At 42.8% G+C, this 70662-nt stretch overlaps 3 protein-coding genes across 6 annotated transcripts; 2 read left to right on the top strand and 1 right to left on the bottom strand.

Moving 5' to 3' along the window:
* The first annotated feature begins 12108 nt into the window (after positions 1–12108).
* Positions 12109–20287, top strand: RBP2 (retinol binding protein 2). The gene is made up of 4 exons (XM_071437034.1): positions 12109–12181; positions 14756–14934; positions 18401–18502; positions 20199–20287. The coding sequence occupies exons 1-4, from the start codon at positions 12109–12111 to the stop codon at positions 20250–20252; spliced, it is 408 nt and encodes a 135-aa protein (XP_071293135.1). The 3' UTR covers positions 20253–20287.
* Positions 20288–38284: 17997 nt separating this feature from the next.
* COPB2 (COPI coat complex subunit beta 2) lies at positions 38285–52082 on the top strand. Of its 4 annotated transcripts, none has more exons than XM_071437157.1 (22): positions 38285–38445; positions 39738–39875; positions 40086–40172; positions 41021–41147; positions 41682–41830; positions 42932–43078; positions 44075–44174; positions 44304–44446; positions 44664–44863; positions 45153–45263; positions 45516–45604; positions 45681–45787; positions 46072–46215; positions 46918–47048; positions 47307–47514; positions 47742–47852; positions 48643–48857; positions 49134–49226; positions 49306–49486; positions 49600–49668; positions 51274–51363; positions 51726–52082. In XM_071437157.1, exons 1-22 carry the CDS (start codon positions 38443–38445, stop codon positions 51819–51821), a joined length of 2739 nt encoding a protein of 912 aa, XP_071293258.1. In that variant the 5' UTR covers positions 38285–38442; the 3' UTR covers positions 51822–52082. The 4 variants fall into 4 exon arrangements, with proteins under 4 accessions (XP_071293258.1, XP_071293257.1, XP_071293259.1 ...); XM_071437156.1 differs by having other exon boundaries at positions 51271–51363; XM_071437158.1 differs by lacking the exon at positions 51274–51363.
* Positions 52083–52615: 533 nt separating this feature from the next.
* MRPS22 (mitochondrial ribosomal protein S22) lies at positions 52616–60560 on the bottom strand. The gene is made up of 8 exons (XM_071437160.1): positions 60439–60560; positions 60057–60217; positions 59147–59311; positions 56603–56746; positions 56050–56133; positions 54544–54689; positions 53021–53129; positions 52616–52791 (listed from the first exon to the last, which is right to left on the bottom strand). The coding sequence occupies exons 1-8, from the start codon at positions 60536–60538 to the stop codon at positions 52699–52701; spliced, it is 1002 nt and encodes a 333-aa protein (XP_071293261.1). The 5' UTR covers positions 60539–60560; the 3' UTR covers positions 52616–52698.
* Positions 60561–70662: the final 10102 nt, after the last annotated feature.

Here is a 70662-nt window from a genome sequence, read left to right as displayed (position 1 = left end):
CCTTTGGTTTTGGTTCCAATGCATTATAGACTTTTCTTTTGGTTACAATGCATTCTATACTTTTGGTTACATTGCATTATAGACTTTTCTTTTGGTTACAATGCATTCTATACTTTTCTTTGCTTAGCATCTCAATACAGCAGAACCAATCTATACCTTAACTATTATCTATAGCCTATCATAACTACTATAATTACCATATTCATGTTACTGTTCTCCAGTCACTAAAAGTTAATACATTACAGTTTAAGCTAGAAGTTGGTTTTCAGTTTTCTTGCAGTGGAAAATTCTGAGACCTTTTTTCTACTTGCCACATTTGCTGACTTGTTTGCCTGTGCTGTCTTTCTGCTTGGTAAAAACATCTTCTTGTTTGGGGTAGGTTTATCTTTTGTTCTAAGCCATAAAAACCCCTTCTAACTCACACACCCTTTGCCTCCTTGGTTACCCAGTGAGACTGGCTCAGCAATTCTTTTCTTCTATATCAAAACTTGCTTCCAACTCTATTCCTTCATCAGACTCCACATTTAAAAATCTTTCTGCTAAGCATCCATATCTGTGAGACTGTCTTGTCAAACTGTCATCCTTCCTAACATCAGAGGAAAATGAGAGAAAATTGCCATTTTATTTGTGTGACAACAACACAGAAAGAACTTGCTCAGGCACAGCAGTGGGCAGCTCCTCCACACACCCAGCTTTGGGTACAGCAAGGTAATGCAGCCCCTGCATTGCCACACTGATGCCAATGTTCATCAGAGACTCTTAATTACTCAGGACCATCCTTAAGGGCAGCACATGCTCTGAAGTGGCCCTGGCTGGAAAGCCAAGCCATCCCCACTGCTCCATTCCAACATTATTGGAATGTGTTCATTATTTCAGCTACAAACACAGACACTCAGGTCCTCTTTGCAACTGGTAATAAATTCCAACTCTGAAAGAATTACTTGGGAGTTTTAGACCTATTATAGCTAAAAAGGCATCCCCAGGCCCAGGGCAGGCTGTCCCAGTGCTCTGCAGCAGTAACTCACCACCCCAGCCTTGCCTGAGCCCAGCTCAGCCAGCCTGAGACACGGGGGCTGCAGGAGCCAGACAAACAAGAGCTGCACACCAGGTTTCACACCTCAGCATGATGCAGAAACTGATGATTCATTCCCTATCAAGCCAAACAAAAAAGAAGTAAAACATCAGAGTTGCCTAGCAAAATAACCTGTGAACAGTCCAGTTCCTCCTCCTTATGGACTAAAAGCCCCAAAATTCCACTAGAAGCTTTCCTTGTCATCTTTTGTGCCATTGAACACAAGGAAAATGTCTCCCAAACACAGATGCAGAATTATTTCAGATAATATTTCTTTTCAACATATGTTCAACCCTTTAAAATGTATTTTTCTCTCACAGCAAGTCCACCTTGCAGACATTTGAATTATCACATTGCACAAAATTCCATTTCTGGTTCTACCTCTCAGCATGGAACCATCTATTTTTGACTGTCATTCCAAATGTATTTTGAGAACCAAAGAAACAAGGACGTACTCAAACTGCTGAAGGTCACTCAAAAACCTTACCAGGTGCTTAACTTTGAGGTAAAATTAACAGTTAAAAAGTACCTAATTTGCTTGAAAATCCTGTGGATATTTTTAGGAGACCCTTTTTGCCTTTACAGCCACAAAAAAAAAAGCTTTGAAAATCTAATTAATGTCATGCAGTACTTCCCACTGCAGCTTGTGTAAGTTCAGGCACATTTAGGTCCTTCTCAGTCATGTACTCCCCTGAAGTGATTGGTTTTCAGGACCCATTAGACACTAGAAATTTGAAAGGGAATGTCCAAATCTTAGTCAAGTGAAGGTAAATGTAGAACAGATCCCCAGACAAGTAATATTGTTCTTCTTTTAAGTCCCCCTTGCACAATGGAAAGGAACAAAAAGGCCTCACAACAGCAAAATTCTCAATAGCAAAATAAGTACAGCTTTCAATCCCAGAGATGACCAAGGGTTCATTGCAGCTCATCTCTAAGCACCAAGCCTCAGGACACTGGATCATGAGGAAGAGAACAAATGTACTAGGTATGCACAGAAAAGGGCCCTTTTCATAAGAGATCTTTCTTTGTGAAGTAAAGCTCTTCCTGGACCCACTACCAATTTTTTTGGAGTGCATTTTGTTTTGTTGTGCAGCAGGTGTCTTCCACCAGACAAAAAAAAAATAATTGTTGATGAAACAGCTGGGCAGAACAAGATTTTTCCTTTTTTCATATTCCCTATTAAGTACTCCTTAATTTTATAAAATTCAGGTTTTTTAAGATGTACCATGGGTCATTTTGGTGCTTATTTGCTTATAATTTTGCCTTTTCACAATGAAAGTACTTTCTGAAATAACACTTTTTAATTTATTTTTTATCTTTTTACAGGACCACAAAACTACCTGTAATTTTGCCAAGGATTTCAAAAGTAGGTATTTCCATGTTTAAGATTGATTAATTAACTTCCATGTTAAGATTAATGCAAATATGTTTCCTTGTCCTATTTAAACATCTAAATTCAACCTACTGTCTACATTGCAAATGCCCTTGAATGGATTCTGCAAGGGACTGAGATCTCTGCCTTGATATGGGAGCTATGAAAGCACAGTGCTATCACTGACAGGAAGGAAAAAGCTGTGTTGATGTGCTGAGGAGATAAAAGGGAGATTAGCCAGCAGCTGCTGGTCAGACACTAATGAAAATGTATTAATGGGGGGAAGAGGAACAGTCTTGGGCTGCTTTTGATAAATCTAAACTTCCAAAGCATCCAATTAGAGACTGGCTCTGGGAAGTGTGTGCGTAACAGCCACCATGGAAAGGCTGTGATGATGATGGGATGTGTTCTTTGGAACTCCAGCTACAGCTGATTGCCAGGCAGCCCCAGAGCCCTGAGCTGAGGGCAGGATCTGCTGGGCAGAGATGGCCAATCAGCCTGGCGGGGCCACCGGGAGCTCACTCATCCCAAGGGTGGCAGGCACCAGGCTCTGCTCCCAGCTCTGCTGAGGGGGCCCCCAGCCCTTCCAGCCACGCTGCCCTTGGACACTGCCACCCTTCCAGGGTGCTTGAACCCTTCCTTCCTTCCTTCCTTCCTTCCTTCCTTCCTTCCGCCACTTCCTTCCGCCACTTCCTTCCGCCACTTCCTTCCTTCCGCCACTTCCTTCCTTCCGCCACTTCCTTCCGCCACTTCCTTCCTTCCTTCCTTCCTTCCTTCCTTCCTTCCTTCCTTCCTTCCTTCCTTCCTTCCTTCCTTCCTTCCTTCCTTCTTTCCTTCCTTCCGCCACTTCCTTCCGCCACTTCCTTCCTTCCACCACTTCCGCCACTTCCGCCACTTCCTTCCTGCCTCAAGATGCAGCTGTAGAAGTCACCAGGAGGAAAAGGAATAATGTTTTCCCCTCATGCTGAATATTGTTCTAACAGACATTTTTTTCTACCTTAAAATGCCCTGGTTTCAATCTCCTGACAGCAGAGCTAATCCATGCAGCAGTGCTCTCCCCAAAGTTCTCCCCATCCTTCAGCTGGCAGGCCATGGAGCACAGCACCCTGATAGCCAAGACTCCTCTTTTCCCTGGCAGGATTGTCTTTTACAGCAACAAAGGCCATGATAAACATCACTCTCACAGATATATAGCTTACTGCAACAACTGTGCTTTATGTTTGGCAAGTTAGGAAAAACTGCCCAGTTATCTATATTTTTACAAGTAACACATTTCATTTCAGCACAGGACTTTGTTTTCCCGCTGCCAAGAAGGGACACTCCTCATGAGGTGCTGATGGTGCTGAGGAAATACTGCCCAGCACCAACTCCTTTTTCATGGCAGAAGTCAGAGCTGACGCTTCACTTGTGCTGTTCCCACACCCCTGGCAGCCTGTGTTCGTGCTCATGAACAGGAGACACTGGTATTCATCTTGGGTTTTGCTCTGATCAAACCCCAGATCACCTGGAAATTTCCATAAAATCATGATAGAGCCAAAAACTACAGTAGCTATAACTTCAAATACAGTCTAAGAGGGGCAGGTGGGGAAAATCTCTAGAGACCAGAGTGGACACTTCCATGTTGCACTTAATAGCAAATAGTTTTAGCAAGACAGAGGTAAACATGGCTGTTCTGCCTTCTCCATCCAGCTTCCTTAAATTCCTTTTGGAATTATTCTAGGCAAGCTGTTTTCCTTCCTTCCTTCCTTCCTTCCTTCCTTCCTTCCTTCCTTCCTTCCTTCCTTCCTTCCTTCCTTCCTTCCTTCCATATAAAAAGTTCACTTGTGTAGTTCTGCAGTTTCTCTGAAGCTTTTAGTGTAAATTGGTGCCACATGGACTTTGGGTGTGCATGGTCTCTGTCTCTGACCCACCCCCTCTACATTACAGTAACTCTCCTCATCAATTGATTGATTTTTTAATTTTTTTTTCCCACATATAAACTGGAGAAACACATCATGAATATTACTCAGAATTTCTGGGGAATCCTTTCATAATCTGAGATTATATTTAAGTCTCAGGTTTTCAAGTTTCAACCATTTTTCTCTTTTACTCTTTTAGTGAAACACAGCTTGCCATTCTCTTATATCATATCTATATATCTATATATCTATATGTCTATAGATCTATATATCTATAGATCTATATATCTATAGATATATATATCTATAGATATATAGATATATAGATATATAGAGAGAAAGGTAAATCTCTTATCTAAATCTATAAATTTTCATCTGAAACACAGAATTTAAAAAACTTTCTTTTCTCTTTTATCTTCTTCTATATTAAATACACTTGGTACATTTTACTGAAAAGTGAAATGACCATATTTATCAATTCCTTATTTCAATTTGGTTTTCCAGTGGCAATGTCAATAAATCAGATATAAATGCTCCTTCCCCTGCTTTGCATGCATGTGCATCCAGTAACTGGAACCACCTGGCATCCCTGCTGTTAAGAACCAATCCTGTCATGTGTCTGGGAGAAAACTTCAGCAATGTGTCGTGGATTGTCTTGCTTGGCCCATCCCCAGTAACTGATGGGTTGCACTCTTGCCTTGGGAGCCAGCTTGCAGTGTCACATGTGCTGCATTTTAACAACTCTGAGTGGACAAACTCACTGAACTACTGCAGACAATATCAGGATTTTTCAGCTTAGGGTTTCTTTTAAATACTCAATTTTCATCCTAAGCGCTATTTCTATCAAATTGCCAACTTAGAGCCAGGAATTCACCAAAATATCAGACAGATATCTAGATGCCACTGTTAGTACAAAAAATTATTTTCCAGTGTTCCAGGATGCCTTGGAGAGTTGCTCCTGTTCATTCCTCAAACAGGATGGGGCAGAAGGAAGCCAGAGCCTTTCCCACAGAAGGGATGCTGCTGTGGGGCTGGAGATGCAGGCAGAGAAGAATTAACCACAGAGCCCTGTGAGAGGAGCAGATGAATGAGATTTACTGCACTGAGCATCCCCTAATCACCAGGAAATAATGACCTGAGCTCTGAGAGGTGCAGCAGCACAGGATGAGGGAACTCACAGTTACCCTGATTTGCTGCTGCCTCCCTGAGCTGCTATTTTTTTCTGTCTGAAGCACTAAAAGGGATTTATGGCAAAAAAAAAAAACAGAAGCAGATCCAGTCACCTATGCAGGAATTTTCCTGGAGAGGGGTAACAGTTCTGAACTGCTCTGCACTGACAGCAGCACAGTGAAGGAGCACAGGCTGTGTGTTGCTGGGATTTCCATCAGTAGCTCTGGAGCTTACAGCCTCTGGGACACTGCCCTTGAGTCCTTGAGTTACCACAAGAATGGTCTCACCTTTTTCTAAATGGCTACAGTGAACCCAAAATTGGGCACTAATTGGAACAGCTGACACAACCACTTCTCTTCATCAGGATTCTAGAACTGGGAGCAAAATCTTTCTGTCATTGAATTCTATCACTTAATGAGTTATGTGGAAATTTGAGGTCTTAGATATTTGAAAGTAGCTCTAAAAGTGTTATTCAGATGAGGTAAAGAGGATTGTTTCTGTCTGACAAAACTGAATCTTTAAAATATTCTTCTAATGGATGAGAGACCCTGCATTGAAATGACATTTCAGCTTTTATGTCAGGCATGAACAAGCCAAAGGAGATACATAAATACTAAATTGTTGTGGAAGCATCAAAGAAAAAACCTCAGACTTCTTTCTATAGATTCTTCTAATTTAAAATCCATCATCAGTATTCCAGTTCAATGTCTAAGTAATACAACCTTTATCTGATAAAGATAAGAAGTGGCAGTTGCAATTACAAAAGTTTGCCACAGAATAAATACAATTAAGGTAGAGATTACAGTTACAGATATTAATGCACAGCTCATGCAGGGAATTCACATCCTGAAAAAATCTTTTAAGAGAAAATTGAAGCAGCCTTAATGACAATGACAAAGCACTTGTAAGGGGCTCAGATTTTCCATCCATGCTGGAGTTAGCCCAGAGTTAGCCCAGGCTTCAGTGCAGAATGTAAAGGTTCTGCTCATGATTGCTCTGCCTGGTGGCTTCTTCCATGACCTTGGCCAAGCCATGTTGTCTCCTCAGTTTTTCTGATTTCACAAAGGCTGATGATTTTTATCTGCTTCCTCGAAGCCTGAATAAAGAGCTTTGAATAAATGCTCAGGAGAACCAATAAATAAATAAATCCAGTATTCCCTATTCCCCATTTCAGTATTTTGAAAATCAAGGTCAGTTTTATCCACTGGCTAATAGCTCTCTAGAGGATAATATTTCAAAAAGTAAACCACCTTAATAAAAGTGAGTTCTCAAGACAATAGAGTCCACTGGATTGTATTTTTTATGTTATCAGTAACACAATCACAAGTGACATTATGAAGTCTCTAAAAGCTAAGCCAAAGTCCTTAGTTAAGACAAGAGGGAGGCTTTTGATTAATAATGTTTGTAACATCAGCAAAATCAGATGGAGTAGAAGAGGTGGAAATGACTGAAAAAAGACAAAACCTCAATGGCTGAAAACCAATTACTTTATCTCTAAGAGTGATTTAAAGCATATTTTGTGCATCTTTGCTGAAGTTGAAGGTAAACACAAAAATGTGCTGAAGTGGCATAACTGACCTCTGTGTGCCCTGTGTACACTGTTGCCTTTTTTCCCTACCTGGAAATGAAACTCAAAATAATTTTAGTAATGTAAGAGCAGATCTTTATTTGAAGGTCTTCAGGGGCAGCTATGGAAAGATGTCCACAAAATGCCCTCCCCAACAGAGATGAATACACAGTTATAGGTTTTAGGAAATTAGCATAATTGATAAAAGCACCAATTAGGAGGACAAGTGGTGATGCAATCCCCCCAGGTCAAGCCCCTGGGCACTGGCTGGGCTTGTCCATGACATGGATCTCCAAGAGTTGCTCCCAGCAAGAACCAAGACAGCACAGGGGCCTCCCAAGGCTTGGAGCTCTGGATTTTTTTTTTTTCTTTCTGCCCAGGGAAAGGCCATGGAAAAGTACTGGGAAAACTTATAATAATAGGTGACAGAGTGTCGCAGACATCTTTCATGAAAAATCCTTTCTTAGGATTTTTCCTTGTGAGAAGCTGCAGTTTCAGTAACCAAAGTAAACAATGGTTATCTGCTGCTGTGGAATGCAACAGGTAGACCCATGATTGGTCTCCTGTGGGTGTTTAGATTTCTTGACTACTCATGGCAGAGCTGGCTCTTGCTCTGTCTGAGACACAGATCTTTGTTATTCATTCTTTTCTATTCTTAGCTTAGCTAGCTTCTGAAGAAACCTTTTCCTTTCTATTGCTTTTTAGTATAGTCTAATGTAACATATATCATAAAATAATAAATCAAGCCTTCTGATCATAGAGTCAACATTCTCATCTCTTCTTCATCCTGAAAACCCTTGTGACCACAGTCACAACAGAGCCACAGATCTATGTGCAAAGGATACAGAGAACATAGAAAAGAAAAAAAGGCAAAACCCAAACTGGCATCAACACCCTCATCCTCCCACAGCGTCTGCAGCCTGTCCCTGCTTTGTCATCAGGTGTCAGACAAGTTTGTCCCTGCGGATCTCTGCTCTGGCAGGACACCAAATGGAAGTGTTTGGGCAACAAGAACTCTCTGTACAACTGGCCAGAGTCCTTCCATTCCCTCTCTGCAGGGCTGAACCCAGCAGCAAAGCCCAGGAGTCCCAGGCAAGCCTGCAGCTCCAAGGCACTGGTGTGGATTTGCCTGTGCTGGGAGAGGCTGGGATCACCAGGGGTGGCCAAGGCAGAGCAGGGCCAGGCAGCCCCACATGGGCCAGCAAACTGGACCTGCTGAGCCCCTTCTGCAAATCAAACCTTGGGATTCTGCCCCCTCCTGCTGCTCCTGCCCATCCTGCTGGGCCCCTGGGCAGCACTGAGGCTGCAGGACAGCCACACATGGACAAGGAGCCCATGGCCTCCTTCCAGAGCACTCCTGGTGCTCAGAACGTGGCTCCTGGGCTTTGTGCAGAACAGAGCCTGTGGGACAGCACCTCTGACAGCTTTTGCAGCAGCAGCCATCACTGAATGCATTGCAAATGATTAATTTTCTAAAAAAAAAATTAAAATAAACCTAGTGAGTGCAATGTGCTAACAAGTTAAAAATAATAATAGGTGTCTGTGACCATGCTGCTTCTGTCTGAATCCTTCAGGGGGATTCAGTTGCTAAGAACAACCTATGCAGTTTGCCATATTCCCATGTGTTAAACAACAACCAAATCACTACAGGCAAAAGTCCCAGCTGTCAAGCATGAGGAGTGTAGGGGCTGCTTGGGGGAGGAGTACCAGGCATTTCTCTCCTCTGTCATATCTGCAGATTGGATAATTTCAAAGAAAAATTAAACGAGGCAAGGGCAGAGTGGGAAGCATGTTACAGACTCTTCAAAACACCATCCCCAAAAGTTTACAGGGAAAATTCCATTTGCCTGGTCCTTCTGTGCTTTATCTAGAGCTCTGGCAGAAGAACTTTTCCAAGGGGAATGCACTTGCAGCTCGTTCAGACAGCAAGAAAGGCTGAACTTTGTTCACCTACCCAGACAGAATTTGTCTCTGGGCAGGTCTCAGACACAATGGGAGGAACTGGAAATGTTGGAAGCAGTACCCATGACTGCTGACTCTTCCACACAAACAGCATTTGGGTGTTTTCCATGACAGCTTTTCCTTTCAAACTGCCTCTAATCAATCCTGACTCATAGGAACGAGGCAAACAATGCCATCTTTGTTTCTTCACACACAAATAAAGACTGGAAAAGTTACTTAGGCTTTTAGCAGAAGTAAGTTGATTTTTTTGACTTTGCTTTATTTCCAAGAACTTAATATTCAGCCATAAATCTTATTCCTATGTTGAAAAAAAAAAATTAGCTCAGTGTTTCATTTTTAGCAACCCTTTTGCAAGCAAAGGGTGCTGAGAGCAAGACAGCCATGACAATTAGGAGAGGGCACCTTACCTGCATTTCTCCAAATGTAGACTTTTTCCATGGGCAGGTAATACTGCTTTGCCATTTTGAAATTTTTGTCTCTGTGTATGGAGTGCATAAACAATAAATACAAAGCACAAAGAATAATTTCTAAGATTTCAAGTAGATAAAAAGTCAAAATTTTAAAACTTTGTGGAGAGGCAGGTGAGTCTAACTGGCAAGGCAGAGCTGGGAGCTGGAACTGTTTCCCCAGGGCTGTCAGGCAATGGTGTGAGCAGCCCCTGTGCACCCTGTGATTCAGGCAGCCACTTGGCTGTGCTGGAGGTTCTACTGTCTCTCAAGATATTGATTCATAAACTGAATATTCTCTTTGTGGACCTTAGTGCAACACTCTTTTAAAGCTCATGAAGCATCACAGAACTCTGTCAAGTCAATATTTCATGTTTTAATTCCCTACTTAGCCAGTTCTCTGGTTGGTTAAATGGAGTGTCTGTAAACCTCCTGGTTGTATTTTTACCTGAAAAGGCTCAAAATGCTAATTTAGTCTGATGGATAAACACGTGCTTAGAAAATACATCTATATATTGGGGAAAAATGTAAAAAAATTAATAAGAGATGAGCATAACCAAAACACTTTGGGGAAAAGCTGTACAAGTATATGTCTATGCTGTTAACTAGCTATGATATTTTGTGCAAAGGATGTATTCATGTCATAATTAATTCTCTCAGAATGTGCCTAGCTCTGCATATCTACAGCAATGGAGCCTTCTGTTACTCTGTTAGTTGTTAATGGACATTAATTGCTGATGGTCACACCATACAGCTTCAGTCTCTTCCCCAGCTGACAAGAATTAGTGTCACATAGGAGGTAAACTGTGTCAGAACTGAACTCAGTGAGCATCTGGAATATCCCACCCTGAGCTTCTAGCACATGCTCTCATTCCAGGAGGTGATTGTAGACAGTCTGATATATTCTTATTTTTACAGGACCTTTTTGTATGTACACATAATATGTAAATAGTAATAATGTATTATTGACATTGATGCAACACAGAAGCTAAGAAATCAAGTACACAAAGATGTTCAAAATCCAATTATTGCAGAGGTATTACATAATACTCTACAGAGCAAAAGGGGTTGAATTTTCACTTTCAACGTGGCATCACTCACAGAGTTCCATCTGGAATTTCTCAGAGTGGAAACAAGCACATCAGCAGTAGGTGCAGTCAGCCCAATAAACTGTGCTGGAGATGAGGCAGGTTTCAGAAAGCTGCAGGTTTCAGAAAGCTGAAGGTATCAGCCCCAACTGCTCTGCAGACACTGCCAGGGCTGCAGGACATTTCCTGGGGACATTCCCACCGGAATTCAGCTCCAGCTTCCAGGCACTGAGCTCCCCCTGCCTCTGCCCCACTGCAAACCCTCTGCAAGTGCAGACCAGGACACTTCTTTTCCTTGTCTTAAATTGGCTCCTGAAGTTGAGACATTTTAAGAACTCAACCCCCAGAAACTCTCAACTTTCTTTGGGTTTGTTTTGAGGGGTTTTTTTTAATCCCTGTACAAATTTTCAGCATTTGTGGAATTTTAACTTGGTTAAATTTAAACAAAGTAAAGGCACAGAAGAGAAATCATAAGATCAGTAACTCTTCCCTTATTTCTGAGTTGAAGATCTAGACCTTAGTACATTTTCTAGCAAATTTTTAAATAATATTCCAATTAAAAAAAAAAAAAAAAAAAAAAGGAGAGGAAGGCAAGGAGTTCAAGAGATTTACCTTTGGTCACTTCAGTTATTGTCTCCATAGAGCCATCTGTACATTATCTTGTCTGATTAAAGCCACAACATGAAACCTTATCTTAAATTAATTTGCTTTTACTACTTACTTTAAATGCCAATAAAATTTGACTGCACATTCTCTGTTCTGACACATTCTGAATGTGCTTATCTGCACAACTGAAATCCATGTTTTTCTCCCCAACTATGTATAAAATAGATTTCCAATAAAAACTGACATGTTTCAGAGGAATTACGAAATAATTTTCAGGGCAGGATTGATACTAATTATGATTGATTTTGATTTATTTTACATTTGCTAAACTTGCTCTTAAACCAAAACAAAAAAATGAAAGTGTAGTTGGTCTAAGTACAGCTATTGGTATATGGCAGATATATTGAAAATCAAAAAAAGCCAAAAATATTTTGAACAGGAGTATTCTCTTTCCTGCCCTGTCTAACATTTGTTTCACATTCAAGACTTCCTGAAGCTTTAAGTGGGAGTTCAGTATGGGTCAGCTCTGTAAGACTCAGCTTCATAGGGAAAAGTGACACGTAGAAAGGAGCTAAAAACCAATTCACCTTGGACACTTTAACTGACTTGTACAATTTGCCACCGTGTTCAATACATTTCAAAGGTATCCCATAATAGCCAGCAGTTTTCTACAAAGGTCACTGTAAAATCATATCCTGTATTACTCCATATTTCTGAAATTGTTCCTTGTCTGCCAGCTGTTCAACTGAACTTTGCCAATGGAAGCAAAGTTTCCAGGGTTATCACTCTGCCCCTTCAACTGCATTATCTACAAAACCATAAACCTGAGTGGAAAAAAAGCTCAGGAAAGGTTTATAAAAGATTCCCTGAGCAGAGCTGGGTCCAGCCTGTGCTCCTGAGCTGAAGCTGCCTTTGGGCTCTGCCACCATGCCTGTCGACTACAATGGCACCTGGGAGATGCAGACCAATGAAAACTTCGAGGGATACATGGTTGCTTTAGGTAAATAAAGCAAAAATATTAATTAAATGTTAATTAGATCAAGAGAAAATCGTTCAATTCTAAGTCAAATCCCTCTAAAAATTAATGAGGTTTTTCTGCAATGTACATTGTGGCAGAAGGGTTACTGCCAATCACGTTGCAAATGAAGTAATTGTTTTCAAAATTGCAATGATCTAAATATATAAGCAATTGAAGACTGGTAGCCAAAGATGTTATTCTTTATTTAGATAAATGAAAAAACAGATACAGGTGGGGGAAAACACCCCAAACCAACAAATTTTCAGATCTAAAAGCTCTTTTTTTACTCCTGGTATATTCTTACTGTAACTTGCCACAAGTTGGTTAAAGAGGAATAAGATATTCTATAGCAGTAAATTAACAATAATGCCATTATTTAATTAGTGCTTTGAACTAATTATGGTACAGAGAAGAAAAATTTGATGCTTTAACTGATTTTCTACTAGTTTTACCAAAGAACCTTAATCCTAATTGATTGATCTGTTCAGACTGAAATAGAAGAAATACATAAATACATAAAAATAAACTCTCCTCATTATTCATCAACAATTGAAAGCAGTTGCAATTTTGCCAAAGCTTTAACTCTCTTAAGAGTGAAAGGCAAGTTTCACTACTCATGGTTTTTCGCTTTTGCATTTGTGGAAAAGAATTCAATAACTTCAGGGACACCTGTAGATAATATGTATAGACACTTGTGAGGCACAAAAATAGAGAGTGCTTGAAAATGAGAATGATTAGAGCAATGTCTTGAATTTCAGGAGAAAGATACACATTAATTGAAGTGATTTTTGTGCATATGTGCATATATAAACTATAAGTTATATCTACACAATCAGATATAATAATTTCAAACTGCCAATGAATAAGCAAAAATAACCCAACACCAAAACCAGTACAAAGATGCAAATGCTGTTGGTGAGTCTCAGAAAGAAATGGCAGGGAAAGGGTGAAAAGATATTCTTCTGCTCTTTTTCTCCCCATTTTCCATTTTGCTGATATTTTAAGTATTAATATGCTCAGATTCAAAGCACACAGGTTTTGAGGGGTATTTTTAATTCATCTGTCCTTTTAATTAATGCATACACATTTCTATACTTTAATTAAAGATTAGTTTTGCCCTCTAAGTCAGAAAGTTTGATTTTATCATAAGCATGTTACAAAGTATTTAAATATACTATAATAGAACTACATATCATTTTTATTGCTTATATTGTTCAAAATGCAGTTATGAAAACCATGCTTTAATAAAACCTCCCTTGTTTTTCTCCAGCAGCTACAAGACCAATATATTAGTCAGAAATAGCATTTCTTTAGAGGTGTAGACATTTTTGCCCTCAGAGAGAACTAAATTTTATGTTGCCTGGCTATAAATCAGCCCCAGAGATACCTTTAATCCACCAGAGCAGATAAAATATACCCAAGAAGTCTTGCAAATAAATACTGAACAAGACCATTATTCCCCATGTTTAAAAGTCACATTTTTTTTCCAGCCTATCCTCTTGCTCAGCTCAATTAGTGCTTCCCAAGCAGGATAATGAATCTAGCAGAAGAAAAGGGCTCCATTAGTGAGTGGCATTGCTGGGCTGGCAGTGATTAACAAACCCCAGATGGGTTTGCCAGCAAACCAAACCCATCTCCCAGAACTGCAGGAGCATGGGAGGTGGTTCCACGTGCCCACAGCAGCACAATCACATCCCCTGGTCAGAAATGGTTCTTGCAGATGGTGATGGGAGCTGCTGGGATGGTGCCAGGGCTGCTCTGCCCATGGAGACAGCAGAGCTCCAGGGCCAAGCAGGGTGTGCAGGGAACAAAATAATGGTGCCAAGGAGATCAGCACTGCAGGAAATGTTGACAGAATATGAAGCAGAAACTGTCAAATGCTCTACACAAATGCTCTTTTTTGACTTTTGACTTTGAATTTGTCTCCTTTTGAACTGCAATTTATTTGGCTGTCTGCTATTGAACAATAATGGATTTCATGTTTTTATTTGATGGCTTCTTTTTTCATTTCATTTTCTTTTACACTAATTAATTAACCTCTTGTATACTCCCAGACTACAGGTTCATCATAAAAGTGACATGCCCAGGTCCTCTTGATGACATACTTATTCTCCCTTGATTACATACCCAGTCTAACCTGCTAAATCTCTGATAAGGAATATAATTCTGAGATCCTTCTTTAGTGAGGCAAAAAAGGCACTGTCAGGCTTAATAGCCCCTCTTGTTTCACATTCTCAAAAAAATTTAGGTGATTAAACACACCAGCATCTATTCACTCCTGGTTCTATGTTGTATGCTCCCAGCATTCCCACAGATATCCCATTAAGAAATAAATTTATTATCAGTGGAAGAACCTCAAGTTGAAAGTGTACTTGTAAGCAGAAGATGATTTTTATTTGAAATAATGTTTTCCTCTGAAAAATGTTGCAGTAAAAGCACCATTTGAGGAACTATGTTTGACTTACTTTATTTTTTAATGTGTAAATATAAATGCTGTGGGGCTTTATTTTCATTACCAAATACTGGAATTTTCACTCTCCTTTCTGTTTTTGACAGGTATTGATTTTGCAACTCGTAAGATCGCGAAACACTTGAAACAAACAAAGGAAATTGTTCAAAATGGAGACAATTTTAAAACCAAAACCCTCAGCACTTTCAGAAACTATGATGTGGACTACACTGTGGGGGTGGAGTTTGAGGAGCACACCAAAGGACTGGATAACCGAGTGGTGAAGGTAAAAACCTGGGGCCTGCTCACACCACAGTCAGCTCCAGGAGCCTGCAGTTCCCAAAATCAGCCCCAATATTTTACAGACATCAGAGGATTTTTATAAAGCAGGAGTAATTTGCATCCTGAGACAGTTTTCTTTCCTGCTACAAGCGTTTATTAGAAATGCAAATCAGGATGGCTACTGAGATATGTGAGGACAATCATTAATTAGGTTTTTCTAGTGGGGGATTTTTCCAGCTTTTCTGATACACTTTAGATATCTAGAAAGCAGTAAAACTGTATTTTTACCTATGCATCCTCCTTAAGGAAACTGGGGGTTGATCCCTGGGAATTTAGGACTCCATCAATAGCACTTTTCATTTTGGGATGGCTGGGTTTGCACTGATCACTCTCAGCTGGGCAGTTTAACAGCTGGGCATTGTTAAAAATAAACCTGCACTCAGCTTTTACTTTTAGGGGAGCTTTGGGAAGGGGCAAGGCAAAGATGTGAGGCAAAGCTTGGAGGGTGGCAGGGCAGGAGGGCAGCACTGGCTGCTTTACTGCCCTGGGGATAACTGGAGGCACCTGAGCTCCTGGCCCTTTGTTCAGACACCTTTCAGGGGATTTTGTGGCCAGCACCTGTAGTAAGGGCCGTATTGTAGCCCCTGCCCCACCTCCTGTGGCAGAATCAGCTCAGGGGATTCAAGCAAGGCTCTCTCAGAGAACTCAGGGAGGAAAACAATACACACAAGCACCCATTCACCTCCTGAATTCAGCTTCGTGTTTCTGCATCAATACTGCCTCTGTTTTGCTTTCTTCTCACCCTAAAAGCTTAAGCAACACTTTCAGATGTAGAAAGGCCAGGAGATGTGAAATTTCCATTGGCTGTCCCTGTGGGAGCCTTGCTAATCCAGCATCCCCTTCCTCCCTTGGTCATCACTCACTGAATCTCTGTCCTCAGCCCTGCTGATTTCCACACCTCCATCTCCACACCTCTGTTCTGCCACTCAGCTCCCAGCTGCCAAACTTTGAGAAGCTGAGATCAAAGCTGTCTGTCAACAAGACCTGTTTGTTTTGGCAATTGCCACAGGAGAGTGGCAGCATAAAGGACATGTTTGTATTTGAACTCACATCATCCCTCACTGGAGGGGCACAAATTTAGCAGAAGACATGGCTTGCTCACCACAGATCACTTTTAATTATCAAAATAACTTTGTGCAGTGTAATTCCTATGATGTCTTCCAAATTATTTCTCATTCACAGCTGTGCAAGCCATCAAAGAGTAAGACCCATTTTTTTTCACTATCCTGAACATCCCTATATCTAAATTTTCTTTCTGTCTCCTTCTCCAGTGGGCACTGAATGGAACTAATTCCTGTGACAAAGTCTATGCTTAAAAACAGTGCTCCCACATCTCTTCAGATCAGTTGAAGGCATTGTTAAGGATCTAAGGACTCATTAGTTTCATCACTCCTTAAATCCATCAATTAGTGCTCCTCTAGTGCTCATCACCACTACAAAAACCAAGGGAAGGGAAGGGAAGGGAAGGGAAGGGAAGGGAAGGGAAGGGAAGGGAAGGGAAGGGAAGGGAAGGGAAGGGAAGGGAAGGGAAGGGAAGGGAAGGGAAGGGAAGGGAAGGGAAGGGAAGGGAAGGGAAGGGAAGGGAAGGGAAGGGAAGGGAAGGGAAGGGAAGGGAAGGGAAGGGAAGGGAAGGGAAGGGGGTGGTGGAAGGAAGTGGCTGAAGGAAGGAAGTGGCTGAAGGAAGGAAAGGGCGGAAGGAAGGAAGGAAGGAAGGAAGGAAGGAAGGAAGGAAGGAAGGAAGGAAGGAAGGAAGGAAGGAAGGAAGGAAGGAAGGAAGGAAGGAAGGAAGGAAGGAAGGAAGGAAGGAAGGAATTGTGCATTTATAGCCCTACCTGATTTAATTTAAATTACAATACTAATTTCTAAACAAATCATGTTATTTGTTTCTAGAGGGCAGAAGGAAAAAGGATGCATGTCATGCCATTACTTTCTGAATTGCTCTAAAAGTATTTTCTGGTCATTTCATTAACAAAACAATGCCTCAAACACATTAAAGTTAGATGAAGGTAATAAAATTGGTAGGCAACATTTAAATGTAAAGAGGGCATGGATAATTTAAAGAGCATGTAGCTTGAAAATTCCGTAAATAAGAAAGAAATTAACTGAAATGGAATGAGTTTTGTCTCATTATTAATGGAAAGCTCCCTCATAAGAGAAATAAATCATCCAGTGCTGGACTAGAAAATGAATTAAGCTCCCAATATGCTTGGAGCTTTATAATAACTGAGCTTTCATGGACTGTAACTGGTGTCTAATATGGAGTTGTCTGATACATGGTTAAATACACCCCTAAAGGACAGTGGTTCAAATGCAGAGCAATTCCAACAAAGTTGCTTTGAATGGACCCTGACACATCTGTAGACAGATAATTCAGCCTGTACAGAGAACTTTTCCTTGCTGAGGGTTCTCTTGCTCCTGGACAAGAATCAGCACACCCAGGACCTTGTCTGCTGCTGCTAGCCTGAACCATGGCAGAGCAGGAGATGGTTGAGCACGGAAGGGAGCTCCTGATGGCACCAGGTCCAGCCTGGAGATAGCTGAGTATGGAAGGGATCTCCTGATGGCACCAGGTCCAACCTGGAGATGGTTGAATATGGAAGGGATCTCCTGATGGCACCAGGTCCAACCTGGAGATAGCTGAGCATGGAAGGGATCTCCTGATGGCACCAGGTCCAACCTGGAGATAGCTGAGCATGGAAGGGATCTCCTGATGGCACCAGGTCCAGCCTGGAGATAGTTGAGTATGGAAGGGATCTCCTGATGGCACCAGGTCCAACCTGTCTGCTCAGGCAGGGTCAGCTACAGCCCATTGTCTGGCTTATGATCACATCTCTTTAAATTTCTTACTAATTGTTTTAATACTGTGGGAACTGACATGTGAAGACCAGGTGTGCCATCAGACATTTAAGAAAGTACATTAAAATAAACAAACAAATTTAGTGGATGAGATGATAGTAACATACTGTTCCTCTTGTTACTTTATGCAGAGCTAGAAAATGTGTTAGCACTGCACTTTGCAGTACAAGCCTTCAAGTCTTCACTCGTGAAACCCAATAACTTTTTTACATTAATGGCTTTAAACAGCAAGAAAAAAATGCATTTTGTATATATTGCACCAGTAGCTGTAAACACACTCAACAATTCACCAGTTAGTGTGAACACTTGTTACTCATGTGTGTGAAGAAACACATGGAAATGACAAGAAAGCTCTGCAAAAGCTTCCCTCTGTCACACTGCTGTCATCCTGAATGCATTTGGGTTTTGTTTAAATGCTTTGGGGTTTTTTTAATGAGGAAATTGGAGAATGATAGGAAGCAACTGTAATTGCGTATTCACACTGTTTGAACTTATTTTTATATGTTCATAAACTTCTGGTTAATGTAACTGAGTTAATGATCTGATTCATGCAGTCCCTGGTGACCTGGGATGGTGACAAACTGGTCTGTGTTCAGAAAGGTGAAAAGAACAACAGGGGCTGGAAGCACTGGATTGAAGGAGACATATTGCATCTGGTAAGGGCTGCTCCACACACCCACAGCACATCACTCAGGCTGCAGCATAGGCTCAGGTTTTCCATTTCAAAGGATTTCTAGTTAGAAAGGTCTTTAGACAGTTCTGATCTCTGAACTCTAAGGAAATTTCTCCTCTGTTTCAACTCAGGAATGCTCAATTTCTGTCCACCTGCTCCCAATTAAGTCAGTGGTTTTTTTGCTCCAGTCCACTTCCCTCCAGCCCTCAACCCTTCCTGTTACATTGCACCTCTAACATAATCTTATTCTTATATAATCACTGGTAAAGGAGAAAAAAACCCAATCAGATGGCAAGATAAATGGTTGGGTTTTTTTTTCTGAGCCAAGCAATATGAAATTTTAGCACACTGCACTGTAATATAGATCAGAAACCCCTGAATATTCAAGAGGATCCCACAAACAACCTATACTGCAATTATTTTTTCTTAGTTCAATAATAAATTCAAACACCTAAAGTAGCAAGCTGTAGCCCAAAGACAGATGTGGTGAGTCCAAGAGAAGGCAGAAAAGCCTGTGCAGGAACTCAGCAATCAGTGATGTGCAGAAGGATTTCAAAATGACAGTATTGTAGAATCATAGAATCATTAAAGTTGGAAAAGACCTCCAAGATCACAGAAGTCCCAACTTTGACTGAACACCACCATGTCCATTAACCCCTATCACAAAATGCCACATCTACTTATTTTTTGGAACATTTTTCATAATGATAATGATTACAGAGTTTCAGGGAAAGCAATCAGGAAATGGGCATGACAATACTGGGTGGCACAGCAGGTGGATGGAGAGAGATTCTTGAGAGGAGCCCATTGTTCTGTCCTAAGCTTTGCTGCAAGCAATCTGCCCCTTCACAGGTTTGCTTTACACATGCTTGGTGTGGGCAGTCACAGTGGCTCCCATCTCTGTGCCTGAAAGGGCAAAGACAGGAATTCAAAACCACAAAGTGCCACCCAGCTAAAATCTCCTGTCCAGTGCACCTCTGCAGCTCTGTCTGAGCACACATCCAAAAGCTGAACTGGAAAGTTCTGCATGCTGGCGCCAAGGTTTAGGCTGAGGCTGGTGGAAACAAAACCAAGCAGATCCTTACAGCAGGATCCTGTCCTGCAGGTTTGGCCCTGCATTGCTGGCCACCTTTCCAGTCCCTTGCAAGCCCTGTTTGGCTCAGGAGTGGTGCCTGATGGCACCAGCCAAACTGGCTGCAATGTGCCAACATTTAAGGGGTCCCTGCAGCCCTGGGCAGCAATGGTGAACTGTTCTGGCCCCTGAGAAACAGCTGGGCACACCTCTGAAGCAAATCAGCTTTTGAAAGCATTCCTGGTTTTTTATTTATTTCCTTGTTTCAGTGCATCTCGTGAATTTTGAGGTAACATGAATTATAAACTATTACGGTATATTGTTGTAATAACAGAACATGAAAAAGCCTTGAATTAAAGCAAAATTTTAATGCATTGTTCATGTTTATTCTTCTTAGAGTTCAATTCATGTATCAAAAACTAATTACTGCAACATGAGGTGCATACCTGCTGTTTGGTTACATATAATGCACTTTTCTTACTGTTCTCTGTTTCATAAGCATAAGTTTTTAATGCAGTGACTCAGTTGTAGCAATTTCTGGTGGGATCTGATATCCATGCAAAATAAAACTTCTACCATTATATACTAACTAATTGTTTTACTGTAGGAACTGACATGTGAAGACCAGGTGTGCCATCAGACATTTAAGAAGAAGAACTAAAATGGAGCAGAAAACCTCCCAGATTTTCATCACAATGTTATGCTGTTATGTTTTGTCTAAAGAGAAGAATGAAGCCAGATTTTCATTCCTTTGACACTTCTATGTGAAGATATTATGTGCCTGTTTATGGAAACAAACACATTTTATAGAAATAACATCAAAGAGTTACATACCTCATAAATTCCTTTACCTTTCAGTCCAAGTTAAATAAAAGTAATTGTCTTTCAAATTATGTTTCCCTGCATCTTTAGAATGACTTCCAGAGGAATGTCCATTAGCAACAAGGCTGAAAATTAACAGTCACAATTATTTCAGTCACAGCCTGTGTCTCCATAGTGCTGTATTATCATAATGTCTCTGGGTGACTGATTAACACTGGATATTCACTGGACTGTTTCTATTTAATTTAGTCCTGGATCACTAAGTCCACACTTTCAGGCAACAGAATGCCTCACTGATCACAGTACATGTCCTTTCACATCAGGACTGTTCCCTTGGATTTGGCCCAGCCAAAAGCTGCTGCTGATTATCACCTGATCAATATCTCACGGCCTTTGTGAAGTGCTGCAGCTCCTCAGTACCATCCTAACATGGATCAATGACAATGCTGTAACTTCCAGTTAGAACTGGCAGCCTAATAACCATCCCCGTGGGGAAATCTGCTGTTTGAAGCAAACCCTGCATTGAAGAGTTGTTCCATGGTGTGAAAAGTAAGGCACACTTAGGACTGTGAGAGGAAAACTGCAGAGTATACACAGTCTGCATGTACCCCGTGCAGAAAGAGTGCCCAGCATGCTGCAATCTTCACCTTGTACCCCCTTTCAGACACTGTAAAAAGAAAAATCTTTTCCATGCAATTCTTCCCAGTTTTATTCAGGGTTTTTCAAAAGAATTCATGTTCTTTGCTAAAGGCAAGTTTAAGTTAACCATGGATGATGAACACTACCTCAGTAGATAGAAACTTTTATTATTCAACAGAATGTGTGCACACCTTCCCCAGAAGAGCTTGTATGCCCAAAAGCTCATCTGCTTTTTCCAATGACATGACTTATTCTAATAAAATACACTGTCTTTCCTACAACCTTGCCTTTCAGATATAAAAACTTCCACATCAGCTTTAGCACTGTTAAGTTCCCTCTTGTCCATAGGCTCTCATCCTCTGTTTAGTATGGGAGGAGTGAAAATCCACTGAACAGATCAGTGGCTCAGTGGAAGTACAGAAAAGATGTGAAAAAGCTTTGGCAGAAATGGAGGAGCATATGCTTTCTCCTCATCTCCACCTGCTCCTCAGCCCACTCACTGTCAATAGCTCAGGGTAGGAAAGGAGGGAGTCTCCCAGCTGAACTAGGTCACATCTGCAAAAATCTGATTAATGCACCACCAAAACTTCTATGGCCACGGCCACTATCCTGGTTCCAGTTGGGATTGAGATAAATTTCATTTTAGTAGCTAGTACAGAGCTGTGTTTTGGATTTAGTATGAGAATAATGTTGATATCACACTGATGGTTTAGTTGTTGTTAACCAGTGCTTCCTCTAAGCCAAGGACTCCAGGTTCCCTGTTCTGCCTGTGAGGAGGAGCACAGCAGGCTGGGAGGGAGCAGAACCAGGACAGCTGACCCAAAGTGGCCAGAGTGATATTCCACACCACAGAACATCATGCTGAGCACATAAATCTGCAAGAAGGAAGGGGAAAACTGTTGTGTTTGGGATGGCATTCCCCAATAATTCCTTGGTCTTCCCAAGGAGCTGTTACACAAGATGGACCCCACAGTCCTGGACATGGCTGAACACCTACCTGGGACGTGGAGAATGAACTCCTTGTTCTGCTTTCCTGGTGCAAGCAGCTTTTTCTTCACCCACTAAACTGTCATTAGCTCAGCCCTGGCGTTTTCTCAGGGATTGGCTCTGTGGTGCTGAGTTGCCAGCTGGAATTAAATCACGACAGGCATAGAAGTGCATATGTCAGGATATTTTTATGAATTGGACTTTGCTTCTCCTGATAAAAGTTGACTTGGTATCAAACTTCCTGTGTCCGTTGCCTGGGCAATGCTTTCATGTTAGATTGCACAGAGGAAACTGCACTTGGAGTTAGTAAACTCCTTATTTTGTCTTATTCAGCCCTGACCTGGACTTTTCAGTAGAAATGCTTTCAATTCATAGTTCTCAGTCTCTGCTAGTTACAAGGATAAAAAAGTACCACAGCTCATTAAGCTTTCAAGTTATTATCAGAATGTAGTCACTAGGAAACAAAATGTGCATGTTATAATCAGTGACATTTCTCCTGGTTGGTTCTTGCCAGGAGTAACCCTGTTTGTAAATTCACACCAAATCATAAATCCAAAGAAAACCTTTCATATATCACAAGGAACTATCATCAATGATGAGTCTGAAGAGGGAAAGCAAACATTCTTCAACTGGTTTCTTACTATGCTCACTAGTTCTGTCTAATGGTTATGGTTCAGAAGTAAAGGAAGCAGGCAATTGAGCACAAGTAGACTTTGATTGGGAGGAAACTGGATCTGACCCTATTTTTTTTTGCCTAGCTCCAAAATGAAAATTTCTGACTTTTTAACAGGAAGTGAGGAAATATGCAAGCTTTTTTACTCTCCAAAACAACATTTTCTTTTTGCACAGACTGATACACAAGAACTTGCAGCCTCCTTCACAACTGCACGCACAGTGCTGGAGACAGAGTTATTCTGTTGCATTCTAATTCCTTCCAAAGTTATCCTTGTTTGCATCATATTTGTGATGTTAGGCTGGTCTCTAAGCTGTTCAAAGTCCCTTATCTCCTTGTCAGCAGATTAAATACTTGTGCTGGAGGAACAGACCTTGCTGGTAAATCAAAGAATGTTCATTCACATTCTTTCAGCCCTCTGGCACACAGTGCTGTCTCAGGTGTTTTGAAGGATTACCATTTGCATGGCTTCTTTATTCTTTTCCTCACAGAGAATATTGCTCAAATACAGCCCCAGGAAGGGAATTTATCAGCAACCTTCTGATCCAGTGTAGTGGGATGACCCTGGATGGATTCTTGGAACCCACCAGAACCTCTCTCTCTGACTCCTCTCTGCAGCTGCACAGGGGAGACCAAAAACAACAAAGGGTTCATGTGCTGAGATAAGGACAGGGAGAGAGATCCCTCACCAGATACCATCACAGGCAAAATGGGCTCTAATTAGAGATATTAATTGACATTATCACTAACAAAACAGAGCAGGAGAACGAGAAGCAAAATAAGATCTTGAAAACACCTTCCCCCCACCCCTCCCTCCTTCCCAGCTCTGCCTCCTGCCCCAGTGGTGCAAGGAGACAGGGATGGGGGCTATGGGCAGTTCCTCACCCGTGGCTTCTCCTGCTGCATGTGGGGTCCCTCCCACAGGAGACAGTTCCCCAGGAACTTCAGCTTCTCCAGTGTGAGCCCATCCCACAGGACACAGTTCCCCAGGAACTTCTCCAGTGTGAGCCCATCCCACAGGAGACAGTTCCCCAGGAACTTCAACTTCTCCAGTGTGAGTCCATCCCACAGGACACAGTTCCCCAGGAACTTCAACTTCTCCAGTGTGAGTCCATCCCATGGGAGACAGTTCTCCAGGAACTTCAACTTCTCCAGTGTGAGTCCATCACAGCCTCCTCTGGGATTCCCTTGCTCCAGCCTGGGCTCCTACATGGGCTGTAGGAGGATCTCTGCATCCCTGTGGCTCTTCTTCCATGAGCTGTGGGTGGATCTCTGCCTTCCCCATGTCCTCCATGAGCTGCAGGTGGATCCCCATGGGCTGCAGGTGGATCCCCACGGGCTGTGGGTGCATCTCTGGCTCCTCCATGGGCTGCAGGTGGATCCCCACAGACTGTAGGTGCATCTCTGGCTCCTCCATGCCTCCATGAGCTGCAGGTGGATCTCCACAGGCTGCAGGTGGATCCCCACGGGCTGTGGGTGCATCTCTGGCTCCTCCATGGGCTGCAGGTGGATCTCCACGGGCTGTGGGTGCATCTCTGGCTCCTCCATGGGCTGCAGGTGGATCCCCACAGGCTGTGGGTGCATCTCTGGCTCCTCCATGGGCTGCAGGTGGATCTCCACAGGCTGTGGGTGCATCTCTGGCCCCTCCATGGGCTGCAGGTGGATCCCCACGGGCTGTGGGTGCATCTCTGGCCCCTCCATGGGCTGCAGGTGGATCCCCACAGGCTGTGGGTGCATCTCTGGCCCCTCCATGGGCTGCAGGTGGATCTCCACAGGCTGTGGGTGCATCTCTGGCCCCTCCATGGGCTGCAGGGCACAGCTGCCTCGCCTCAGGCTGCAGAGGGATCCCAGCTCTGGTGCCTGGAGCACTCCTGCCCCCCTTCCTCCCTGCCCTTGCTGAGCTGCTCCTGTCCCACATTCTCACCCCACTCTTCTCTGGCCACAGCTGTGCAGTTCCCTTCTCTCCCTTCCCAGATCTGTTGTCCCAGAGGTGCTCCCACCATTGCTGAGTGACCAGCCCTGGCCAGCAGCACGTCCTTCTCTGGAGCTGCCAGGGCTGGCTCTGCTGGGCACAGAGGAACCTCCCAGCAGCTGCTCACAGGAGCCACCCTGGAGCTCCACCCTGCCAAAGCTTGGCCATGCAAACCCAGTAAATCCTGAACAGAAAAGCCTGAGCAACTCAAGACCAATTCCTCATGAGTGCAGTACTGGGGAAAGAACCAGTACCATTACCTGTCACTGGGCTTTTCAAATGACAATGACAAAGCTGTGTGGAACAAATTTTTAAGGTGGAATTTCTAAAAACCTCTGCATTGAGCCAACTGGCTCTGCATTGAGCCAATTTTTCTTCCATAAAGTTAAGCATTTTATTGCCAACTGCTAAAAGAAGAGAGCAACACTGCAGGCAGAGGCTGTAGATTAATGTTGTTAAAGCTGCTACCAGGTGTGTTCTGTGGCAAAGCCCCACAGTGCTGCCTTCCTCTGCAGCTCTGGAGGGTCACAAACATGCACAGAATGCCTTCTGAATTTGCCATGGATATCCTGGATGCTCTGCTGCTTGTCAGAGATACTCCACTGCCATCTGGCAAGAAGTCTGAGGTTTTTAAATCAGCATTTACTTCAAGATCTGATGGAGACAAAATTAAACAAAAAATGTTGCTTAGTAAGATTTATTTGTATTCTTCTAAGCAAGGGTATATATTTTCCTTTAGTGGGGAGAGATTGATAGAAAGGATTTCTTTGGCACGTTTTTTTCCCACTAGAGGAGATTATTTTCCTTAATTTGTGACTGACTTAAAGGGCAGAGGTTGCAGATACTTTAATTTCAGCTTGCTGATTACTTCTTTCTTATGCAGATTGTGAGGATTAGAAGAAATCATTTTGTGAAAATTAGATTTCAAATAATACTAATGAGACAAGCTTTTTAATAGCTGCAAAAATTTTGTCAGTTATTCTCTAAATAGCACATTTGCTTTAATTATATCTCACACTGCAGTGCTTCAGTCACTATTAAATAGAAATGGGAATGCAATAGATGACAGTAGATATTCCAGAGTTCTTCAAGGTGGTGGAATCCATGGAAAGATGAGGAGCTTTGTCTCACATGAGAGCAAACATGGCTTCACTTGGAGAAAGAAAATAATAAACATGGAAGGAATAGGGGCACACTCTCCTCCAGGCTCCAGGAGAGGAAGAGATGGACAGGACAAGAAGGAGCATCCTGGAACTGCAGCATGGAAAGTGCAGGTGGCCATCAGACAGTGCCTCTGCTCTGCAAAGAGCTGCAGGGCTGCAGGAGACTGGCAGATGAGACTGGAGAGTCTCTGTGCTCCCACCACAGAATCCACTTTCTTCCATCAGCAAACCTACCAGTGTGCCTGCAGCAACAGCTGGCAAAAAGACTGGCAAGAAGACCCCACAGATATCACAATTCTGACTGCTTTTATGGGGGAAAAGGGTCCAACAGAGTCCCTGCACTAAGAGAAAAGCTACTGATGTACGGCAAGACCCAGAGACAGGAAGATTGGAAATTCTCCTCACCTGTTCTCATGCTACTGTACTTTGGATTTCTGCAGGGTGTGGTTTGGGTTACAGTCTTTTAAAGAAAGGCTTCCTGAATGTCTGATAAACCCTTCACAAAGGCTTTTCCTGTAAACTTAGTTATGACTTCAGAATTCAATCATGGCATGGAAGTTAAATAGGATGGCTCCCTGTGAAAGCTGCAACAGGCACACTTTTAATGTGCAGTGCCCTTGCTGCCTTTGTCACTGCAAACAATTAATTGTTTTCCTGTAATTTCTGAATTATCTTCCCCTGTCACCTCTATTTCATTCACTTTTGGGTACACACATGTACCATATCGATGGGTATATATATATTTATGCATCTTTACACACATGTATTTACATCCAGGGGTAGCAGGGTTCATAGGTGCCCATGATATTTGTTTGCCTACACCCCCACATCTTTTGAACCAGCTGCCCAGGGCAGACTGGTCAAGCAACCCTGACTGTAAAGTATAAAGTCTCTAAATGTAATATTTCTGTAATATTAAGTGAAAATTAATAGCCTGATAGAACACCTCCAGTAAAGGAAAGGCTACAGGGTGAGCTCATGTTTACCAAGTCCCAGAAAATAATTTAGGATAAATGCCTGTAACCATGGAAAACCTTCAGCTGGATGCCAATGAACTCAACCATGAGATAAAATCCCCTAGAAACCAAGCTTTGGTGGTTCTGCTTCTGCTGCTCACTGTAGTACTTGCTTCATTGTCTACTTTACAATATTTAATATTTTTTCTACTTACTAAATGATATGATTTGTCTTTTTCTGGCTGTCTCTCTAGGACCTGACTTGTTTTTTTCAAAATTTGCTCATCTTTCCCTACACATGCGTAGGGGAAAAGAACTTTAATAAGGAAAGGATATGTTTTCTCTTGACTGCCATAAAGCCAAAGATTGCTTAAATTTCCTGCTGATCAGACTAAAGCAGTGCTCTTCCAAGAGGGCAGCAGTCCTAAAGGCCAGCTGAAGACTTTAGAGTGCCTTTTCTACACAATACCTGAACATCCCCCACTCCACAGTCATGCTTTCCAGCCTGAGCAGGGAAAGGTTATTGAGCTTTGGCACAAAAGTGAGTCTTGTAATAAAAATCCATTTGTGTAATAAGTGAGACAACAGTAGGTTCTCAAAATACACAATTTTACCTTTTCTTGATATGGTTTTAGTTAATTTTCAGCTTTTGAAATAATTATAAGGGTGTCAAACTAGATATTGGAGCTTATTTTGCAAGTAGTTCTACTGAAGTCAGGGCACTTGCAGGGAATAATTTATTCAGTTCAGCCAGATCAGATCCTGATCAGGCCTCTACTGAAAACAGACTGTAGACTCTGAAGCTGCTGAATTTCATGCATTCCAAGTATCAGGGTCAGAAAAGTGTGCATTTCTCTTCACTGTTGTTGATACAATAACTGAATGCAGCAAAGTTCCTGAAAGTTTAGACAGGGTAATTTTAAGTTAAACATTTTTTTTTTGCTTAGATATTGAAAAGAAGCAGCTAAAAAAAAAAAAGGCATGTGACATATGGCATTTTTTTCTGTCATTTAAAAAAAAAGTGAGAATTTACATTTATTTGCATACATATGTATCATATTGTATTTCTTTAATAATCATGTACAACTTAATTTATTTTCTAAACACTTTTGAGAAGCCAAAAGCAGTCAAATAGTCAGGAAAAACACCTGGAGGATGAGCTTTACTAGTTGGAGGATTAAGGCAGAGTTGAATTGCTCCCTTTGTGAAATAACAGCCTTGGTTCTCTGAAAACACAGATTGCTGTTTGCTGCTAATGGGTGCCTTGTGTAGCATTACAGCAAATTGCTTTCCTTGATGGCATAAACTGAATACACAGCAAACATGAGCACTTAGTTAAAATGTTAGCACAGCCAGAGTTGCTAAATGAAAATAACTGTTTTCCACAGCAAGGCCCTGGATGATCAGAACTGAAGGATTTCTGCTTTAGGGGACTTGTGTCATCCAAACCAAGAAAAGCAACCCCAGGTTTTCTCTGGCCCTGCTGATTGCACAGGGGTTCTGCAGGAGAGCAAAGGCCAGAGGCAGGAGGAGCTGAACATTTGGCCACATCAGCGTGGTCCCAGTGGAAGCCCAGGCAGCTCCCAGCTTTGTCTGAGCTTGGCTTTCCAGGTTTTTATAACTGGCTTCTTCACAAGGATAAATCTCTAGATGCTGTTAATACAGTTTTTGTCATCTTTTTCAAATAAAAAAGGTCCTGAGGTCACCAAAAAAACCCAAAAACCCCTGTTTTGCTCACTGTGTCTCTCAAAATAAACAAATACAAGCAAGGCATTGCATGAAAACCACATAACAGCTTCTCAAATCTCAGATTTTATTTATAAAGTGTGGGACAGAACTTGGTACCTGTCCTACTGCAAATAATTTAAATTAAAAGAGACTCAGAACATATTTGGAATCTTCCAGTGAAGAACTGAACACATTTTGGCACCTTGGGATGGGTTCAATAAGATCCAAATATCTCACCTCACCCTGCAAATTTGTTTCCTAATGGAATTGACACAGATCAAAATTATTTCATAGAATAAATCAGTATCACAACAGTGCAACAATTTATCCAATAATCTGGGCTTGCAATTTATTGCAAATATTTGCAATCCTCTGCCTTGATGGCCAGCAATAGAACAACCAAGAGTTCTCAGTCCATCCACTCTGGATAGAACTCTACAGCCAAGTGTGTTCACAGCCTCACACCCAGCAGCCAGTTTCCCCTTAAATAAGTCATTTTCTCAAATATTAGGTCAATGCTAAAGCATTTGAGGGACATGTTTTGTTTACTTTTCTGGATTCCACTTGGACTTGAGGACCAAAATATGAACATATTTCTTTCAATTGATCTCACTTTGGTAAAAGGTTAGAATTTATCCTTCTTCCCTGACCACTCCATAGGTTTTGGTAATGAAACTATTAAACCATTACTATCCTATCCTTCCCTGCCAGCTGCCTCAGCAGTAATTAATCTCCACTGAATGAGGAGCATAAAGGTGATTTTATCACCATTTCCCCCCTGCATTATAATGATTATATAGAAAAAGAAAAAAAAAAAAAGCACCAGAGAACATCTTTTGGTAGGAGAAGATTTCATGTGAGAATTTCTATATCCAGTTCAATGTCAGGTCTCCTTATCTGGCAGTATTTAGAGAGCAAAAGAAATGAATCTTGGCTCCTGTAGTTCCCTGTAAAGTGGGAGGTTGTAACTTTTAGAAGTTACTTGGAGCCACAGAAGAATTTGCAGCATCTACTCTGGAGATAAATGCTTTAACTTAGTGATATTTGGTTTTTTAAGAGCACTTATATGTGTAGTGCAATAAGCACATTTTTCTATACTATTACCTTCAGCATAGAAAACTTTCCTCAAAAGTTTCCTCAAACTGCAAAGGCTTATTGCCAAAAAACTCCTTTTGTCACAAATCTATAAACACAAACATGGTGACAGCCAGCAAAGCCCAGTTTTTGTCTTGTGCAAATCAAATCTACTTTCCCAAACAGCAGAATGCTCTCAGCCAACACACAATCACTAATGATCCTGCTGGCAGAATGACATTGTCTGCAGTGTTATTTTATAAACATTTCCAGCTTCTATTTGCAGCCAGAGTCAATCTTCTGAATCCCATCCCAGTGGAGCTTTCAAACAACTCCAGCACTCATTTCTAATACATTGAATGGTACAATATTCATCAGTTGTAATTGAATAGTTCACATCGAAAATCAGACAGCATTTTCATTCAATAACTAATTTTAAAAAGTTTCAAACAGTGGATGGCACCTCTTCCAGTTACAAACCCATTCAGCAAGCCTTGATTTTGTCAGCAAAACAGACAAGTGTGCACAGAACAGAGCAAAATCCTAAAATCTGTTATATTTGGGGTTTTTGTCATGGGTGTAATGCAGCCCTGGACACAGTAAAAGGTATCACAAAGGAAAAAAGCCTTGTTGGCCAATTTGAGGCCAGGAACTGTTCCCATGCCATTGTCTGCCCACATATATTTACACTGAAGAACTGCTGAACCAAAACTTTTTTCATTGAAAGACTGGAGTTAAAAGGCATCAGTGAAAAATTAAATATTTTTATTTACTTCTGCAGAAGACATTAAAAACTATCTCTTAGAAATATGTGATAAATACTTTTTCCCAGATAGATCTACTACAAAACCAGTTTTGGGATTTTGTGTCCAGACATCAGAGAGGAAAACGAAATGGAGATGCACAGAATCAAGGCGCCATCGAGTGGTGAATCTTGAACTCACACTGCCCTCTTCCTTCAAACCAAAAATAGTCATTATTGTCATATCTCTGTGGAAAATTGAATAACATCCTTGTAAATTATTTTCAAGAACAGAACTGTTAAGATAATTTTTTTACTCATAACCCATCACAACTTTCCAAGTACTTTTACTTTGGGGAGATGAAATTCCAACAACACACTGGCTACATGTTGTTAAAACTCCTCAATTTTAATTTGGAAAGCCATATAAGAAATAATCCATCTCCATTTTCGATGGAAGAATTGCTAAAGAATATAAAAGTGTGTGTGGGTGATGGTTATTATCACTGCTTGGAGGGAGGGGGAAGCTGACTGTATTACAGAATGGCAAGAACTGCAGCATAAGAGTTGAACCAGAAACCTCTAGCATTAAAAGTCTAAATTGTTTTAGTCTAAACTGAGATTCTGTACTGATCCTCACTCATCAACAGATTTTATACTTCAGCTTTGGGAATGAATTTGTCCAGATCTGAATGCTGCAAATCCTATGTCAGGTTCTATGAATGTAATATACTGAGCAAGGATTGAAAAAGAGGTATTCAAAGCTAAAAGAACTCATTGCTATAGTCTGAGTTTAGAAAACCAAACAATGGGCAGAGATTGTTGAGATAACTTGAAGTCTTCAGACTACACAAAGAAGGTACACACCACACACTAATATTGTTGAATTTTTAAAGTGTGACTGTATTTCTGAAAAAATTAATGATTCAGGTTCTACTAGAAATGGAAAAACAAAAAATGCCAGTGCTTGTATAAGACTTGTACATATAAATATATTGTTACATTTGCCTCTGGCAGCGTGTTATTTATGTGTGATTATTGTAAAAGAGCAAGGATAAAATTTAATATAGCTTTCATCACAGCCTGCTCTCCTACATAAACAATTTGTTACTGGGTTATTGTGAAGAAAAATCTTCCAATACAAAGACACACATTCAGTGCTGCAGAAATGCCACAGAATCCTGTGTGCTGCTGGTTTTCTGAACACAATGCAAACTCATAAACCATGCAACTATGCAGCTCCAATCATAAATACAGAGGGCTTTGACCTTTCCTAGAAAACACCTACATATTACACTGCTGTAAACTAATTTAAAAATAATAATAGATTTTAAAAAAAGTTCCAAACCTGCTGACAAAGCCACCTTCCATTTGACAGGCATATCTCGAGAGAATAATGTTGGATTATGGTCACGTTTGGGATTTCTAGAAGGTTCTTCTGACACCCTGTGTGAATTCCCAAGGGTTTGGTTTTCTGTGCCTAGCACACCACAAGGCTGAGCTGCATTTCAGCCCATGGGGAAACAACTGCTATCAAATGATAAAGAGAAAAGACTTTGTGCCTTGGGATCTTAGTGACAACAGTGACATCTGTGCTTTAAACCCTTTCCTGTGTTTGCTGATGAAATGCACACGTGGAAGGTATCGTCTGATATCACTGCACTGCCACAAAAGCTGTTTTCCCATCATTGCTGTTCCTTTGAGGCTGTTGGACAGAATATTGAGATCCTCGGATTCTGGATTGTTCTGGACATTGTACAGATGTCCAGTAGGAGCTGAAGCTTCACCTCTGCATCTGGAAAATGCAAACCTGCCAGATCAAGAAAGAACAACCTAATTCCTTCCTTCACAAGCTACAGTCAATTATCAAAGTCTGGCCGTGAACCTTTCACGTTGACTCAGTGTCCATAGTGCTGCTCTTAAATTTCCTTTTATTACTACTTTGTATCTAGATAAAAAATAACTCTATGTCAATTTTGTGTAACTTTAATAGAAAACAAACACAGTGTTCTCAGTTTTCCAGGGTGCTGGCAACCCATGCTATTCAATAAACAATTTTTGCAAGCTTATGGAAAATCTGATGCTGAATCATTTCCCAAGAATGCTCCAACTCTGTAGTCAGCAGCAATAAGTTAAAAATATATAATAGCAAATAAAAATGGAAATCACAGAATCTCTCTGTCCTGAAATCAATGTCAATACAGAAATTTTTAAGTAGCTACTGGACTGATACTCCTCAGACAAGAAGAAATCATTTTAGGATTTCTAGTTCATGTTATCTCAAGACTATATTCAGGGCAAACTAAACTGCTCACTGAATCAGATCTTAGGAACAGTTTGGCAGGTTTGAAGATGAGCAGAGAAAATGGAATAAGTTTATCTGAAAACTCAAAACTCAGTAAAAGAACATTAGCACCAACATTCCACTATAGTGGAAGGCATTGAAAATCTGATAAAGAAAGAAATTACAAGCTCCAAACTTGGAATACCTGGGAGGATATAAACTGCTGCCTTCCAAAGCACTTCTGTGGTTTAAGGCTTGCCCTATTGCCACCAATCTTAATGGAAATGGAATCATGCCAGAATTGGAAGTGTGGCCTCCAGGAAATAAAACAAGAAGCAAGTGTTAATAAATCAGGAGCACTAACGGGTCAATCAGGGTGGTTCTTGCTAAGTGATTACATGAATGACATAAAGATAGCACTTATCTAATGAATCAAATGGGCCCAAAGAAGCTGTAGCACAAGAGGTCAAGAACTGGAGTCTTTATATTATGTACAACACTTTGGTCTCTCTCACTGACAACCTTTTTTTTCTCAGAGTTATCTGTTTAAAGACATCTCTCCTTGTTATTAGCATTATCACATACTACAGTGCTACCACAATTAATACTTTAGATTTTCTCTTTAAATTAAATCCATATCAGATGTTGCTGAAATTATGCTGATTATCCTGTCGCTGATTTTAAAGAAGGTGGTATTTGTGCTCACTTAAAAACCCTTAAAAATAGTAAACCTTTCTACTGAAATTTGAAAACAGTCTGAAATAGTTGTCTTGTTGAGATGAAGACACCCAGTACAAAAAATCCAAACCCATGTGGGTGAGGTTTGGCAGAACTATGAGTTGAAAAGGCAGGTCTGTAATGAAAGTGTCAGGCAATACTATTTTAGATGACACAAAATACAAAACTTCCAGTCTCTCCTTTACTGATTGCAGTAGCTCATTCCTCTGCACGTGCCACATACATGATTGCATTGGAAGGAACAACCATTTTTGGAAACAATCATTTTATGCACCATCAGGCTGCTACAGGCAGGCTGCAGGTTTTGGGGGGGATGGGGTTATGCTTTTTCTAATCTGAGCTCTAGCCTTTTGACAGTTTTTATTTCTTTACTGGCATTTAAATTCCTCATTATTCTAGTCAGGTGAATGGTTGGTGTGTGGGTCAGGATTGTATCCAAGGCTGTGATGTTTCCTAGAGAGTTAGAGACAGGCTGGGCAGCTCAGACTAAAGGAGACAAAGTGCATTCCACACCACTGGCTGTCCCTGAGCCACCACAGAGTGAAATGCTGTCCTAACAAGGGAGGCTTTAATTCAGATTTACAGCAGGGTTTGTCTCCCAGCTCTGCCTCCCACACGTTAATAACACCTTTCCTTTAAACCCACCACGTTCCATCAATCTTCACTGGCTGCCAAGTGAAGGCTGCAGCCAGTTTGCTTCAGTTCACTGCACTGCAAGTATTAACTCCTGGCAATCAGCAGCACAGCACATTAATTCCACATGAAAGAAACACTTCCCAATCCTGGAGAGCTGACCTGAGGAGGTGAGTCCTCTGTTTCTCCTAAAAGCAAGGACCTTATGAGAACAGTAGAGCCCGTCAGGTTCCAGGGTAGCTCACACAGGGAATTGGTAATCACCAACAGCAGCTCAGCCAAGCCCGAGGCCCTGGGGAGCTGAGCTCCAGGGGAAATGCAGAGATCCCAGGAGGTGCCACAGAACCCTGTGAGGAGAACCAGCAGTGCCTGGAGAATGAATTTGTGTCCTGGGTACATCAATCAGGGCAAAGAAACTCTGGACCCCAGCACTGAGCTGCCGACTGCAGCAAGCAGCAGCACACATATTTATTGCATATAAATATTACATCTAATACATATGCATTACATTCTATTTATTACATCTATTATTATATTAATAATAAATTACATTTATTATTTATTTTTAGGTATGGCTCTACCTGACAGCGCTGCAGAGGTGAATAGGAATTTTCACACATATGGGATGTGCCACATAGATATGACTCTTTTTTTGCAGATCTCTAGTCTTTACTTGAGAGAAAAAGAAAGTGGACTGGTCTGGTATTTTATTGTTAAAACAGCAGTTAAAATTCATTTGGTACACTAAAAATAAACAATCAGTGCTTGTGATTGGTATCCCAAACTGTTTTCATCTTTTTCTCTGAAATAATGATACTGTACCTTTTTTATAAACCTTAAAATGCTATATCCTACTTCCAAAAAAAACCTTTTTATTGCCAAAAACCCACCAATAATATTATAGCCAAAGTAATTAGGCTGAAATCTCAGAAAAGTAAGGTTGAGTGGATTGGCTTTCCTGAGAGACAATTATTTGGGTAATAAAAAATGCTTTTTAATGCTTTGCACTGAGAACTTTCAAGAGATTTAAAAGTAGCTTTGCACCTTCAGGAAATGTGTCCTGCAACACCCTATTAGCAGTTCCTCTGTTATACACTTGTAGACAGACCTATATCCACACTTACACAATGTGTTCCTAACAAAAAGGCAGTTGTGGAATGGCCAGTCCCACTGCACTGAAAATGTCCTGTACAGCTTTATTCTGGTTTTTCAAGGAAGCCAGGCCTCCTAACAAAAAGGCAGTTGTAGAATGGCCAGTCCCACTGCACTGAAAATGTCCTGTACAGCTTTATTCTGGTTTTTCAAGGAAGCCAGGCCTGTGGCTGCATTCTTCTCATCTGCAGCCATCTCATCATTTCCCTGCATTTCCTCTCCTCTCCCCTTTCCCTGTCTGTGGCCTGTAAGATATCTGATAGATACAGGAGATAGGCAAACTCAGGTTTGTGCCCTTCCTCCAGAGTAAAGAAAATATCAGATTTCTTCCAGGCCTGGGAGGAAAGAGCCCAGCCCAGCCCAGGTGTGCTGCTCCAGGTAAGCTGCAGCAGGTGCCACTGCAGAGCCAGGCAGGCAGAGGTGAGGCAGGGGCATGGGGAACTTCAGGCCCACAAGGAACAGAGCTCTGCAATAAAACACTGTGTTGGGGTTTTTTACCTGAAAAATATCTTTCAGTAAACAAGCATAGGAATAGCTGTTGAGTTACACAAAAAACCCGAAGCAGAGATTGTGTTCTCCTGTAATCCCTGCACTGAAAGGCTTCTCAGGGACACAGCACAGTTCCAGCTGTTTTGTAGCAGCCCCTGGTGAAACAGTGGTCAGCACAGCATACAGGGGAAAGCACAGGAAAGGCAAACCAATACAAAGTATATTCCCTCTGTAAACCTATTTCATTTCCACAATGGATCATGGTTTGGACTCAGAACTCATACCCAGCTGGTAAACTTGCCTCTTACAGCTTGTGAGGGATATTTCTTATTTCGAATTTAATTGCTTTTTTTTCATTTCTTCTTTCCTCCTGTAAGGTCAGTCTTGGCTTATACCCTATGCTGTTTCTCTCCTCCTTAGCTTTTCTATTACTACAAGTTCCCAGGAGAAGCTAATAGCAAAATAATTTCTTCCTTTCTCTGCTGTTATTTTCTTGACTAACAAGCTCTACTCCTTCATCTTTCCCTTACCTTGCTGACCATCTCTAATTGCCCTGTAATAGTCTCATCTCTCTCTGGACAGGACTTCATTGAATTTTTCAAGGAAAAACACACAGTGTGTGCTGTATAGCCCCCACCACCTACATTCTCTATTATGGTCACTTTCCTCTACATCTCCTCTTTCAGTGTTCCACCTCAGCCTAAAAATCCTGAACTACACTCAAAATTTATACATTTTACTCTAATTGTTCCTTTTAGGCAGGGTTATCCAGATTCTGTACTTAAACATTTTAAGTGTCATTCATTACATTGTAGAATCATTATTGTAATGAATTCAAAGGGGAAAGCAAGACTTAAAGGAAGCTGAAAGTCTAAACTCATCCATAGCAGTTGACAATATTGCGCCCCTTTTCTTGCTTCTTTTCTCACTTTTCATCAGACTTGTGGGGTTTTTTAAAGATTTAATTATCTGTCTTTTCTCCCTCGAAGTGAAAATGACAAGAATTGCAGTAACTGTTTTGTCTCTGTGGCTTTTGTTTGTTTATATCCTTCAGACTCTAAACACTCCAGGCCAGTGTAATCCTTCTTGCAGTGTTGCGGGATGGAGGACACAGGGCTCCTAATCCCCAGCTGAACACTTGTATCAAAAAGAGAATTTTCTTTAACTGGATCCCAATAAATATAAAGATCCTCTGTGTTATTCCTCTCCTTTATACAACAAAATGTGGGAGATGCAATTTTTAGAGATACAACTTCAGTCTGGGAGTGGGGGTAGGAGAAATTCCCTCAGGAGTGGTTCCTCATGCTCTGGTGCTTCCCAAACCCTCACATTTTCCATGTTTCTGCTAGATGCTGTTTGGAGTTGCAGCAATTTTAGCTGGCACAATGATTGAGAAAAGTGTCCCATTGCCTGTCTCGGGGTGTGCAGCACTGGCCAGGCTCAGTGTTTGCCTTCAGGGGCGATGGGCATGCCGGGCTCCCTGGCAGGGACCCTGGAGCGCTGTCACCAGGCTCCTGTCCCCTGGCAGTGCCACCATGGCCGGGCTGAGGGGACAGCGCTGGGAGGACAGCACCGGGCAAGGCCAGACTGCACTGAGGGGACAGCCCCGGGCATAGCCAGACTGCACTGAGGGGACAGCACCGGGCACAGCCACACCGCACTGAGGGGACAGCGCTGAGGGGACAGCACCGGGCACAGCCAGACTGCACTGAGGGGACAGCACCGGGCACAGCCACACCGCACTGAGGGGACAGCGCTGAGGGGACAGCACCGGGCACAGCCAGACTGCACTGAGAGGACAGCGCTGAGGGGACAGCACCGGGCACAGCCAGACTGCACTGAGGGGACAGCACCGGGCACAGCCACACCGCACTGAGGGGACAGCGCTGAGGGGACAGCACCGGGCACAGCCAGACTGCACTGAGGGGACAGCACCGGGCACAGCCAGACCGCACTGAGGGGACAGCCCCGGGCATAGCCAGACTGCACTGAGGGGACAGCGCTGGGGGGACAGCACCGGGCACTCCTGGAGATCGTCACCACCCCTCCTCACTGAGGGGTCCAGGGTCACAGCGGGGACACTGAGGGAACACAGTTTGGGGCATCACAGTACAGAAAAAGACATTCAGCTACTTGGGAGTGTCCAAAGGAGGCCACGAGCAGGTGAAGGCAGGGATGCCGTATGAGCGGTTTGGGACACTTGGTCTGTTCAGCCTGCAGGAGACTCGGGGAGAGCTCACAGCAATCTCCAGCATCCTCGTGAGGGGAAGCGAGGGGCCCGTAGGGACCTCTGCTCTGTGGTGACAACGACAGGACCTGGGGGAACGGCAGAGCGCCGGGTCAGGAGACACTGAGGCTGTTCTCAGGGAGGTTGGGCACTGAACAGGCTCCGCAGGGCGGTGAGCACAGCACCGAGCCTGACAGGGTTCAGGGGTTTGGTAAGCGCTCTCAGACACACGGAGCGCCGCTCGGGGTGCGGTACCAGGGCCCGGGGCTGGGTTCCACGGTCCCGGCGGGTCCCGTCGCAGCCGGTGCCTCCCCAGCCCCGAGCCGGCCCCGCCCCTGAGGCAGCGCGCGCCGACTACAACTCCCACCCTGCCCCGCGCCGCCGACTACACGTCCCGGCATCCCGCGGGAGCGCCTCGCTCTCGCGAGACTGAGGGCGCCCTGCGGGGCTGTCGCGAGAGCGGCGGGCCCGGAAGCTCCACGTCGGAGATCGGAGCGAGCCCGGGCGGAGCGGGGCCGGCGACAGCGGGCGGCACCTGGGGACACCGGGCGGCACCTCGGCACAGCGGCGCCATGGTGAGCGACACGCAGGGTCCCGGGGAGCGCCTCGCCCCCGCTGCGGGAGGGTGACCATCCCAGCCGGCCCCGGCGAGGCAGCGCAGCTCCGCAGTCGGGGGACGGGGCGTATGAGGGGCCGGGACCGGGGCCGGGGCCGCAGCGCGGTGCTGCCCGTGCTGTTCTCAGTCCCAGCGAGCGGCTGTCCCGGGGCTCGGGGTGCGTGTCGCACTCAGCCCTCGGAGCGGCCCTTCCTGGCCCTAGGGAGCTGCAGCTCCCGGCGGTTCCCGGGATAAGCGCGGAGCCGAGCGTAGCTGTGCTTGCCTTCCTGGTGTTTGTAGCAGGAGAAGAGAACCCAAACTCATCTGCACATCCCATGTCAAAGCCATGGTTCAGGTACTACCTGATAACCAGGTGGTTTTTGTTCCTTGCAGCGTCTAACATAGGTAACTGCAGGTTTTATTAATGCATGTAGTGTTCTTTGGTCAGCCATTATCCACTGAGTTCTCTGAGATAAAAGCAGCGTTAAATGATCTCCAATGAGTGTCTAAAGGAATCCACAATGCCTCGAATATATTAGAAAATCACTTTGCTAGACTTCATGCCTTTTAAATACCGTGTGAGCGGTTTGGGACGCTTGGTCTGTTCAGCCTGCAGGAGACTCGGAGAGAGCTCACAGCAATCTCCAGCATCCTCGTGAGGGGAAACGAGGGGCCAGGAGCGACCCCTGCTCTGTGGCGACAGCTTTACATTGCCAGTGATTAAAGTGGAAGGTCAGAGCCTTCTTTGTAAGGGGAAGACTTAAACTTTTCCCTGCTCTCAGTTTTTACCAGCCAGTGTTCCATTCTAAACCATACTTTTGGAATTGTGAATGGAACTAAATTTACAATGGGCAAATGTTGTGCTCTGTTGTGGTAACTGACTTTTCTTCCTGGTTTGTCAGGTGAAGTAGCAGGAAGATTTATTTTTAGATTTGTATTAGGAGCAAATTCTCCTTGCTTTGCTTTCATAGTTCAGGGACACCAGGAGGATGTGCAGTGCATCTTTTTTTGGGGTTTTTTTTTGACTCTACCGGAGTTACAAATCTGAGTTTCCCAGAATTAAATTAAGCAGAGCCGCTGCCATTGGTGGGGATGTGAAGCCTTCCTACAAAAACAGATACACAGACAGATAGAAAAGAGCAGTAACCTTCTGCCTGCAGGGGCAGCAGGGTTGCATCCTTTCATTCTAGGAGTGAAGTGCAGCTTTCCCTGTCCCTTCCTGAGGCAGTTTGCTGCTCAATCACCTGGTGCTCCTGTTGGTTGTTCCCCCAGCCTCTGCGCCTGGACATCAAGCGGAAGCTGACGGCGCGCTCTGACCGCGTCAAGAGCGTGGACCTGCATCCCACGGAGCCATGGATGCTGGCCAGCCTCTACAACGGCAGTGTCTGTGTCTGGAACCACGAGACACAGGTGAGGGCCTCGCTGGGAAAGGTGCACAACTGTGGAGCTGGTGCTGGAAAGGGAATTTGTACAGACTCTTCAGTCACTGCTGCTAACTGACTGCTCTCAGTGTTTCAGTAGACAAGGAAGTGACATATTGGGACACTGTTAAGAAGATAGAGCTCATTTCAAAGTTGGTATTTTTTGCACTGCTATAAACTTAACTGGTTTTATTTTCAGACTCTGGTGAAGAATTTTGAAGTGTGTGACCTGCCTGTGAGAGCTGCCAAGTTCGTGGCAAGGAAGAACTGGGTTGTGACTGGAGCTGTAAGCTGTTTCCTCTTGTGATTTCCTGCACTTTCTCTGATCAGTTTTCATGCCAGTACTTTCTGCATCGTGTAATAATCTGATCTGATCTGAATTTGTAGAGGAGAAGGGAACACTTCACTACAGTTTCCCAGAAGTTTTCTCCTTTAAGGAAGCTTAGAAGCTTAAATTTTCATTTCAAAAAAGAGCAACCTGCTAAGGTGACTGACTGTGCAGGTAATGCCAGGGAGATGGAGTTCAGCTGGAACATACTCAGCACAGAGTTCTGACTCAGTGCCATAGGTGCTGCTTTTACTAAGATGAAACTATTGACAGTCCTAGGTAAAATGAATTTGAAATCGCTTTCTACTTTTTTCTTGGTTATATTAAAAATAATTTTTAGTTTTGCTCATCACTAGAAAAATAAGAGCCTGCTTTTATTCAGTGAATGTACCTTGAGAGGAATAATTGTATTCTGATCTTGGTAACACATTTTTCTTTATGGAGTGAATATTTATTGGCTAAATTAAGGTAATGCCTAAATGTTTTTTTTTTTCTCAACTTTCATTTCCTAGTCTTCTGCCCTGTACCCAGAGTAAAAATGTGTTTCCATTTCATTACCATATGCTGCCATGACTCAGTTACTTGTAAAAATGAAAATTTGCTTTTTCCATTTCATAAATGACTTGAAACAGCAGTAATTTATAGCCTTCTGAATCCAAGTATAATTTATATCATTAGCAAGCAAAATTCCTTAAACATTTTATTGTCTTCAGGGGTGGAATGTTTTCTCCTAGCTCCCCTGCATTGCACAGAAGGTGCACTGCCCAAGAGACTTCTTTTCACGTGGCTTTTCCCCCCTTTTCCAGGATGACATGCAGATCAGAGTTTTTAATTACAACACCCTGGAAAGAGTTCACATGTTTGAGGCCCATTCCGACTACATCCGGTGCATTGCAGTGCACCCCACGCAGCCCTTCATCCTCACAAGCAGTGGTGAGAGTCCTTTGGCTTCTTCTCACTTGCAGCTCTTCTCAGGCTCCTGTTTGCTGTGGGGTGAGGGCCTGCACCCTCTGGGAAGACTCAGGAGTCCTTGAGCAAGGAGCCAATGTGACAGTTGTCATTTTGTTGTTTCTTGGTAGATGTGTTCATGTTTTTTTAATGGAATATCGTTTGCACTTCAAATTTAAAATATAATGGCTTATGTTCTTGTCAGAGAAAAGAGCTTTGAGCTTTTTCTCTTAATATCTGCCTGAGGAGACATTCATGTGTGTGCCAATTAGTGTGGCAAACTCTCAAATAACAGCTCAGGTTGTGTTTTTAAAAAGATTTCATTGTGGTTTGGAGTAAGTTTTCAGCTGGGAATCTGACTTGAAAGCAACAGACAGCTTTCATCTCCTTTTGGTCCTTCTGAAGGACTAGTAATGCTATAGATGCAAATAGATGATTAGCAGTGCCTCCTTTCCAGCCTGTAGCATGAACTTCTGAAGGATTATGCACTTTAAGGAGCTTGTTTGTGTTTTTTTCCAGATGACATGCTGATCAAACTCTGGGATTGGGATAAGAAATGGTCCTGTTCTCAGGTGTTTGAAGGACACACCCACTACGTCATGCAGATTGTCATAAACCCAAAAGACAATAACCAGTTTGCCAGTGCCTCTTTGGATAGGACAATTAAGGTAGAGAAGCTGTATTGGGGGTTTTTAGTCATTAAGTGGTTATCAGTGCACACAAAGCAATAATCCTGTTATGGATGATGGCTCAGTGTTCTTAAAAGCAGGTGCAATAATTGAATTTTGACTGAACAAAGACCTGGACATTGCTCCAGGCCTCTGCTAAGTAATTCAGTAAATTTACCCCTGTTGTCTCTAACAATTGGAAAGTTGTTCTTTAAACTCTTCTAAGAGCTGTATCTCCATTTGGACTGCACAGAAATATGGGATAGGAGTAATGGGAGAGGAGTGATGGTTTTACTGTCAGTGAGTGATTTGGGAGCATTAAAGCCATAGAGCAGGTAAAGACTTTAACTGTGCACTAAAAAGAAAAAATAACCCTGGTAAAGGTGTCTCTCCCATTACTTGCATGTCCTTGGCTGTCTGTGCATGGAATTGTTTCCAGTGATGCCTTCAGCCTTCTCATGGTCTCATCTGCTGTGCAGCTGCTATTAAATATCTGTGACTCCAGATTTTCAGCCACTGAGCAGGGACACTTCCTCACATTTCCTGTACATCATCAGTATATTGGCTGTAAAAAGCCAGCACTGATTTCATATGGCCACAGATGTTGAGGTCAGGTGCATGGAAATGTTGATTTGATGTGATAAACATGAGAAAACACCAGTATATCTACACTTGACTTGCTTCATTTTGTATCCTCATTTAACATGAGATTTGATATTCTTGAGTCTAGTGGGAAAATTAAAATTCAGGACACAGAGGAAACTCATGTATAATAACAATCAGTTACTAGTTCATTTTATAAACATGTGGTACTTCTTAAAAACAGTGCTTTATATGATTTCATGTCCTTAAAAATGTTTAAAGCAACCAATTTCAATGTTTAGAGGTATGAGCAGAGAGCATGGGCAATTCAGCACGTTATTTGTGTTTATTGGGGGAAGGACTGTAGTTTGCTGAGCAGTTGTTGAGGTTTTTCACCTCAGAAAACAACAGTGTCTTTGGAATTCTGTGTTATTTCTCACTGGACACCTGTTGTGTGTGCCAAGGGTGACCTGGACACAGCAGGTGGCTGGGTACAGGTGTTTGTGTTTTATTGGTCAGGTGTGGCAGCTTGGATCATCCTCTCCCAACTTCACCTTGGAAGGCCATGAGAAAGGAGTGAACTGCATTGACTATTACAGTGGTGGGGACAAGCCATACCTCATTTCTGGGGCAGATGACCGCCTGGTGAAGATCTGGGACTACCAGGTGTGTGCTCAGCTCTTCAGGAGCCTTTGTGCAGGCTGCCATTTATACATTTTTTTTATACATTTGTTATAAACTTTCTATCGTTAGATTTTTTTTCCTGTGACAAATTGATTCCCTGCCTTTTAGACCTCATGTATGTGGATTAAGCTGTTCCTCTTTTTTTTTTTTCTTCAATCTTTACAGCTTCCCCCTCTCCTGTTTCATCCTGTGCACATTGTCACAGTCCCATGTGTTGCATGCAGTGTTTGTACCCCCAAACAGGGCAGGAGTGCTGAGGTGCCCTGCTTGAATGCTCCTCAGGAAAGAGAGATCTAATCCAGGGATTCACTTCTGTTGCTGGAGCCTAGAGCTCCTGAGCTCTCCCTGTCTACAAGTGTCTGAATGGCCAGAAGGGTGAGACAGAAATTGTTAGGTGGTACTTTCTGGTCACTAAAACTTAGTGCCCTGGAGTAAATCCAAGCCCACAAGTTGAAGCTGGCACTGCTGATTTAAGCATTCAATGCAGTCATGAATATTACACAGCAGTGCTTGGGATTTTGCCCCCATGTGCAGCTGGAGACACTGTACATGCTCCAGTCTTAGTTACCTCAAGCAGAGCAGCCTGACTTTCACAACTGTGTGAATGAACATTCTTACCAAAGACCTAAATTAGATCTGTTTTCACCTGGAATGCAATATTTGGTTATGATTTTTTTTTCACAGTGAACTCAACTTTCTATCATGCTTTAATGTGCTATGCAGCTCTGAGTAAGCATATTTTCTAGCCATAAACACATCTGAAACTAGAGGAAAACACTTCTGTCAGGGGAAACCCTTTCTTCTGGGCAGGAGGTACAGCTCAATACAATCAGTTTTTAAGAGCTTAGTGCTGTTGTTTGAACACCTTGCAAATGTAAGAAATGTAGAGAATTTTCAGATCTATTTTGGATTTGGAGGAGATTATTTTTTTAGGAAATAAGGGTTAAAATGTGGCATTGTGTTCTCTCTTGCTTTTAGAATAAAACTTGTGTCCAGACGCTGGAAGGCCACGCTCAGAACGTGTCGTGTGTCAGCTTCCACCCGGAGCTGCCCATCATCATCACCGGCTCTGAAGATGGTAACTTTGGATTTTCTGGTGTAGAAAGGACAGGAAAAGCACTGAGGGCAGAGCTCTTGTGGTGGTGTGGCTGCACCCCTGCTGCCCTCAGACTGAGCTGAAGGGACCCATGGCTGTGTTTTTCCCCAGGCACGGTGCGCATCTGGCACTCCAGCACGTACCGCCTGGAGAGCACCCTGAACTATGGCATGGAGAGGGTGTGGTGTGTGGCCAGCCTCAGGGGCTCCAACAACGTGGCTCTGGGCTATGATGAGGGCAGCATCATTGTTAAGGTACAGTTAATGGTTTGGAGGGAGAAATTGTGATTCATCCTGTCCTGTGTGCACAACAACTGGTTTCTGATTCTGGAATCATACATAAAATACTGACATTTTGGCATTTTAATTGGCATTTTTTCATAGAGATTGGATATTTCACTTGATATTTACAACTGAAAAGAAAATCAACAATGTATTTTTTCCATAGCCTCACTTATTTCTTACTTTCTAGCTTGGTCGTGAGGAACCTGCCATGTCCATGGATGCAAATGGAAAAATCATTTGGGCTAAACATTCTGAAGTCCAACAGGCTAACTTGAAAGCAATGGGAGATGCTGAAATCAAAGATGGAGAGAGGTTGCCACTGGCTGTGAAGGATATGGGCAGCTGTGAAATCTATCCTCAGACAATCCAGCACAACCCTAATGGACGGTAACACATTCCTTCATCACTTCTCTTGAACTGGTTGGGGTTTTTTGTTAACAGGCTCAAATAAAAGGGATCCAGAGTCCAAGAGGTGCTCAGTGGAGACCAGAAGGAGCATGACTCAGGAAGGAAGTGGAGTTCCATGACATTTTAGGCATATATAAAGCTCATGCTCTGTGTTTCAGTGATCACCTTGGGCATGGGAGCCTTTACCTGTACAGATAGTCTGCCTTCTCGCTGCTGCCTGTTGACCTGGACACAGATACCTGACAAGTGCCTCTCTCTCCTGCCCCAGGTTTGTGGTGGTGTGTGGTGATGGTGAATACATCATCTACACAGCCATGGCTCTGAGGAACAAGAGTTTTGGTTCTGCACAGGAGTTTGTGTGGGCACATGACTCTTCAGAGTAAGTCTTGCAAGTTTTTTCCTTTGTATTACATTTGCAGCTGCTACTTTACTTTAGTTTTCAGGCCATGAAATATGTATGTAAAATGAACTTTCAGTAGTTTTCCTGCTTGAAAATTTGGGATTTTTAGGACTCTGCTGGTTTTAGAAGATAAGTCAAATGCATTGTTTTGTAGCAGCTTATAGTTTAATAATTTACTACTTTGGAAACGAAATAATTGTTTTGTTTATTTACAATTTAATCTCTATTTAGGTATGCAATCAGGGAGAGCAACAGTGTTGTAAAGATATTTAAAAATTTCAAAGAGAAGAAGTCGTTCAAGCCTGATTTTGGAGCAGAAGGTAAATACTTTAAAAATAGATATGTTGGTATGGTTTTTGTACAATGTGGATTTCTTCCACCTTTATTTTCTTGTAGGCATCTATGGTGGCTTTTTGTTGGGAGTCAGATCTGTTAATGGCCTGGCATTCTATGACTGGGAGAACACAGAGCTGATTCGCAGGATTGAAATCCAGCCCAAACATGTGAGTTTCTGCATGGGACTGAAGATATTTACCTGTCTGATTTACTGATTTATTTTTTTTTTTTTTTACTAAACTGGTTTTCTTGCATGAAGCAAAGCTGTCAATAATAAAGTAATAATTAAAGTTTATCTCACTCATGTAGCAGAAAGGGCAGAAAAATTCCTGTATGTGTTGACTTCTCAGTCCTAAAGCTTCTAGACTTGGGATGTTTGACCTTTAATTCCCACATCATCCTTCTTAGCCTGGGGTGTGTAACACTGCCACTGTTGATTCTGCTCTCACAGATTTTCTGGTCTGACTCGGGTGAGCTCGTGTGCATTGCTACAGAGGAGTCATTCTTCATTCTCAAGTACCTGTCAGAAAAAGTGGCAGCAGCCCAAGAAACACATGAAGGTGTCACTGAAGATGGCATTGAAGATGCCTTTGAGGTACCTTCTATTTAAAAAGTGGAATGAGATTAGAGATGGTAGAAGCATGAGAGTGCAGCAAGCTTAGTCCTTAACATAGTCCAATTTAAATGTTAGTTTCCAGACCATTTTTAGTATCACACATTGTGCCCCTGCCTGAGGAGCACTTCATCATTTTTTTGGGATTCATGAGGAGTGTATCCCTGTCTGAATCCCAGCATAACAGACTTTGATGCCAACATTTCTCTTCATCTGTTCACTATTGTCAGAGAGTTATAGAGATACTTTTTTAAACACACTGTTGGGTCATTGATTCATTTTTTTTTCTACAATTTTCAAGTCTTGAAATGTTATTCAAGTTTGAGAAGTGAAAAAACCTCAGTGGTGAATCAAAATTACAGAAGGAAAGTGACCTTTGATTGTCTTGCTTAATGCTTAGTTTGGTGCTTGTTCCCTAGATTTATAATTGGCTTAGTTAAGAATTAGGGTAGCATGCATGTAGAATGAAATTATCATTTATGTACTTCTAATCTATATCTAAACTTATTTTGCAACTTGCCCAACGATTAAAGTATAGAATATATTTAGAAGTATTTGCAACTTGCCCAACTTGCCCAACGATTAAAGTATAGAATATGGAATTATATTTTAAATTGCAGTAGTCTTTCTGCTACCTAGAAATACCATTTTTATGTATCTAATTCCCCCAAATTTGCTTTGCAGGTTCTTGGTGAGATCCAGGAGATTGTGAAAACAGGCCTGTGGGTCGGTGACTGCTTCATTTACACCAGTTCTGTGAATAGACTCAACTACTACGTTGGAGGAGAGATTGTCACCATTGCCCACCTGGACAGGTGAGTTGCTGCTTCACTTAAAGTCTTCAAGGTTCTCTCAGTGAAGGGGGTTCAAGGTGCACCCTGGCAGCTGCTGGAGCAGCAGGGGGGGAACAAGTGGGGTATTGTGAGGGATGAACAGTGCTGGGTGACAGAGTACACCCAGGAAAAGCAGTGTTTGAGGGGAGTATCCTTGCTACCATAAGAGCTGCTGGAATGGTTTTGTACAGACTCTTTGTGTGGATCTCTTGAAGCTGACTGCTCTGTGTTTTGTTCCAGAACAATGTATCTCCTGGGCTATATCCCCAAGGACAACAGGCTCTATCTGGGTGATAAAGAGCTAAACATTGTTAGTTACTCTCTGCTGGTCTCAGTGCTGGAATATCAAACTGCAGTGATGAGGAGGGATTTCGGCATGGCTGACAAAGTTCTTCCCACAATCCCAAAAGAACAGAGAACCAGGGTCGCACATTTTCTTGAAAAACAGGCAAGAAAACTACTTCTTAGTTATAACTAAATAAATCACTTTATTCACATTCTTAATGGGGTTTGCTAAGCAAAACCCAGTGATAGCATCTGTGAGCATTAACTCTTGTTAATTATCCTGTTTGTTTGAGAACACTGCAACCTTCTGTTCAGAGTGCTTTTGTTAAAGGATTTGGGATTATGTTTGACCTGACAGGTCCCAGCTTCACTGTCAGATTTTTATTTTAGGGCTTCAAACAACAAGCTCTTGCAGTATCTACAGATCCAGAGCATCGTTTTGAACTTGCTCTTCAACTTGGAGAATTAAAAATAGCCTATCAGCTTGCAGTGGAAGCAGAGGTAATGATATAAATTTGGGTGATTCATCCTGGGATTCTGAGAGCCCTGTAAGAAAAGGCAGTGGTATGTGGAGGTGCAATACCACTGCCTAAACACAACTGAAATGCCTCCAACTCCTTTGGTGAAGTTCTGCTGCCCGTAATTCAAAGGAATCTAAGCTGTGGGACTGGGACAAAGAATGATGTCTGCTCAGAAAGCCACAGGAACTCCTGGAGAGTACAAAACCTGAGCCCAGAACCAAGCCTTAATCTCCAGTACTTAACAGTGGGAGGAGGAAAGACAGGGCTGAAGCCTTCAGACCTTTGTTCCAGCCTTGGCAAACTTAGACTGCTGCACTAAAAAATCTGATTTGTCCCATCATTATTATGCAGAGAGTTGATCTCCTTGTTCCTGCTGTAAAATAATCCAGTTATTTAGAAGGAATGTTAACCTAGTTACAGACACAGATGCTTTCAGCATTCTGAGAGTTAACTTGGGAGCTTTAAGAGATTGTTATAGTTAAATTCCCAGAGTTCTGCCTGCTTCTCCCCTCCATGTTTACTGAGAAGCTGTTTATTTTATGTAGTGTTACAGCTAGGTAGGGATCTCTTGGCACTCACTGTGCCATGCTGGGAAGCTGCAGTAATTGCAGTACCTCCACAGGAAGACAAGTGTAGTCATGGGATACAGCACCTTCACAAGTCAACTTGTATTTTCATACTGAGTGCTCTGAAAACCTTGAAATGCTGTTCAGAAATGTGAGTGGTTTGGTTTTTTTCTTTCCCTCCCTCTCCCCTTTTTGTGCAATCAGTCAGAACAGAAGTGGAAGCAGCTTGCAGAGCTTGCCATCAGTAAATGCCAGTTTGGCTTAGCCCAGGAGTGTCTCCACCATGCCCAGGACTATGGAGGGCTGCTGCTCCTGGCCACAGCTTCAGGGAATGCCAGCATGGTGAACAAGTTGGCAGAAGGTGCTGAGAAGGATGGCAAGAATAATGTGGCATTTATGAGCTACTTCCTGCAGGGAAAGTAAGTAGCAACTGAGCTTCTGATTGTTCTGTTCTGCTGTCTCAGGTGCAGAGACCCTCAGGTTCTTCAAGTGGTTCATTTCAGCTAACTGAAAACTCCATGGAGAAAGATGAGCATAGGTCCTCTCAGAAAAGCTCATTCTGATGGACATGGCTGCTAGGTCTAAAATCTGAAATGAAAGCACCTGAAATTAATGGAATAGAATAAACAGCTGTTCTAATACAAAAATTTGTCTTAAAGTTTACTGGTTCAAATCATATTTTGAAATCTTTTTAGGCTTGATTCATGTTTGGAACTGCTGATCAAAACTGGGCGTCTCCCTGAAGCTGCTTTCCTTGCACGGACGTATTTGCCAAGCCAAGTTTCAAGGTAATTCCTAAGCATGTGCAGAGCATGAGTTGTGTTGTCTGAATGAGCTATCTCTAACAAATGTGGTTTGCATCCCCAGGGTTGTTAAACTCTGGAGGGAGAACCTCTCTAAAGTCAACCAGAAGGCTGCTGAGTCCCTTGCTGATCCCACAGAATATGAAAATCTTTTCCCTGGATTAAAGGAAGCTTTTGTTGCTGAAGAGTATGTTAAGCAAAGTCTTGCTGACTTGAGGCCAGCCAGGGAATACCCCCTTGTCACTGTAAGTAGAAGGTTTGACTGTCTCTAGAAGAGTAACATTTGGTGCTGGGTCAAATCAGCTCTAAGCAACTCAGTGCAACACTTCAATGTGTCTGGGGTTCTTTTTACTTTTAGCCAAATGAAGAAAGAAACTTACTTGAAGAAGCAAAAGGATTTGAGCCCTCTGGAATAATGCCATCTCAGGTCAGTCAGTGATGAATCTAAGGGAGAACTTTGCTATCTTACAGTAACTTCTACCCTGGAGAATATTTCACCAGTAATGGACAAATGGTTGCTTTTATTACCTTGACTGTAAGTGCTGCAGTTGGCTTCATGTTCTTTTGCCTCAGATTCTTTTTCATCTACATCTGCACTTACTAACAGCTTCTTGACTGTGAAATTATTTGTGTGCTTCCTCCTTACCTTGGGTCACCCTGTGTAGTGTGAGTAGTTCTAGAGTCTTTCCATTGAATTCATCCCACAGAAAGGTAACTCCAGTTGCATTTACCAACACTGCAGCTGGAAATGGAAACTTGCCTGTTACAGCAATGACAAATGCTCTGTTCTTTGTTGTGTGCTCCATGGTTGTGGAATAACACAACTAACTGGCCAGGAATCCTACTTGGGTACTTGAACATAGATTCTAGTCAATGTCTGAAGTAACAAACTAATTTTTTACCACCTCAGTTGTCCAATTCTTATGCAGAAAATAGGACAAGTATAAGGAACAAGCATAGAGATTGAAACAAACTTAAAGCTTTTCAGAGCCTTAGCAGAAGATGACAACTTCTAATTTTGCTCAAGTCAAATACACTTTACATTTGTCTGTGAAAATCATAATGTGAGGGTTTCTTAAAGGCAGTGATACTGGCACAACTCTTTGAGGCTCTAAACATCTAAAATCAAAATTGCACTGGAAACTGAAGGAGAAACAGAAAAGCTACAGCTCTCCATTGCCTGTATGTTTTTCCTCATAGGAGGTGCACTACAGAGCAGAGTTTGGGACATCCCTGACAGAGCAGAGAGCTTAGGTTACTCCCAAGCCTCTCTAGTGACTCTTTGCCTCTTGTGCATCAAAGGAAATACTATTAAAGCAAAATCAAACTTGTCTGCTTGTTTGTTAAAGATGATAAACAAACTGTCTGGGCTGCCTATGGAAACAAATGGAAAGAACTGAGAACCAGCTTGCCATAGAAGCTGAAAACAAGACCTCAGTGCATCTTTGCATTCAGCTCATGTTCTCATAGAAGCCCTAAACCCCAGTTGTCTCCTACAGCTGAGGCTGAATATGGAACATTTTGTAAGAGATAGATTAATTCTATAATTAAGTACAGTTAATTGAATAGTACCATTGCTTCAATAATAGTACTGACTAATTAATATAAAATTTATGCAGCAGTGAAGCAAGAAGAAAGTGTTAAACCATTATAGGATCTGGGACACTAAGCCCAGTATTTTGGAATCCTAAAATTTGCTGTCAGTCTCAACTAACTTAGTCTCTCCTGCTGAGGATGTTGAAAATCACTAACAGCACTTCAGTGTTTAAGATGAACTGATAATTTCTGAAGGTTCTCATTTTATCAGTTCCATTATCAACTGCTTCAAATATACTGGGAAGGGAAATAGTCTCCAGTGGAGTGAGGAGTAGAATCTTTTCTGACAGTGAAGATCTGGCTCAAGACTAACTGAGGGAAGCTGAAAGAGAGCCACTGGACAAGGGGCATTAGAGTTCTGCTGTTGTTTACCTGCTTTTGTTGAAAGAATTTAAATTGAAAAAAAAAACTAAAGGACTTTCTTTGCCATTAGAAGAAGGCTGAAGAACCAGTTCCCTCTCCTAAACAAGAAGTGATGAAGACAGTTGTGCAGAATTCTGATAACCTTCCAGCAAGAGATCAAAAGGTACCCAAACAGTTTTATGAGGTGAAGTATAAGCACCCAATTCATTTTACACTTCAGTGAGTGTGATTCAAGCAGCTGCACTCATGACCCTGGCAGTCCCAGAGCAGTGTCCAGTGCCTGCACACTGTAACAGCCCAGTTCAGCAGGCAGGGCTCACAAAGGGACTTCAAACCCAGCTGCTCACATGGTAAAAAGCTGCACTGGTGGAAGAGGCTTCCTCACCAGGCAGGCAGCTGCTCTCCAGCCTCCTTTAGCATTTGTTCCTCATGAGGCCTTGGTTTGCAGAGTGCAGATCCACCCCACAAGCTGCAGCACATGTAACCATAGTGGTATCCTCCTCATCCAGTCTTTTCTCTCCCTAGACACTGCTGGACTTGGAAGATGACTTAGATAACTTGGATCTGGAGGATATTGATACCACAGATATCAATCTGGATGAAGAGATCTTAGATGAGTGAACATCCTTTTTTAGATGACCAAATCAGGAAATAATTTGGTCAAAACCCAGAGGAATGATGTTCAGTGGACTGTGTGCTCCAAGTTATTTTGATTTTTGTACCACAAGTGGACCATGTACATGTAGAAGGAAGTATACAGCTAGCAACTGTACAAAGAGAATCAGCTTCCAGTATGTTGAAATTCAAGATGTAAGCCTGCTCCAGAACATACTAAAAATGTTTTCATTTATCAAGCGATTCAATAAATCCTTTTCAACATTCTGCTCCTCAGTCCTCAATTTACTAGTAATATTTACTAAGAATACTAAAATTCTTCAGAATAACCCAGCTTCCATAGTGTATATTCCAAATCTGTGAAACAGGAGCATAGTAGCTGAAAAATAGTATTTTAACTTGACTTTCCTCAGCACCTCCAGTGAGGTATGTGGTTATGTTGTCACTGTGCTGCCACCTAGCACTGGTAACCATCAGTATCAGCTCAGTTCCTCTTTCAGCCACCACTTCTAGCTAAAAGCTCCAACAGAGCAGTGATACAGCTTAAGGTTTAGAAGTGGTGTTTGTTACACCCTTTCCTAAATGAAGCTGTCCAGACCCTGCACTTACCTCAATAACTAAAATGAACTGTGGGCAATTCCTTAGATTCAAGATGCAACAAGAAATTGAACTCTTGTTTGTACAGTGTCAGTGAAAAGAAGTCATGAGGGCTGCTCCAAGTTCACTTACAGAACTTCTCAAAATAAACTGCTGGAGTGATTCACATGTATTTCAGTAAAGAAAAATACATTCTATAGCAGTCATTTTCAAGTATTTATTGTGGAATCCTGTACAGAAAATGTTTATAAACAGACTTAAAACTTCTGCTGAGCTGAGGTTTACTTCATGAAGCTGAAGAAGTAGCCATTGCTTCTTCATAAGCCTGCAGGGCCAGCTGGATGTAACCTTCTCTCTGGGATTCAGTTTTCACAAATACCTGCAGCCATGGCAGGAGAGAGGTTAATGTAACAGCAGAATCAGCATGCCAGTGGCAGATCAGCCAGACACAACTGCAGGTGTAGAGTTTAACAAAAACCCCAGCGTGGCATGTACAACAGTTCTGGTTGAGTATCTGCTTCCTAAGGTAAGGAGAAATGTCACTACTCACTGGGGTTCTGCTGCTTAAAAGCTCTCTCTGCAGGTTATGTAGAAGCAGCAAAGCTTACCTTGATCAGATCAACTCCTTGAAGTTTCTGTTCTTTAGCTTCCTTTGCTGACTGACATTCAGGGTGAAGCATATGATACAGGGTAATTAAACTTGTAGCATCGTCCAGCCTGAACAAAAAAGGCTCATTTTAGCAATTCCTCTCTCAGAGTACTTACACAGAGTGTATTTTGTGATGGACTTTGCCAGCACAGGCTGTCAAACTGCTGGTTCCACTCAGTATCCAGTTCATGGAATACACAATACCTACATCTATCCCTCCTGGCCTGCTTAGCAGTAATACAGCTGACATCCCTCTGAAAATACAATTAATTACCAATAATGAGTGTTCAGTGGAACTTTCTAACACAGACTGCAATGACCAGTAGCATTAGAAATCCTGTGACACAGTAATACAGCTGGCATCCCTCTGAAAAGACAATTAATTACCAATAATGAGTGTTCAGTGGAACTTTCTAACACAGACTGCAATGACCAGTATGTTTTACAGAAGTAGCATTAGAAATCCTATGACACAGTAATACAGCTGGCATCCCTCTGAAAATACAATTAATTACCAATAATGAGTGTTCAGTGGAACTTTCTAACACAGACTGCAATAACCAGTATGTTTTACAGAAGTAGCATTAGAAATCCTGTGACACAGAGCTCTCAGCTGAGTTTAAAACTACTGAAGTGTGTGGCAGGAAAAGACATTCCAAACTCTGCCTGTTTAAATGGACCAGATACATGAATTTGCCTTTTACCAATCTGATTCTAAACCAGGACCCTTCCTGATTTCTCCATATGCTCAGGTTAAAAAGCAAGATCTGACCACCTGTTCCAAGTTTCTAACTGAAACAGCAGAAAATAAATGCCACTATCACTGCAACCTGGACTTCTGATTGTACAAATTTCTCCCAGCTCTAGTGGCATTTTGAACTATTGAATATTGTTCACTTCAGGGAACTCTGAATAAATTTAGCACCATGTTTTACAGAAATTCACCCATTTTAAATGAAACATTATCTACATGTTCCTAAGCTACTTAGGAATTGCTCTGAAACCCAGAGCGTATCAACCTTATAAGCCAAAACTGAACTCAATATGGAAATGCCAGGCTTTAAGATCAGAAGTGCTCAGAGCTGGAAGTGTTCTGACAATTACATGGGAAACAAAAATAAAAACCCCAAAACCACAAAAATAAAAACCCCAAAACTGAACTCAATATGGAAATGCCAGGCTTTAAGATCAGAAGTGCTCAGAGCTGGAAGTGTTCCGACAATTACATGTGAAACAAAAATAAAAATCCCAAAACCACAGAAGGCTAATTTCTGCAGAAACCTAAATATACACCCTACAACTTCATGGACTGTTACTGGTGCTCCTGTACATCTAACAGTACCTACACAGCTAACTGCTAGAGCTGGCCTAAGACACCAGGTAAATGCAACTTTGCTACATCTGACAGAAAAACTGCTTTTACTGTCAACCAGCAGTACTTTCCAAGGCAAGGCAGGATTCCCAGTGGCAGGCTGTACTCACAGGTCTCTGTTGATCATGTCTATGAGTAAGCCATCTGCCTTCCTCCTGCTGAGCAGGTACCACACCATGCCCCCGAAGTGCCTGGTTGAGCGCAGCAGGTCGTGCTTGCCGCGTTTCTCGATGTCCTCGTAGGTGCGGTGGTGAACCTGCACACACACACACAAACACACACACAAACACACGGGCTTGTTCATGGCACAACTGCAGCCTGACAGTGAACTGCTGGCAGCTTTCCCCCTGTCCCTTCAGAGGTTTTCATCCTTTTCATTTCCCTAAGCCCCATGCTGAACCATATGCCTGTTATAATTCAGGGTAACACCCGGCTAGCCCAGTCCCTGGTACTCAGGCACAGACATCCTTATGGTAAAAGGAGCTAAATCCTGTCTCTCCTGAGCTTTGGGGAGACAGGACATAAGTTCTGCACCTTCACTGCTCTGCTGTCAAGCTGCATCTATTATTTCAGGAGAAAAATCCTACAGCAAAGAGCTGTGAAACTTTTCTTAGAAAAAAAAGTTACTTGAAAAATCTAATTTCATTAAGCCTATTATTAAGCTTCATACAAGTTACAATTTCTCAAATCACTGAGAACATTACAGTTTAAAGAGAAGTAAACATTTTAAAAGCAAGTGTAGACTTACATTTACCAGCAGCTATAGCTACCTATTTTATTCTGCTAGAACTACATTTTTGTAGCTGGTCTTTGTCAAAAATAATACTTTGTGCACAGTGCTGAGAATACACACAAAGTATTCTCAAAATGCACTTTGTCAGCTCCCTAGCTGGTCCTGCCATCTCCCAAGCCAGCAGTCAGTGTGACTTCAGCAGTAAAACTCTGCTCAGAGCCCCTGACAAGTCTTACCATCAATTCTGCTTTGACACCAAAAGTACCTGAATAAAGACTATTTTTGTATGTGCAGTATCCTTCTAGGCTGGTAAAAATTACTTGTGCAAAATCCCGTTTTACTGTTCTGCATAAAAATAAACCCCAAAACTCATCACAAGGATAATCTATGTGGGAGAAATTAGAGCACAAATGACCAACACCTCTGCTCCCAGATAAATATTTATGTTTACAAAATAAACCCTACAATTCTCCACTAGGATTTTTTTTTTTTGCTAGAAAAATGGAAAGTGAACTCACTCTGATATAGTCAGGTGAATCTGGCTCAAAACTAGGATGGTTTTTGCTAGAAAAATGGAAAGTGAACTCACTCTGATATAGTCAGGTGAATCTGGCTCAAAACTAGGATTTTTTTTTGCTAGAAAAATGGAAAGTGAACTCACTCTGATATAGTCAGGTGAATCTGGCTCAAAACTAGGATTTTTTTTAGCTAGAAAAATGGAAAGTGAACTCACTCTGATATAGTCAGGTGAATCTGGCTCAAAACTAGGATTTTTTTTTTTTTTGCTAGAAAAATGGAAAGTGAACTCACTCTGATATAGTCAGGTGAATCTGGCTCAAAACTAGGATTTTTTTTTTGCTAGAAAAATGGAAAGTGAACTCACTCTGATATAGTCAGGTGAATCTGGCTCAAACTGAGCAATGCACATGTTCAGGAGATCTTCGTGACGGTCTTGCTGAAATACAGTCTGAAACAAGAGTTTGGATTCAGGGGTAGATCATGTAATCCCCACCATCCCAACTCTCCAAAATCAAAACAGCAGCCACAACTCTGTTCTGGACAACACAATGAGAAACCCCTTCATCAAAAGACAGCATGGACAGAAGTACAGCAACTGCCTTGATGACATTAATATAATGTTTCTTGATTTTTGATTCTGAAACACCAGTTCACATTTCCAGATTAAATGCACAATTATTTCTAGTATGACACAGTATTTACACGTACCCAGGATTTACCAGGCCCTAACCTGGAACTTTGTGTCAAGTATTTTAACCAAGTTACAATGAAAGGCAATTGTTCAAAACAGAATTCAAGCAGCTGAACACACCCATGCAGAATGGCTTATTCTGAGTCACTCTGCCCAGAGAGCAGAGTTTCACTATCAGACTGCAATGAAGTAAAAGTGCTCAGTTTCAAAGCCAAGAAGAGCTTACCCCAAGGTTCTCATCCTTGAATAACGTTGGGGGAATCACCCTGCGTCCTTCCTTTGGGAAGAATATCTGGATCATCCTGTCTCGTTCCTCCCACGTGGCTTTGCGTAACACCCCGCTTGGTTCTCTAACTACAATGAAACGTTCCTGCAAAGGAGGTGAAAACCAAACATTGTCTAAGCCTTCTCTCATCATAGCCAGAACCATCCTAAAAAAGCCCTCATTTGTCAAAGTCCTTCTGCTCCTAAAGTCACCCTTATAACACCAGTTTCTACCTGACTGTGGCCATATGCCAGATTCATCATTTCAGCCTTACTACTTGCTGAATAAGTGCTGCTTTTGCACCTTGGTTTTACTGACAACTGTGCATGTGCCAACACTGAAAGCCATGGCTCTGGGAAGTTTAGAGATGACCTGATTCACACCCAGACAGGGAGTTAGCCTGATTTTATCTTTTAATAACTAAGGCAAGTGTTGTGCACTTTTGTACCTTTTTTCAAGAGGCAGGCTAGAATCAAATAAGAGCAAGTGCAAGGCAAAAAATACAACAAATTAAACAATATACTCAGATCTGTTCACAAGCATAACAGCTTTAGGGTGGCAAATGGGAAAGTTTGTTGGACAGGAAAGTTTTCAGTATGGTTGTTGAGAGTTGGATTTTTCTTTCCTTGTTATTTGTGGAACTTTTTCCCACTGAGTTGGTAAGAAGCACTGGTGGCTGGGTGCTTGAGACAGCAGGGAGGGGGAACTCCTCTGGTTTTTGGGAGTTTTCTTTCGGGGGCACAGAGATCCCGTGACAATAGAGGCAGGGAATGGACAGGGCTGGGGAGGGCGGCCGGGCTGTCGCTCACTGCGGGGACAATTCAGCGGCACCGCGGGAGCTCAGCCCTGAGGGACCGAGCACCGTCTGCTCCAGGGCCCGGGAATGCGGAACCCCGAGGGCCCCGGGAATGCGGAACCCCGAGGGCCCCGGGAATGTGGAACCTCGAGTGCCCCGGGAATGCGGAACCCCGAGAGCTCTCTGGGAACCCCGAACCCCGAGTGCCCTCTGGGAACCCTAAACCCCGAGTGCCCCGGGAATGCGGAACCCCGAGTGCCTGGGAATGCGGAACCTCGAGTGCCTGGGAATGCGGAACCTCGAGTGCCTGGGAATGCGGAACCCCGAGTGCCCTCTGGGAATCCCAAACCCCGAGTGCCCCAGGAACCCTGAACCCCGAGTGCCCCAGGAACCCTGAACCCCGAGTGCCCTCTGGGAACCCCGAACCCCGAGTGCCCTGGGAATCCTGAACCCTGAGTGCCCTCTGGGAACCCCGAACCCCGAGTGCTCTCTGGGAATCCTGAACCCCGAGTGCTCTCCAGGAATCCTGAACCCCGAGTGCCCTCTGGGAACGCCAAACCCTGAGTGCCCTCTGGGAATCCCGAACCCCGAGTGCTCTCTGGGAACCCCGAACCCCGAGTGCTCTCTGGGAACCCCGAACCCCGAGTGCTCTCTGGGAACCCCGAGTGCCCCGGGAATCTCAAACCCCGAGTGCTCTCTGGGAATCCCGAACCTCGAGTGCTCTCTGGGAATCCCGAACCCCGAGAGCCCTCTGGGAACCCCGAACCCCGAGTGCTCTCTGGGAATCCTGAACCCCGAGTGCCCTCTGGGAATCCCAAACCCTGAGTGCCCTCTGGGAATCCCAAACCTCGCTCTCCCTTCTTCTGCTTGTTGTTAATGCCACAGTTACTGGTTTTTGTTTGCCCTGTTTCACATACTGGTAAAGAATTGTTATTCCTATTCCCATATCTTTGCCTGAGAGCCCCTTAATTTCAAAATTATAATAATTCAGAGGAGGGGGGGATTTACATTCTCCATTCCAAGGGAGGCTCCTGCCTTCCCTAGCAGACACCTGTCTTTCAAACCAAGAGCATGGTGCAGCAGGAGAATAAACAGGAGTTTCCTGCAGAAAGCTCTCAGATAGAGAAATAGATGGAAGACTGGGCAGTTCATTTCACAGGATCATCACTACATGCACATTTGAACCATGAAGGGTTCTTGGAATCAGAAGGTGGTTAAGAATTTTTCTGGCCTCTTATTACTGATACTTAAAGACAACTGAGATGTTTCATGATACAAAGGAAACTATCCTTATACTCCCCAGTTCCATTAGACTTTCTTTACAGCTTTCCTGGGAACTCATTCATCATTTCCACAGCTCTTTCCAAACCTCTTCCAGATCTGTGCAAATGTGGAGTAGTTCCATCTTGCAAAGGGATCAAATCCTACAAAAACCTTCTAGGAGCATGGAAGAACTCAGCACTCCTAGCATATCACAAGCACCTGCTTATAAAATAATTAACTACCTACCACACAGCTTTCCCATGCCCCCTTTTGAGTAGCAGAATGTAATTTATGATTATCAGTTAGAAGCAGGTATTTAGAAATACATTTTTTCTCTACTGTCTTGTACCAGACTGACTCCTCAGCCCTTTTGGAAACTGATCCATCTACATTTGCATTAAAGCTTATTTTGAGAACAAATTAATAATGTTGATCACGTTACTTACACGATGTGGAATGGAGTAACTTAAATCTGTAAACACATATTTTGCAGTTTCAGTTCCTTCAAGGACTTTGTCTTCTGCTAAGACATCATCAATTGGCTCTCGTTCATTCAAAACAGGGGGCATGATTAGTTTTGTTTTAGCTTCCTCAATGGCTTTTCTTGTGGCCTTGAAGGGGGAGAAAAAAGTAGTTTAATTTTACAACTAAAAATATCATCCTATTGGAAAGACAATATACAATTTGGGGACAAATATTTTCATTTAGACAAGCTTGGTTTTCTTCTTCTGCAGTTGAGAAAAAAGGAGACACCAATTCCACCTCTAGGTAGGTGAATTTCATGTAAACAATTTACTACTACTAAAACCTGGACAAAATGCTGGAGGAAGTTACAAAACTACAACGGACAAACTATTGCAAACAACAAGTTTATTTCAGGTGGTTTTCCGTGGTAAATTTCCCACCAAAGCACAAACTGCAACAGTTTGTATATAGCTTTAATTGTGGCTACAGCAGAACTGGCTTAGGTCAAGCCCTTTGTCATCCTAAATGAAGTCAGACCAGAGGAGAGAGGGGAAAAAAGTAGTCAAAGGTTCCCAGGGCTACAACTTAAATATCAGATGAAGGTATTTGACAGAGTTAGGAAGCATAACAGGCTAATTAGGAGAAACTGTCACTCAAGAAAAAAAAAAATCAGATTTCCTTCCATATTCCATCAAAATCGCACAGAACTGGACAAACCAAGCTATTCCAAGTGAAGAAACACTATTTTACACTGATTTAAGGAATAATCCGAAACAAAGACGAGAAACCAGAATATTTTCAAACGCAGCAGTAAGGAAGGCAGAAATATGGGTTATTACAGGTATTTTGCTAAAATCAACACTTACTTCCGAAGGAAGCAGAGCAGCCTACCTCTTCCAGCTGAGCTTCGGTCATCAGCTTGTAGTGGGGCGGCTTGAGGCCCTTCTTCTCAGGCCGGAACACCTTGTGCAGGTCGAGTCCCGTCATTTTGTACAGCAGTGTCTGAACCGCTTCGTCCGTGAAGGCGGGCTTGGGCTGGGCGGCCTTTCCCTCTGCCAGAGAGGGCACACGCTGTTACCCGGGGGCTGAGGGGACGGCCACGGTCACCGAGGGGACACCCGCTGCCCTCACGGCTCCTCCCGCCCCGCCGGACCCTCCGCGGCCCCACACCCGCATCCCTCCCCAGCAGCCGCACACCAACACGCGGGGCGGCCGGACCCCGAGGCCGGGGCAGCCGGGAGCGCTCAGGGCGTGCCCCGGTCCCCTCGCGTACCGCCCGCATCCGCCGCCAGCGCCCGCCGCGCGGGGAGCGCCCAGAGCGGCCGCAGCCGCGCCGGGAACGCCGCCGTGCCCCGCGCCGCCAGCGCCGCCATCTTCGCTCCCGCCCCTTCCCGCCCCGCGGCGCGCCGGGAAATGGAGTCACGGAGCCGCGGAGCAGCCCGAGCGGGCAGGGACCCAGCGGGAGCAGGGAGCCCGGCTCCTCCTGGCCCTGCACAGCAGTCACGCCCTGTGCCAAGAGTCACATCGTGTGCCAGGAGTCGCACCCTGTGCCTGAAAGCGTTCTCTAAATGCTTCTTGAACTCAGACGGGCTTGATGCTGTGACCGCTGCTGCCCAGCCAGTCTGGGTGTAAAACCTTTTCGTGACATCCAACCTAAACCTCCCCTGGCACAGCTTCAGGCTGTTCTCTCGGGTCCTGTCACTGGTGGCCAGGGAGCAGAAATCAGTGCCTGCCCCTCCGTTTCCCCTCACGAGGAAGCTGTAGATTGTTACATGAGGTCTCCTGAGTCTCCTCCCGGCGTGGGAGAAACACGCGGTCCCTCGGCACTGTTCCCGAGGCAAAGGGCAAGAACGTTGTTGCTCCGAGCGCTCCCAGCGCGTTTGTGCCATTAAAGCGCTGCTGAGGGCCTGATGAGGGCGGGGAGCTCATTCTGCGGCTATAGCACAAGCCCGGCAGGAGCGCGGGGTGCCCGGCTCCCTCAGCCGCCCCGGGCACAGAGCAGGGCTGCGGGTTCCCTTCCTCAGCGCGGGGTGCCCGGCTCTCTCAGCCGCCCCGGGCACGGTGCAGGGCTGCGGGTTCCCTTCCTCAGCGCGGGGTGCCCGGCTCCCTCAGCAGTCTAGGACACAGAGCAGGGCTGCGGGCTCCCTTCCTCAGCGCGGGGTGCCCGGCTCCCTCAGCCGCCCCGGGCATGGAGCAGGGCTGCGGGCTCCCTTCCTCAGCGCGGGGTGCCCGGCTCCCTCAGCCGGCTAGGACACAGAGCAGGGCTGCGGGGTCCCTTCCTTAGCGAGGAGTCTCTGCAGTAGGAAAACCGGTGGAATTGAGGCCACTGTGCGGGATTAAAGCGCTGTTGACCCGCGGGTCCGGAGGGCTGCGGGCGGCAGTGGGTGCGCTGCACCGGCGCTGCCCGCTGTGAGGGGCAGGCCGCTCCCGGCCCCGCGGCCGGACAAGCTGGCCCAGAGGGAGGAACACGCTGGGAATTCGCCCATCAAACCCCAGCTGGCTCTGGCTGGGCCAGTCCGGCCCTGCGTGGTGCCCCGAGGCGCCTGTACTGTGCGGGGCACCGGCCTCGTCAGCCCGGCCACGGCTTCGCTGCCCCAGGTAGTGAGGAATTGCTGCCCTCATGTTCAGGGAGCTTTAACGCTTTTGTAAAGGAAGGAAAAGGAAGGAAAATACATAACTGCACTTAACCATAAAACCAAAATTAGCTTTGTACTCAATAATTATGATATATTGGCTCTAATGTCTGTGTAAGGGGGATACTGACTTCTTAGAACTGGGCCTGTTTAGGGGGTTGCCAGTTTATTATGACTTGAAGATTATTTATTCTAGTTGGTCTGTATATCTTTTATTATGAATTTCAGTCTTACAGACTGTGCTCAGGGAGGTGTGAAACAGAATTTGATCTTAAAGGTCTCTTCCAGTCTTGACTATTGTATGATTCTCTTATCAGCAGGCCAGTCTGTCCAAGAGCTGGGAATGCCTCAAGTTCCAGAAAATCAAAGCCATCCATCAGTGCAAGCTGGCTCCTGCCTTCCCATTGAGACAGGAGAGAGTTCATCTCCAGGAGGGGCAACACAAGCAAGATACTCATGCTCTGTAGATCTCCAATTGTTTTAAACTTTAGAGGGTTGTTCATTGCTTTGCCAGATCTAAGTTATACCACTTTTGAAAAATGATGATTGAAGTTTGGGAGAAAATGAAGACTTTTTAACGTATATTGGTTTTAGTTAAAATAAAGTTTTAAAAGTGTATTGTTTCTTATAATTGATCTTTTTTGTACTGGGGAGTATTCATGTTTTTCTCAGCCTTATATCCAAACATGTGCTCTGGGTTGAATTTATTATTCAGGCTTTTCAATATCCTGGCCTCATCAGGAAGGTTGCAGGAGGATATGTTCTTCTCATATTTGCCTTGCTACAACTAAGTTGAAATTACTGGGTATTGCAGAGGGCAAATGAAACCCTTAATATTATTTTAATGTAATTTTGTGCAGAATTTATTTAAATAATGCTAAGAAAATGAAAAATAATTTTGATGAAATGGAGAAGGTGTTGTTTCTCAATTCTTGCATGGAAGATCTCTGGAGTGAGAGCTATACCCTATAAGGGAATTGGGAAGTTATTTGGCGACGTGCCTAAAAGCCACTTCAGACCTGTTCATGAGTTTGGATGGCAAGCCAACGTCCATTTTAATTCACAGAAGTGCTTAGAAAAACAACAGAATTTATTGGGCAATATCCAGGAGAGGTTAAATTCACATTCAGTCTGTACTGGAGTAGTAACAGCTGCTGTGAGGATTAACCTTTTTGGCTGGTGGGATGAAAGGAAATATTAACTAACTATACTGTAGATGGAAGTATAGCAGGTTAACATATTTATAAAGTAGGATCATTTATAATGGGTAGATTGGTTCTATTTTATTGTGGATTAAATTTGTAGTGAAGTAACAGCTTTGAGTAGGATATTTTATTTTGATGTAGTTAAAAACGTAACACCAGCTTGAAGAATCAGTGGTGTAAAAATCAATAATTAAATAAAGAATTTTTCTGAGCTTTAGTTATTATTTTCAATGCATCCTAGGACAGTTGACTGTTGGAAAATTACAACAATCAGATAATGGGTGGATTTCCCAGGTGAAACCCATTGGTGGCCCAAGTCTGGATTCTGCAGGGAAAGTGTCTATACAAAATTACCTGCACAGTTGGCATGAATTTCCTTTTTGTTGGCAGCTTTAGGATAGCAGAAGGCTCAGATGGCTGCTGAGAGTGACATCTCAGAGAAAGAGGAGACAAATGAGGAGCTTAGGAGCTCCTTGTGTTGCTGCTTTGCCTATTTAATTGATAAAATAAGGGGCTGCAGTTTACTAGTCTTCCTGAGCCATAAATATGTCAAATTAGTAGTGAAACGTTGTTTGGAAGGAAGAATTCTTTCTTGGAAAAAACACAGAGAAAAATACAAAATGTCAGGTTTGGTAACTGTGCATCCAATTGTTATGTGAAGGACACAGAGTGAACCCAGTCAGGCTGTGTGTGTGTTCACAGTTGAGGATGTGACCTTTTTAGAGTTAATGGTTGGTTCTCTTCATCCTGATAAGAAAAAATCTGGCAATCCTGTGGAATATTATTCTGAAGGACACAATGGACCAAGCTGGAAGCTCTTTTTACTAAACCTGCATGGATTAGTCTGAAGATTTTAAAAAATTATTTTTTCCAGAGAAGGCCTAGAGTGCTAACATAAGAGAGATGACACAAACCTTGTTATATCATCAAATTAGTTTTTAAAGGAACTAAATACTACACATGGCTGGTTTTGTTTCACCATGTACATCGAGGGAGTGGGTATTTTTTGCTAAAATTGTTGGAGCTGCCATTTTCAGTAGGATTGCTTGTTTTCAGAGTTGCCCACTGAACCTCAGGTGCTGGAGCTCAGCTGCAGCATCTCCCTCTGTGTGCCCACTGATGGAGGGGGCTGAGGAAATGTGATGCCAAAGGCTCCCAAAGCTGCTCCTTTGGTGCTGTCCCTTTTAGACCAAATGCCCCTGGAGGTTTTATTTGTGCCGTGACTATTTGACATCTGTGTTTCCAATTCGAGAGGGCAATGGCAAAGCAGGAAGGGTTATCCGTGCTCTTGATTTGCAGTTTTCAGCCTTGTTTCAGGCACGCTTGTCCCCGCTCTGTGCTGTGTTCCTGCGGGCCACTGCGGGGCAGGAGCGAGGGCTTGGAGCGAGGGAAGTGCCCGAGGAGCTGCAGCGGGTAATGTAAATAAACTGTTTTCATTAATGACCCACTTTTGCCTCTGTCTCACATAAAGCTGCCATAATCTCGCTTTAATAATGATGAATTAGATACACACAAAGACCGTCGCCAGTAGTTGAGATTACATACATTATTTATAGTAGGGATATAAATCCCATTTCAGTTTATATTGTTTTCTTTGCTACACTATAAGGGCTTGAGCCAAAGCCCATTAAAGTCCTTTCCTAACTTAAGCGGGCTCTGAATTAGGAGTCCCTATTTTTCAAATTAATTTTATTATTCCTTTCTCCTCTTGTAATACTTATCTTTTAAAAATAGTTATCAAGGAAAGAAATAAATAGTACATATTCATTATTATTCAAAGTAAGGTATGGTCTCAGTAACTGGGTTTTTTTTCCAATCTTAATAGTTTTTAACCTCCCTCTACATTCCATCACTATTCAAGTCCTGTCCTTCTGAATCCAAGCACTTGCCAGGGCACAGTGAACTAAATCTGGTGTGCAGCACAAACTGTTTTGTGTGGGCAGGTGGGATGTGTCTGATCCCTTTGTTTTCACAGGAGAGGAAAAGCAATGAGCCTGGCAGATTTGTTGGTTTGTTTTGTTCTTTGGGCACAGGAAAATTAGGAGAAGACAGCACCTTCCAATTCAAAGGTTAATTATAATATTTTCCTTCTCTCCTGTTGCTAACACAAGTAGTCAATACCTTGTTCTCATAATTGTACTTTTCTCTGTTTTTCACTGAAACCTGACACCTGAGAGAATCTTCTGAAACCAAAACTGTCCAAATTAAACTTAGATGTGTGTTGTGGGTATTGCCTGGTCTGTTGTCAAAGGTTTCATAAAAATCTAAATCCCATGTGTCTGCTAGTTACACTTTGTTATCTTTTGTGATCCTTACAAAGAAGCCTGGAGGTCTGGTTTTCCTGCTTTTTTTAATCCAAATTTCATCTGGGCTATTGTCTCATTTTATGTTTTTATATTTAATTATTTTATCAATGAATTTACCTGGCATCCTCCTAGTTATAAACTGCTTTAATACCACTCAGTGGTAACAGCCAAGTTTTGTTTCTTCCAGCCTGTTCTTGATTTTATTAATAGGCAACCACCTCACTCTTAAATTGCCTCAGAAGGTAAATATATTTCTCTTCTTGTGACTTGTAACAGTTAAATACATTAATTTTTTCTCCAAAACCGGTTCAATTTCTATAATTGTGTTTGTTTATTTTTTTCCAGTTTAACACCAACCATCTTGCTGCTTAGTGATGCCAAGAAACTACTCTTATCTGCATGCCATTCCCTTCTCAAGTTCTTTTTCCCTCTGAGACTCATCTGTCTGGGATTCTTTTACAATTTCACTTCTCTTTTTATGCAATTATTTTTCTTTAAGTCTCTTACTTGTTCTTTATAGTACCCCTAAGCCTTCCTGTCTTCATATTACTTTGAATTCATCTGGGTTTATTAGGATTTGTTTTGTCACCTTGATTCTTCTTTTGTCTTTCCCCAACTGAATTTTTTGTGGAAATAGCTCCTGTAGTTTGCTATTTAACAGTCTGCACTTTTTCATTTACTTTGTTGTTGTTGATAAGGGCAATGTGTACCTTTGGCTTGCTATCATATATATAAATAGCCTGCATGATAGGGCCAACATTTTTAACTATTTCATACCAATATCACACTATTTAAAATAGAATCACCTCTCTTTTAAAGGTGGCACTGGAGATCTGTTTGTGTGTTTGGTTTTTTTCCTTCTGTTTTTTTCTTATCCTTTCCTTTGGATCCAGACTGTAATACAAATTAAATTTGCTTAGGCAAACCCACTGTGGATTTTAAAAAGTCATTTTAAAGACAGGATCCTGGGGGTCTGACAGAAAAGCTAAACCAGCTGTGCTCTCCAGGACAAACAACACATAAATCTACATTATCTTTTCTTCAGGATCAAATAAGTGAAAGAAAAGCCTCAGAAAGTAAAAGATATTTTTATCTCACAGGAGCAGAGCTAAAAGAATTTTGTGTCAGTTAAAATCTTAGCCATTCCTGTTAGACTCGTAAAATCCAACATTTTTTTCATTTTCATTTTAAGCAGAAACATTTTCATTTGCTAATCAAACAGCTCTATTTACCTGTCTGATTGTGTTTAGGCCCAGGAAAAAATGGTTATTTAGCTCTTTAGGGAAGAGCCAATCTCACAAGAACACTTTCCAGTTGTGTTTGTTCTAACTGATTTGCTTAAGTAGAAAGGAAGCAAGAAAATTCTAGAAAACAAAACAGAAATATCATTAATTTGGTCAAATAGCTCCCAGATTGTTTTCTGCATTTATTTCCAAGTAAACCTCTTGACATTTTATTAGCTCACTGGAGAGAATTCGAAGGCTTCCATCCATTTTTGGACAAACTGTCTGATTGGAGAATGAGATGTCACCAGATGATTTCCAGAAGAGCCACAACAAAAAATGATTCAGCTGGTGCTATCCCTGCTGTATTTGGGTCAAAATATATATTTATGCTCTTCATAAATTGTTTTAAGCCTGTACACTGAGGAAACAATTGCATTTATGCTTCTGGGGGGTTTTCAGAGTGTGTTTCTGGGTAGAGCCCTGCATTTCCCCAGGGCTTTCTCCTGCATGCCCTGCCTGCTGCCCAGAGCATTCTGCAGCAATGGAGTGGGCACTGACACATGGCAGGGTTTGTACACTGGGGTAGAACAAGTGCTGGCATTTTGTGGAGACACATATTTCACATCTTAATAAATAATGTAGCTGGGCAGCTGGAGGCATCTAGTAGTGGTTTTATTAAATGCTTTAAGAGAAATAAAAGCCAGCAGACAGCCAAGCATGGCAGGGGAAATATTAGGGATAGAAACATAAAACACAGGCCTGACTGCCCTGTGCACAGTGCAGGGTGTCCCCATTGTCAGAGGGATGAGTGTGGGACACACAGAGCAGGGAATTCTTTCATTGTTGGGGAAAGGGATAAAAACAATCCTTCAGCATGCAAGTAGACTGGAAATTAAAGTAAAAAGTGAAAAGTGCTAGAAGTCCAAGTGTTTGTGTCTGGTTAGATCTTTTTATTTATTTAATTTTTTTACAACTGCACAGGAAAAGGGAATGTCTTGGTCTTCTCTTTTATTTCGCCGTTTCTGGGCAGGCTGTGTCTGATTCCTCCCTTTATACCCACTCCAAATACACACATTGTATCTTTTCATAAACACCTTCAGTATATTATCCAAGTGGAAACAATGAATCAATTTTCTTTTGGGTTATTGAGCTGAGTCGAGTTACAGAGGGACCCACTGAGTTCCAGATCCTCTCAAGGATAAAATGGAAGAATCTTCCCACTTTGTTAGCAGCAAACCTCCAGATTGTTACAGCTTTTCAGGTCATTGCAGCCTCAAGATGTAGTTTTATATCTGCCCAAAACTGATATCAGACTTTCCTGTTCCCTCTGTTCAAAGCTCTCCCTAAAAACATTTTGTTCTTCATAACAGTCACTAAACAGAGTCAATAATTATCTTGTGAATTTTGATTAAAAACACAGTAGATTGTGACACGGAAATTCAGGATCTGACTCTGAAAGGGAGCTTAAATGGAAAAGCAAACTGGATTCCATCCCTTTTGAGTCTCTGCAACAGCACAGACCTCTCCTAAACCTTACAAGGTATTTTACTGAGATGCAACCAAGCCAAGGGTATTTCACAGGAGAGTTTGGCAGCACTGAGACAATTTCGCTTTTGTAGGGAGGCAGGGGAGTTTTCGATTGATATGTGCTAATTAAGCAGAGTATTGCTTGGAGGGTTTTTTGTAACAGTTCAAAATTAATTGTGCCATTTTTATGCACATTTCTGTCTGAAGGACTGAATATTTACCCTTAAAGCAGAGAGCATAATTTGAATTAGTTGTTCACTCTTTTCCCCGCTCTTTTCTTCTCTCTTTTTTTCATTGTAGACCCAATAAAACTTCTTCTAAATGCTGATACAATATGTGCAATTTACTATATTCTCTAAATATTATTATATTTCCTACTAACGATACTTCAACATTGCTTACAGTCAGACATTCTTTTGCTTTCTCCTCATAGTTTCCTCAAAAAAAAATTAAAAAAAAATCTTCCTTGACGTCTGTTAGATGCGATTGTTTCATCATATAGTACTGCACTTGTGAAAAACAAAACCGATCGGTGTTTGTTATTGTGAACGAATCTGGAATACCCTTCCCAAGCTGTCGCTGTCGCTGCGGGTGTGGCCTCGGGCGCTAGATGGCAATGTGGCTGTGCGACATCCAGGCAACGGCAGCAGCAAAGTCTCAACACGTGAGAGAATCCTCGTGTTTCAAAAATATTTGTAATATTGCCTTCTTATTATGAAAACAATTATAATGTGTAAATGCTCCTTTTTTTGCTGTCTAAAAGCTTTGCAAACTTCCTTTTTCCTGCGTTATGACTGCACGGGGAACGTTTCTTAATGAGTTAGACTGGTGAGTACAACATTTGCCCGTTTTTTGGTCTACTGTAAAGCTCTCTGATTGATTAATCTATCAAAAGGCAGAATTTTCAGTTCCTGGCATCATCAGCATGTTCCTTACCATGAAAGAAGAAGGAGGAATGACAGGATGTTGCCCTGCCCTCTCTCCTCAAATAACCTTTTACTTGGTGTCAGGGCAATGATGAGAATGGACATTTAAAAACTCAGGTAAAAGCAAAAGGTGTTAGGTGGCAATAGGAAACTTGTACCCCTGTTTTGAGCTACAGAGCCATCCTGAGGACAACCAGTGCAGCAGCTGTTACTCTGTCAGTGTTTGAATGCTTTTGGATGACTTCAAAAGAAGTGGCTTCAAAACCACAGACCTTACACAAGTGACAATTGTTGAAGGGCCCAATCCTGCACAGGGTGTCAAGAAAATATTAGGTGTGTTTTGGGAATGAAGCTGAACCCCTTGAGATGTGTTTCTGCTTTTCCACGCCATAACCTACCTCTGCTTTAGGTCTCCCTCCTGACCAGCCTGTGAGGGTCACTTTTTATCAAGATAAGCTGGTGCCCTATGTTTGTCAGGCTCAATGATCTCACTTTGCAGACAGGCAGGCAGAAATAATTTCTTGAGGAATTTTGCATGGAGAGTATTATTGCTGTTCAGACAAGGGGGACAATCTAGAATGGTGAGGGCTCACCATGGCTGTCAGGGGTGGACATTCTGCCTAAGGCATCCCAGAATGGTGGATTGCCCTGCACTGGAGTGCTTTCTGTGGGGCAGGAAGGGTTTGTGTCTGCAGGTGTGTCTGCCTCTGTGACAGGAGGGTGGAAAGGCTCTTTCAGCTGTGCTCTGATGGAACTGAAGGGCCATCCATGGCCTGTGGTTCCTGCTGGAATGTAGGATGAATTCTGTCTCATTCTTTCTCTTCTCAGAGGCAATGCTGCTTTCCATGCCCAAAAGGAGAGGCAGAGCCCAGAGCAGACATTTGATTTCCAGTGTCTCCTTGTTGCTTTCTCCATCCTAGTGCAGCATCCAGGGCTGTCTTGTGATAAACACCAGCAGTCATTCCACTGGGAAAGGGAGCTTGGATGGGAAAACGAAGATATTTGTGCCTTTATTAATGACCCTTCTCTGCCCCCAGTCTCTTCTTTGCTGTTGGTCTCTCTGCTCCATGTTCCCCACTGGTGCTTTATTTTGACAATTTTGACCCCTTGTGCACTTCCTTTTTTTCTACCCATTGTCTCTTTCTGTCCTCCTCTTCTTTTCCTGGTAATAGGGCGTATCCCTGTGGCATTTGGTTTTGTTTGGTTGGGACTGACACCAGTCCCCACCAAAAACATTTTGGTTTGGGTCCTCATAACAACTGTATGTAAGTGTAAACCTCTCATGGCTACAATCTTTTATTTCTCAATGAGGAACACAAACAAGGAAAGCCCTTGTTTAGTGGAAATAAGATTTGGGACTTCCTGCAGATTGATCAACTGTAAAATTAAACCTGAACATTTTGGAGAGCAGTGCTAAAGTAAAAACAAAATACACCCAATGAATCATGAAAGAATTTTCCCGAGGTTTGAAATTTTGAGGTTTTCTTTCAATGATTCAAAACAAAGTCAGAATCCAAACTGGCCACAGAGCTGTCCCCATCCTCTTGCAAAGCAATCAGTCTCAGAGCAAGCAGATGTACACCATGAGCCCAGGCTAACTCCAAACTGTGTCCCCAGTGCTCCAAAAGCCAAGGGTCTCTGTGCCTTCCCTCTGCCAGGGAGGCCACCTGTGCT

The sequence above is a fragment of the Agelaius tricolor genome, unplaced genomic scaffold (assembly GCF_023055355.1).
Source record: "Agelaius tricolor isolate 1412-34295 unplaced genomic scaffold, bAgeTri1.0.p SCAF_12, whole genome shotgun sequence".
NCBI lineage: Eukaryota > Metazoa > Chordata > Aves > Passeriformes > Icteridae > Agelaius > Agelaius tricolor.
This window is presented reverse-complemented; position numbering and strand designations above follow the sequence as displayed.

Coding starts and splice junctions, on each gene's coding strand:
- RBP2 (XM_071437034.1), top strand. CDS start 12,109: ATGCCTGTCGACTACAATGGCACCTGGGAGATGCAGACCAATGAAAAC. Junction 12,182..14,755: donor GGGATACATGGTTGCTTTAG/GTAAATAAAGCA, acceptor TGTTTTTGACAG/GTATTGATTTTGCAACTCGT. Junction 18,503..20,198: donor AAGGAGACATATTGCATCTG/GTAAGGGCTGCT, acceptor GTTTTACTGTAG/GAACTGACATGTGAAGACCA.
- COPB2 (XM_071437156.1), top strand. Junction 44,447..44,663: donor AGGGCAGCATCATTGTTAAG/GTACAGTTAATG, acceptor CTTACTTTCTAG/CTTGGTCGTGAGGAACCTGC. Junction 44,864..45,152: donor CAGCACAACCCTAATGGACG/GTAACACATTCC, acceptor CTCCTGCCCCAG/GTTTGTGGTGGTGTGTGGTG.
- MRPS22 (XM_071437160.1), bottom strand. CDS start 60,538: ATGGCGGCGCTGGCGGCGCGGGGCACGGCGGCGTTCCCGGCGCGGCTG. Junction 60,218..60,438: donor GCTGGCGGCGGATGCGGGCG/GTACGCGAGGGG, acceptor CCTCTCTGGCAG/AGGGAAAGGCCGCCCAGCCC. Junction 59,312..60,056: donor CCGAAGCTCAGCTGGAAGAG/GTAGGCTGCTCT, acceptor TCCCCCTTCAAG/GCCACAAGAAAAGCCATTGA.